The following is a 72059-nucleotide window of genomic DNA, read 5'->3' on the forward strand; positions in this document are numbered from 1 at the left end:
ATTGGGGCGCGCTGCAGCGCGCGGGTATGCTTCTGGGCGCGCGCCTGGGTGTGGGGCACGCGCCTGGATGTGGGGCGTAGGCGCGCAGGGGGCCAGGGCGCGGGCGCGCGCCCCATTCTTACTTGGCTTTCCTTTGCGCGCTGTAGCCCACTTTCTTGCATTCCAAAACCTCCTATTTTGTGCCTTAAAATCCTCTTTCGCCTCCTCTTGCCATTGATTCACAAGTTGGGCAAATATTCTTCTTTTCTTCATGCAAAATCATCCAAGTTCGCATTTATTTCTAATTCCTATAAAAAGCATACAAAAGACATTAAACTAACAATAATGCTTGAAAACTTACAAATATTCAAGCTTAAAAGTACTTGATTTGTCGGTAGAAATACCTGTCATCAGTAACCATTAACCATTAGTCCTACTTTATAAGTCTCTACTTTTCCATCCGTTCATCTTCTTCTCTTGAAGATCCACTTGCATCCAATGGGTTTTACCCCTTCGGGTAGATCTACAAATTGCCAGACTGAGTTGGAGTACATTGACTATATCTCGAGTTTCATAGTTGCTTGCCACTTTTCCTTATCAGAATCATCCATCGTAGCCTTAAAGGTCAACGGATCCTCCTTACTGTCATCCGCAGTGACGACATGTACTTCCTCGATATACCGGTCAGGTAACCTGCTTACCTTCCCACTATGATGAGGTGACACAGGAGTTTGATTAGGAATCGTGGTCTTACTTCTTAGTGTTCCAACAACTCTTGTCAGTAGTGGTCCAATCTCATTGGAAAGTAACTTTTCAGAACTACTTTGCTTCTAGGCTTGAAAACTATCATATAGTCATGCTCCAGAAACGTGGCTTTTGTTGATACAAATACCTTTTGATTCTTGTGACTATATAAAATAATACTTCTCTTGTCCCCATTGCATATCCCACATAATATGCATATTTCTTATATTGGTTCCAACTTCCCAGTCTATTGTTTCATCACATGAGCCAGACACCCCCACATGCGAATATGCTTCAAAACTGGCTTTTGACCATTCCACAACTTTACGGGTGCCTTTGGTATAGACTGAGATGGTACTAGATTCAGAATATACACGGTGATTCTTAGGGCATAAACCCAGAATGAAGTAGGAAGTGAAGAATAACTCAACATTGATCTTATCATGTCGAGCAAAGTCCAATTTCTCCTCTCGGCTACACCATTATGTTGTGGTGTACCGGGTGCAGTCAATTGGGATACCACACATTCTTCAATCAAGAAAACCTAAAACTCTTGGTCCATGTATTCACCCCCTCGATCTAATCGAAGTGTCTTGATTGGTTTACCTAACTATTTTTCAACTTTTGCTCATAATTCTCTAAACTTTCTAACAGTTTCAGATTTTCGTTGCATTAGGTAAACATAGCCATATCTCGAATAATCATCAATAAAAATGATGAAATATTCATAACCTCCTTTATCTTGGACGTTTAACGGTCCACATACATCTGAATGTATTAGCTGAAGAGGTTTTGTGGCTCTTTCTCCTTTCGACATGGAAGGCCCCGTGGTCATTTTGCCTCCCAGACAAGATTCATAGGCTGGAAGCTTACTAACTTTTAGTCCTCGTAAAGGACCATCCTTTACCAGTCTTTAAATCTTGTTTAGGCTAATATGACCAAGTCTAAGATGCCACATATATGTGTTATTTATCGTGAGAGATCCTTTGCTTCTTATTCTTAGGTTCGGCAACTTTTGAACATTTCAACATTATGCAGTGAGCCAAGCATCGGTTTAAACGGTGTAAACCTTTTTCCAAATATCCAAAACAAATATCGGAACCATTCCAAAAGATGTGGACTAGATTATTATTAAAGGCAATTGTTCAAATAATTTGAAATTAGAAATCAAATTTCTTTTTATGCTTGGAGGGAAATAAACATTGTTCACAACAAGGTATTTTCAAAATTGAAGTCTAACTTCTCCCACTGCTTTTGCCAATATCCTCGCGGTATTTCCACTTTCATCGTGTAGTCCCTGACGGCAAGTTCTTTGTAAGAACTAATATTTTGCAAAGAAAATCAAAACATGATTAGTTGCTCCCAAATCAACTATCCATGACAATGAATCACCTTCTACTAAAGATGTTTCTAGAATTAGTAAATCTTATTTACTTTGATTCTTTTTCTTTGTTTAAGTGGAAACAATTTCTATTTAAAGGCTAAAACTTAATAAAGAAAACAAACATGATTAGTTATTCCTGAATCAACTATTCAGGATAAGGAATCACCCTTTACTAAACATATTTTTAGAATTAGCAAATCATATTTCCTTGAGTTCCTTTCTTTATTTCGGGAAACAATTTCCTTGTAAGAACTAAGACTTAATAAAGAAAACAATTATGAGTAGCAACTCCCGAATCTACTATCCAGGAATAAAGAATCACCTTTTTTACTAAACATGTTTTTAGAACTAGCAAATCATATTTGCTTGAGTTCCTTTCTTTATTTCGGGAAACAATTTCCTTGTAAGAACTAAGACTTAATAAAGAAAACAAACATGAGTAGCAACTCCCGAATCTACTATCCAGGAATAAGGAATCACCCTTTTTACTAAACATGTTTTTAGAACTAGCAAATCATATTTGCTTGAGTTCCTTTCTTTATTTCGGGAAATAATTTCCTTGTAAGAACTAAGACTTAATAAAGAAAACAAACATGAGTAGCAACTCCCGAAGGAATAAGGAATCACCATTTTTACTAAACATATTTTTAGAACTAGCAAATCATATTTGCTTGATTCTTTTCCTTTATTTTGGTGGAAACGACTTTCCTTTTGTCTTTTACTGAAGGCTCTTACAATATTTAGCCAACCCTTTTGTTTTATGAATTTCCAGATACGGTATCTGATGACTGCATTATCTCATAAACTGTCTCCATGCCTTCATACTTCTTGTGAATTACCACGCATAACCCTAGCTAACAGTTAGCTATTGTGTTTTCGTTAAGGACATGAGGACAATCCTCCATTTGGAACAAACTTATATTCATCACATGAATGTAAGTTGTTTATGTTACTTTACCACTTCGCATAGTTTATCTCTAGTCAGTGTTTCAGTTTTGTATAGTGAGATTATAGGATTTGACATATTGCTAGAAATAAGTAGAATATTCATCTAATCAATTTATGTGCATGAAAATCAAAATATGTGAATTTAGGCACAATTAAATATGATGCATGATGCACATAAAAAATACACAAATCATGTTTTAATTTTAGGTGCCAATGATAATCCAATTTATCACGAATATAGTGTCACCGTAGGGTAGGTCAAAATATCGCAAATTGAACCGAGACCTTCTCAATTAATAAATATAATCAAAATATCTCATATTTTCATATTTATCAACTACCGTTATATTGGTCAAAAATCTAATCAATAATTTGATTATATTTTCATGAGTGTAACCTATCATTTCAAATTCTACAGACTTAACTCCGGAGTGCTGCTGTAGGGTAGGTCAAACTGGAAATACATCCTCGAATCCTATCGCAAGGAAGTCAACCTTGTTATTGATCCGAAAGAACACTTTCCGTAGGGAGTACGGAATCGGCGCCGCCGCGAAGCCCCTTTCGAATCTCACGGTGTTGAACTAACGATGGAGACCAATGGGTTGTATTGTCATACAACCCTCTCCTACTCATTATTTTACAAATATGTATTTTATTTTGAAAAATCATCTCATGTTTTTCAAAAAAAAAATGATAAATAAACAATTTATTTTTCGGACATGTGAAATTCTAAAATTTAACTCTTAAATTCAATTTCACATATAACATTATTTTGCAAATCAATTTTGCAACTTAAATCAATTTAATCATATTAAATCAATTTTAGCGCATGGTTCTTATTTTATTTTATTTTTCTAAAACTCTTTTATAATAAATAAAATAAATAATAATGCGCGTGTATGCATGGCATGTTATAAAACATATGAGTAGGGACATTATATCTATACGGCATGTTATATGCATGGACATATAATATATAATTATCAATATAAAAAATAAATATATGCAATCGGCTATTGAGATGGATTTGACCGGGTCCCACGGAAAATATAAATTACAACCAAATTGAATAAATAAATAATTACAATAATTATTTTCTTCCGTTACATCAACGGGTCTTCGATTCTTAAATTTGTCATCCTTTGGCTTCGTTCTTCATCTTCGGTTCGAATTTCACCTTCTTCAGGGTCCGAAACTATTCTGGGTCTGTCGGCACGCATTACGAGGGTTTTAGAAACCCTAGGGCCCGTTCAGGGCCCATTGACTGTGTCTGGGGAGCTAGCTGCGTGCCTGGGTACGCGCGCGCGGGATGGTCGCACGCATGCGGTCTGATCGCGCGATGTCTAGACGCACGCGAGGTCTTACCGCGCGCTGCGTGGGTGCGCGCGCGGTCTAACCGCGCACTGCCTAGGCGTGCGCGCACACAGACTGTCCGCACGCTGGTGGTGTGCTAGGCATGCTCTGGGCGCGTTTTGTGCGCACGCTGGGCGCGTTCTGTGGGCACACTTTATGCGCACACTGCTCGCGCGTGCTGTGCGAGCTCTGTGCGTGCACTGGGCGCACGCTGGGTATGCGCTAGTCGCGTGCTGGGCACGCTCTGTGCGCGCGCTGGGTATGCGCTGGGCGCGTGCTGGGCGTGCTCTGGGCTGCTTTCTGGGCACTGGTCTGGGCATATTTGGGGTTGTTTCTGGGCAGCTATAAACTTGATCTTCTGGGCTTCCTTTTGATTCAAAATCAAAACCATAATTCTACCCAAATCCTAGAATTACAATAATTCTAATCCCGAATAAAATTACAAATTATTTATAATGAACGAATACAACCGACCCATGGAACCATATAATTAATGACAAAATCCATCATCCATACATTCATCAACATGAATTAAATATAAACATCCATAAATGCAAGTGTCTACCCATCACATACATACATAATTAAATATCACATATTTATTATATTTATTTTAATTATCAAATAATCATAGCATAAATTAATATCGTTTATAGACCTCTCTGATACCAATTGTTGGTCACCGAATCGAATTCGGATGCGGAAGCGTGGGGGAATGGCGGATCATGTATAATAAAAATTTTTATAAAACCTTTGAGATACTCTATAGATTATATTAATTTACGCACGAATAAATTAATCACATTAATTTATTTATTAAGAACTCAATTAGGAATAATACCTGGCGGCCAATTAGGATGATAACTTGAGTTCTTTGACCTCGAACAATCCTTGCTCTAAAGTTTTGTGTTTAGAAAACCAATGTCGTCCACGTCAATTTGTAGAATCCACAAAGACGTGTGTGTGGGCACACCTTAGACAAAATGAGTTAGAATAAACACTCGAATTTCCAAACACCAACGCATACACGATGTGAAATTTTTTAGAGAAAAAATTTCCTCTCTCACTTTATGAGAATTTCGGCCACCCCCTAAAATTAGGGCAAAAAATTGTTTCAAAAATTGTCTCTCACAATTTTCTATCATTCTCTTATAGAGTATAAGTCAAACTTCTAGAAGGAATCCAATCTCTATCTCCAAGATAAAGCTTGTTAATTATCTCCTATTTGAATTTGGAACAAAATCTCCTCTTCTCTTTTATCCATTATGGCCGGCCATAGATAAGGGATTTTATCCCTGTGTAGGCACCAATATCAGATAGGGAAGGAAGAGAAAATCATCATTTATCCTGCAGTCTAATTTTGACTCAAAATCAAATTCCAATTTAAGTCCAACTTAAATTAATTTGAATTCTAAATTGAATAACTTATCAAATAATTTTAAATGGATAAAACTATATGTGTTCAAATTCAAATTTAAATAATCACATTATTTAAATAATAATTAATTCTCAATTAATTATTTTTGAGTGTTTAATTTTAGAATTCCGTAATTATAAAATTCTCATTTTGCCCTTTGTGTCTTGTAGAATTACTAGGACGACGCGAGGACTAATGGACCTATAATTCTCAGCTCCAATAAAATTAGTAATTAATTAAACACTTTAATTAATTAATTAATTCTATTAATTCCAATAGTTACTCCACTATAAACTTAGAATTGCACTCTCGAAATTATAGATATAAATTACTTCTAAACTGTGAAGTGTCCATTTGATATAGTCACTGCATATAGATTGATCCTTCATAAATAATTCATAATTAGAGCTAGGTAAAATCCATTAACCTCTCTAATTATATCTTTATCCTTGAGTACCATTGATTCTCTAATGGACAGTGATTCATAAAACACATTCATGAATCGGAGCTCCTACTAGTCCAAGTACCGAATCAACCCTCAAGAGAATTATTTATCTACTTCTTTCTCAAGAAGGAAAGGATTTCATCGCGTATAATAACATTCCCGGCTACCTACTTCATCATGTGTCCAAAATACAAGGAATGGAATTCAGAATCTCAAAATTCGTACCGAGTAAATCAAAAGACACAAATCCATAAATAGGAGTCTGTTAAGAACTCAGGATTAAGATCATTCTATATATGACCATCGGTAGACTCAATTAGAATTTCTATACTTAACGAAAATTATTAAAAATTCATATTGTGTCTGTGTCCTTGTTCCACATAATCTCATTATGCGAAATACACTCATTCAATATCTCACCATATTAACAGTGCGGATAACACCGTTCCATTCTAAATGGGAATGACATGCATTAATAATGTTTTAACTAAAGATTCTGATCTTTAATTAAATTCATTATGATCAACATTTTTTATTATTACCCTTAAACATTATCCTCTCGTATATAACACTTATATACAATGTTTAAGGTCACATAAATAATCATGGAATTTTCATTGATATTCATAAAATATTCACAAATGTATACACAAAAAATTATGAATAAACTCTTTTATAAAAGAAATAATAAATATCCTATTACATCTTATGCTTCTAGGACACCATTCCCAACATCATGATCATAACCGGGAAAACTTGACCCTAGAGCTAAAAAATGTGTCTTTGTACGATATGCACCTACTCAAAAAAGGTTATAAATGCTTTGATCCAATTTTTAAAAAAATGGTTGTTACCATGGATGTAACCTTTTTTTGAATTTAAACATTTTTTTGCTACTTATCTTCAGGGGGAGAGTACAAGTAAAGATGTAACCAAATTTTGAATTAATGATGTTTTTGATGTTTTTGAAATCGATTCAACACATACTCCTATTATTGAGACTGAAAATTCAGATTCACGTGTTAAAAAACCAGAAAATATGGATGGAACAAATGATGTTTTACATATTGAAAATTCAAGCAGCCTACTGCCATGTCAAAAATAGAATCTCAGCAGCTCAGAAAATGGGAACAGGGTTGGTACTAAGAATACAGATCTCTTGGTCTACTCAAGGAGGAAACTGAATTCAAAGAAACAAGGTCCCGATCCTCTACAAGGCCATGAGTCTGAACTTAGGGAAGAACCAAAACACTTCCCCAAGTGCCCAGGTAACAATCAATCCGATTCTTGTTTAAATTCCAATCTCCAGCCCCTTGATGATTCCATACAGTCTATCCCTAGTGCTAGTACTGAGTTATTTGATGATCTCAATATTCCTATTGCCACCTGCAAAGGTGTCCGTTCATGCACTAAACACCCCATGTCTAATTATGTGTCCTATAAGAATCTCTCTCCTTCATTCTTTTCATTTACCTCACATCTCACTTTTGTGGAAATTTCAAAGAGTGTACAAGAAGCTCTATAGGTTCTTGAGTGGAGGAAAGCTATTTCTGAATAGATGAGAGCACTTGAGAAGAATCACACATGGGAAGAAATGGATCTGCCGAGAGGAAAGAAAACAGTTGGATGCAAATGGGTGTTCACCATCAAGTATAATTCGGATGGATCTCTCAAGAGGTATAAAGCATGGTTGGTGGCTAAAGGGTTTACTCAAACCTATGGCGTTGATTATCTCGAGACCTTTGCAACAGTGGCAAAGCTGAATACCGTAAGAGTACTTCTTTCAATTGCAGCAACTCTTAACTGGCCGCTTAAACAGTTAGATGTGAAGAATGCATTTCTAAACGAAGAATTGGAAGAGGAAGTTTATATGGATCCACCGCCTAGATTTGATAAGCACTTTGGATCTAAGGTGTGTAAGCTAAGAAAATCACTTTATAGGCTCAAACAATCCCCAAAAGTCTGGTTTGAACGATTTACTCAGTCTATTAAAAATCATAGATATGTCCAGGCCTAAAGTGACCACCCTATGTTCATCAAGGACTCCGATGATGGGAAAATTGCAGTTTTGATAGTCTACGTAGATGATATCATCTTTACCGGAGATAATTCTGTTGAAATGAGTCGTTTGAAGAAAAGTCTGGCTTCAGACTTCGAGATCAAAGACTTGGAATCTTTAAAATATTTTCTAGGAATGGAAGTTGCTTATTCAAAAATGGGTATTGTTGTCTCACAAAGGAAATACGTCCTTGACCTCCTTAAAGAAACAGGAATGAGTGGGTGTAGGCGTGTTGATTCACCAATGGACCCTAACCAGAAGTTGGGAGATGTCAAAGATGGAGATCCGGTAAATACAATATGGTATGCCACGATATCAGAAGTTGGTAGGAAAACTAATTTACTTATCTCATACTAGACCAGACATTGCGTTCGCAGTTAGTATGGTAAGTCAATTCATGCACTCACCACGTGAAGAACACCTTGAGGCAGTATATCAAATCCTGAGGTATTTGAAAAGCACTCCAGGGAAAGGACTCCTCTTCAAGAAACACAAGCAGAAAACTATTGAAGCATACATAGATGCAAATTGGGCAGGTTCCATCACAGACAGAAGATCTACATCTAGATATTGCACTTATGTTTGGGGAAACTTAGTCACTTAGAGGAGCAAGAAACAAAGTGCAGTAGCTCGAAGTAGTGCAGAAACTGAGTACCGGGCAATGGCTCATGGAATATGTGAAATGTTGTGGTTAAAAATGATCCTTAAGGAATTGAAGAAACCAATAGAGATGCCTATGAAACTCTACTGTGACAACAAGGCTGCGATCAGTATTGCTCACAACCTAGTGTAACATGACAGAACTAAACACGTTGAAATTGACAAACATTTCATAAAGGAGAAGCCAGAAGAAGGCGTTATTTGTATGTCGTTTGTTCCAACAACACAACAAATAGTTGATATTCTCACGAAGGGATTATTCAAACCAAGCTTTGAGTTTCTTATCAGCAAGTTGGGCATGATAGATATCTATGAACCAACTTGAGGGGGAGTGTCGAAGACCTAGGGTTATTGACAGTTAGAAAATTATCTCTTAAGGAAATTATCATTCTAAAAGTTAGGAGTTATCCATTCCTAGATTATGTTTTTAAATTTAGAAATCCGGATAGAATGTTTGATTAGGTCCGGATAAGGATGACTTGGAATCCAATTAGAATTTCATGATTAGGTTAGATTTTCTAAATTAGTTTTATGCCTATAAATAGTTTGTAAATTTCACATATTAATAATAAAAAAATAAGTTCTTTTTCTTCTAAAAAACTATAAATTTAAAGTAAATATATATATATATATATTTTGAAATTTTAAAGTAACTCTTGACTTTAAGAGATTAGCTTTGTGCATGCATGGAGCCGAGGCATGCTCAGTGGGGTCTTAAGTCCCCACTCACTTATTTTAGTTTTAAAAATTTTGTACATATAATTATGTATCATATTAGATTGATACAAATTAACTCCCACTAAAATAAATTATATAGTCCATATTTTTAAAAGTACAATATACATATAAACTATACAATCAATCTTATTTTTTATTAAATTTTTTACTTAACTATGAACCCTAACTCACAAAAATTTCTCACTCTGCCACTAGCTTTGTGTAACTTACTTGATTCAGTATTTGTAATATTTTTTTATATGCAGTCTACTGATAGCATTTCTTGGTAGAAAATATCCTCTCTTCTCATTCTTAGATGTAGATAACTTGACAACCCACACTTTAAATCTTGGTGTTCTATTATTCTTATTATTTTTTTAGTTTTTTTATTATGAGTATCACCACGACATCCAATATTTCCTTCATCACTTTAAAAATTTTGGGACCCACAAATGAACAGAAAAGGACTTGACTCAATTCTACTCAAAAAATGGGCTTAGCTTTCACTCATGACACCACACATCAAATGTCGTACAACATATTGATTTGATGGGGTTCTAAAATAGAGGCTATGAAGTATCAAATCCCAAACACATCTAGAAAGGAGAAAAAAGAAAGACATTCTTATCTTTACGCCAATCATATTGATGGTTCTAAATATTTATTGATAAAATATTTTTTATATAAAAAGTTAATAAAAGCAATTTTTTTTAAAATGACAAATACTTTTTTTTTTTTTGCATCAAGCTACGAAATATACACTTCTTCTGACTTTATGCTTATAGAGATTTTTTTTATTCCCTGATACTATATGCAAACAGAGATTATTAATGTCATTCATTAATTGTCATACTCTTAGATCACACCGGCAATGTAGTTGATATTTAATGGCTGAAAATCTCTGATCTTGACATGTTCTTATCAACAACTGTTCATTTGTTTGACAAAAATTCATTATTTTCAAGGAAAAGTCGAGAGAGAATTTATCACGAAAGAACAGTTTTTTTTCCTTGTGCTTTAAAGAAAGTGATTAGAAATTTTAAATTGTTTGGCTGTTACAAGTAGTGGTATACCATTTCAGCAAATAATAAAGTGAATTGTATAGTTATTGGAATATACTAGTCATAATTAAAATAATAGTTCTAATATTTGGCCAGTAAAATAATGCATATAAGATATGTAATTATTTTTTAAATTAAAATAAGGTGTGAAAATGTGAAGAAAATTAAATAGAAAACTAAAAATAAAAATAAAAAATTGAAATACATTATTTAGTTCAATGAAAATGTATGCACGAATTTAATAATATTTAGGAAAATTGTTGTAATATTAAGTAAATAAAATAATAAATAAAGATGATCATCTCTCTTATTGTTCTAACATTTTGCAAGTAAATTAGGTAAAATAATAATTTACTTATTTAATATTACTGTTGGGATTTGGATTCTCAATCAGGAGGGGCACCAATCCTAACTCTCTTCAATACTTTGATAATTCACGTAAGGGAAAAATAGAAAGGTAAGTAGAGACATTAGAGTGCCACCGGGAAAGAAGTAGATATTCTTTGCAAGATTTCAGAAGAAAGAATGTACCATGTACATTTACATTTATTTTTCGGGAGGAAATTCGAATATACACATGCAAGTCGGACGGGAAGTGGTGTTTCCAGTGGCGGACGGGGTGAGTAATGCGTAAGAACCTGCCCTTGGGAGGGGAACAACAGCTGGAAACGGCTCGCGTCTGATTAGCTAGTTGGTGAGGCAATAGCTTACCAAGGCGATGATCAGTAGCTGGTCTGAGAGGATGATCAGCCACACTGGGACTGAGACACAGCCCAGACTCCTACGCATGCTTAATTATTTCTGATCCTATAACTAGTCATACTTCCCCCTCCATTTTCTAATTTTTTTGATTAATAATTCACCAACTCCTCTTTTATGTGTACTAAGGCTCCATTCACTTCGTTGATTCGAGTTTAGAATTCAAGTTTTTCTACAGTAAAAAGCTCTCACAAACAATCACATCTAACTTTTTTACTACAGTAAAAAACTCTCACATAAAGTCACATCTCAACTCGAATTCTAAACTCGAATCAGCGAAGTGAACGGGCCTTAAAGAATCACCAACTCAAGATCTCAATCTATTTTCTCCTTATCTCTGAATATATTTCTTTTCACACACATATATATTCTGATCAAAACGCTTTTAAAATCATGATTATACAAATTGTTGAAAAAAAAAAGAAAAAAAGAAACAAAGATAAAAATAAAAAAAAGGCAAAAGATGTAGAAAAAAAACTCGGGAAAAAAACTTTTGCAAAACATTTCCCGCATTTTAACTATTGTGCAAAACATTTTTTTTGAAAAAAAAATTGTGTGAAACGAAAAAAATTGTGTGAAACGGTTTGCCAAAAAAAAGTGCAAAACGTTTAAGACATTTGACTCACGTGCGAAATGTTTTGCATGGCCTAAAAGGGAGAAATCATTTTTTCCTTTTAGGTCGTGCACATCTTAAAAGGAAAAAAAAAAAAAAAAAACAGATTCACCCAACTCCTAAGCTGGAACTGAGATGCCCACCTGTCTTCGATACTGTGTGTACGTACTATATCGGCTCTAAGCTCTGCTGCTAGTTGTTCAAGACCCTGGAATTATCATTCAAGTGTTAAAAGTGAACATTTATAGGCCATAAAGAAAAAACATAAGCAGTTTGAATTTTTGAATTTGTGCATGGTATACCTGTGTGCATAGATTCGTCATGTGAACGGCGTAGTTGACAGAATCAAGCAATGGCATCGCCGGTTTTTCCCCGGAATAATCGATCTTCCATCCATCCTTTTCTTTTCTGATCAACTTCTTTTCCACACCACCATCTGATGATAAGCTACCATGGGAAGCTCTCAAATAAAACTGTAAAACAATCACCAACACCACCATTGCACCGTCAAGAATAAATGGTTGTCATAAAAGTGCACTAAAAAATGGAATATAAATTAATAAAATGAAGGTAACGAACCTGTTATTCGATATTATGACAGCATAAAGAAATAGAGCTTTATAGAAAAGAAACAGCCAAAAGAAAGGTGGAAATGGACATATAATGATCTATACTTACAAGTTTTCTTGTACTATAACTTGGTCCTGGATATTTAATCTTTGGACAGAAAGATGTTTTGGTACAATGAAAGACCCAGGAACCGCCATAGCGAATCGAAGACTTGTGTGAAGCCTTTGAGGAGTTTCAAGAGACGAAGACAAGAACCAAATTATATAGCAGACCAGGCACTGAAAAAGAAGCCTATATATCGGTGGCATAGAATTTAATATCAATATTATAAGAATAATAACAATATACTTTGTATTTATTTGTCTTTAAAAGAAAAATTGGACTTTCGTTTTGAATAGAAACTCATTGAATTATGAGATGTTCATTTGAACTGGTCAGCTTGGAATCGTGACTTGGTTAAGAAAGGTAAACGCTCATAGAGTATTGTTGAAAAATAGAGATCTTAATTATGTGAAATATACAGAAAATCTTCTGTTTTTTCAAAAAAGAAAATCTTTTATGACATCACATCTTCCAAATCATACAGTGGAAAGGGTAAGTGTCTCCACTCTAAAAACTATGCAATTAGGAAAATTATTTTTTCCAAAGATAAACAAAATTAATTAAAAATGGTGTGTATAAATTTTAATAGTAGTAATGATGACAATAGTACTAATCGTTCTTACAAAAGTTAATAATGTTACGGAATTATACTAAAAAGATTTTCCTCTGCGTTTTATTCTTAGGAAAGAAATAAGCAAAGATATTTATTAATCTGGTAAAATGTTACCAAAATAGTAGCAAATTTGTAATGGTCAAACTTCATAAGTTCATACAGAATTGTTGTCAGAAAACATAGCTTATCCCTCTCATGTCCTGAAATCAAAGCATTTACCTTTTTGTGTAGTTTTTTTAGGACTTGGACATTATGTGTACTTTTGGGCAAATTAAGCAAGCATTTCTCAACTAATTTACCTCTGCCCAATAACTTAAAAGTACTTTATAATTTAGCTAGCCATCAGTTATCGACCAAAAAACACCAACAGTACAGGTATTTAATAAAGTAAGAAAAAACATACCTAACTTTGTTGTCCAGCGTATTTGAATCATACATGCCACTCCATCTCCCCTCATTCAAAGAAAAAGATTTCAACATTAACAATAATATTATATTAGTAGAAGTAAATAACAAATTACTACAATATTGATAATAAAAGAAATGATGAAACAATAATCATTTTTTCCTGTGGAAAATTACAATAATCATTGTTAACATTACAATTACAATTAATGATAATATGATGTTATACAGTATATGCGTTACAAATTTCTTTAGAAAAAAAAAACACTATAATAAATTAACAAGTGATATAAAAACTTCAACAATGAATCGTCATAAAAGTAAATATAAGAATCACCAAGATTATTCCACAAGTTTTGTCCACTATTGAATGATTTCACATCTTCCTAATCATATAGTGAAAAGGGCAAGTGTCACCACTCAAAAAACCATACAATTAGGAAAATGTAATTTCATTCAATAAGCAACACTTATATATAAAATCAGTCACTGCATAATTGTTTCAAACTAAGAACAAAATTAATAGTAGATATGTGAATAGCATTAAGAAAATAACTAAAGAAGCTGTTTTTAATCTAATCTAATCTAATAAAAGTGAATATATATACACACAAACACAAAAATAAGAATCACCAAGATTATTTGACAAGTTTTGTTTATCACATGATATCACATTCTTCCAAATCATATAGTCAAAAGGGCAAGTGTTTCCACTGAAAATACTATACAATTAGGAAAACTGCCATTTCATCTAATAAACAACGCTTGTAAATAAAATCAATCTTGTACAATTTGTTCAGCAGAACGTATATAATTGTATATACATATACAAACTGGCGTAAGTCAAGATTCAAGAAATGACGAGAAAAATGAAAGTCGTTTAATTCAATATTCAAGAACCACAATAAAACTTCAAATGGCATAAACGCACGCAACAACACACCTTTCAGACATTTCCGCAAATAGTTTACATGCATTCCTCAGATTTCCAAATTCTCTAAGAATACCGCTCTTGAAAGCCTGGCCGTGGAAGATCACACCATCTGTCTAGAGGCCAACCAAGTACGAGCCACCGTCCCAAAACCCTAACGACAAGAAAGTGGATGATCACACCGTCCGTCTCGAGGCCGGCCAAGTACGAGCGACCGTCCCGAAACCCTAACGACAAGAAAGTGGAAGAACACACCGTCCATCTCGCCGCCGACAGACCAATTAAACCAAATCAATTCAAGATTCAAAAACCACAATAAAACTGCAAATGGCATAAAATTTCAAGAAAAGACAGATTGGTTATAGAATTTAAATAAATTCCCAAACTAAAGTAAGGTGTGAAAATCGCTCTAAGGACACACAATCAGACAATAATTCAAGAATGACAAGAATGTGGAAGACGTTAAATTACATACCGTCCGTGAAAAAGCCACCGCTAAGCCGTCGCACCCAATCGTTTAAATCGCCGACGGCACCTCCGACGATCATGTCAGCCTCAGAGAGGCCGATCAACGTCGGCCAAAAACGCCCGCAACAACACACCTTTCAGATATTACCTCAAATAGCTTACACACATTCCTCAGATTTCCAAATTCTCTAAGAATACCGCGCTTGAAAGCCTGGCCATGGAAGATCACACCGTCCGTCTCAAGGCCGACCAAGTACGAGCCACCGTCCCAAAGCCCTAACGACAAGAAAGTGGAAGATCACACCGTCCGTCTTGAGGCCGACCAAGTACCCTAACGATCAGAAAGTGGAAGATCACACCGTCCGTCTCGCCGCCGACCAACCAAGTAAACCCAACAGCCGCCTCCGCCGTCGCCGGAACGACATACCCCGATCCGCCACAGCCACCACCAAGGATCCAGCAACACACCGGCGAGCCTCTCCCTCCCCCCCATCCCCCCACCCTTCCTTCTCTCTCTATCTCTCTCTCTCCATCGAAACCCACTGCGACCCTCCCCGGAAGCACGCCGCCCTCGTCACAAAACCCAAGGCTGCCGTTGGTGAGGTGGGGTTGGATTGTGATGGGCTTTTTTTGGGATTTTTTTTAACAGAAAGCTTTTTTTGGGGATTTTGAATAGATGTTGAAAGGGGTTTTTCGAATATGTCCGTTGCTTTCTTCAATCAGTTAAATGAAATGCTCTTTCTAATTAATACACTCAAAAAGACATAAATAGCCTTCAATCACCTTATTCTGATTACCATACAAATGCTATCAAAGTAATCGAACAATCTATGCGAAATTTGGTTCGTGAGTTCAGTGATTAATTATTTTAATTTTTGAAAGTTAAATTTTTTATAAGAAAGAAATACAATAATAAATTATGAATTATGAATTATGAATTAGAATTAGGCAAGAATTCTCGAAATAAACAGAGCACTAATCTAATCAAATCTACGGTAGTGGGGTCACTTAATTTATAATTTACTATATAGTGAGAAATTTATTTATACAACCATTTAAATTTTGTTAAGTTTATTTTAACTGAAGTAACTAAGGTTATCTTTGCACTTTTCATAAATAAGACATTTTGAACAAATCAAATAAAAACAATAATAAGGTGTAGATATGATAGAAAAACTTAGGTTTTGTTTGGGATTGATCCCGTTTTTATTTTTCACGTTTTTCAAGAAAGAAAAAATGAAAACGTTTTTAAAATGGCGTTTTGTGTAATAAAGACAAAAAAGGAAATGAAAATGATTTTTTAGTTTAGTGTAAAATGAGAGAGAAATGAAAAATGACTTTTACTCGTTTTTCATTTTTTGTTTTCGTTTTCTCCTCTCTTGAGCAGAGAGAGAGAAAGAGAAACATTAATGGGTTTTTTTTACACTGAAAATAATCTCTTGATAAAATTACCAAACACATTTTCAAAAATGATTATATCTGAGATTGAAAACATTTTCATTTTCATTTTCACAGAAAAAACAAAATCATTTTTGAACGAGTTCCAAACACGCCCCAAGTGTTTTAACTTTTTATCACGCTTCACCCACATTATATAAAGCGAATCGTGCCTAATTATTGAGATTCTCACATACGAAGGGGTGCGCAAAATATTAGAGTATAGATAAATAAGTGAAAGCTTATCTAGAGCTTAAATAATAACCGAAGCCAAAGATGGAGAAACCGTGTGTTTTAGCTTATTATCTCAACTCGCCCATATTAAAGCGAATCGTGCCAAATTAGTGAGATTCTCACATACGTAGGCTGAGGGCGCGCAAATTATGGAGTACAAATAAATGAGTCTAGGCATAACACGAGCTAAAATAATAATCATAGCCAAAGATAGAGAAACAATATGATCCTAATATGCAATTTAAAAAAAATAGATAAAATAGTTATTATAATTGAAGGAGTTATTATTGAAGATATTTTTAGATTGCTTTCTTCTGTACCTGATTAGAAATGTGATTATGTTTGTCGAGAGGCGAATGTCGTAGCATACATTCTTCCTTTTTCTGTTTATCGTTCAGTTAATTGGGGTGGTGATTGTGTTCTAAGCTTTTGTAGCTCCGTTTGTTTCGGCTGATTTGGCTTAGTTTAATGAAATCCTTTTATTAAAAAAAAGTTTTATGTTTCATTTTTATACCATATATTAATTAATATGTAATTTGCTAAAAGAAATTATATAATTGACTATTGATTGGAAAAAAGTATGAATTGAAAATAAATTCTAAATTTGCACATAAATTTGAAGGGTAAATTTCAATAATAGCACTCTTGAATAAATTATTATTAATTTTAGCACCACTTTTGTATACTTACACAGTTAGTATCGTCATGTCAGCAGTGTGAGGATAAAATGACTTTTATGCCACTTATGTCAAAATTATCATTTAAAAGCACATCAAAGAGACTTCCAACTCTCTTCCGCCCATTCTCTCTCTTTACACCCCATTTTTAGCTCTATCTCCCTCTCTCAAGTTTGGTCTCTCTCTCTACTCGGTCTCTTTCTTCCCTACGCCATCATTCCCTCATCGCCAATACTCTAGTTGTGCACCAAATCGAGGTTGGTACACAATTTTTTTTTTGTTTTTCTTTTGTTTTTATCTTTTTAAATTTATTTTTCGAGAGACTTAGTATATAGAACTCGAAAAAATGACTGGGTTGAACTTAATGTGATAGAAATTAAAAATATCCTTTGTCAATTTGAGATTTTGGATGGTTTATAACTAATATGTAAACTAATTGTATCGACCAACGCGTTAAAGACATAGTTGACCTTGGAAGTCATAGTATTATGACTCATAGTGTTATATGTCTAGTCATAATACTATGACCGGCTTCATAACAGTATAAGTCATTGTCTATGAGTCAAATTATAACAGTATGAGTCAAAATGACCGGTCATAGTATTATGACTGGCTATAAGGCAGTCATAGTGATATGACCGTCCAATCATAATATTATGACTCAAATGACCCATAATGTTATGACTAGCACACTATGATGAAGTACGCACTTGCTCTATTGAAATTGTTCAAAGACACCATCGCCAAGCCAATAGTAACTTCCTCCTCTTCCCCCTGTGTACTAATCAACAACATATCTTCCTCCAAAGCCTTTTTTTTCTTCTAAGATGACAAAAAATGGTTAAAAAAAACAATGAATACAAAAAAAAAATCAAGAAAAGCAAACAAAGTTGTTAACCAAAGTACTGTGACTGGCACACTAAGGTCACATTCATTTGATCGATTCGAGTTTAGAATTTGAGTTTTACTACAGTAAAAAGCTTTCAGAAACAATCACATTCAACTTTTTTACTACAGTGAAAAGCTCTCACATAAAGTCACATCTAAACTCGAATTAGCGAACTAAACAGGCCATAAGAGTCTGACCATTGGGCAGTTATAGTACTATAATCGATGGTCATAATTTTATGACCGGCCATCAAGCAGGCAGGCTCATAGTGTGACTGCCTGACTGATGAGCCTGCGGTCATAGCATTAGGCTCATCAGTCAAACAATCACACTATGAGCATGCCTGCCTAATGGCCGGTCATAGAATTATAAGCATCGGTCATAGTACTATGACCGCACGCTGTGCCTGTCTTATGATCGGTCATAATTATATGATCGGCCATCATCACAGACCAAATAAGAAGCGCAATGACAATAAAAAATTTCAAATAATTGACCTTATCTGCTTTTTTCTCCTCCTCCAAAGCCTTTCTTTTCTTCTAAGATGACAAAACATGGTAAAAGAAAAAAAAAACAATAAATACCTAACAAAAACAAATAAACAAGAAAAGCCAACAAAGTTTTCACCTTTGTCTCGGAATCCGCCATTGACCTCATCTGTTTCATGTTGATTTCTGCAACGAAGAATGTTAGGAGGGTGAGGTTTCCTCTGTTAATCCTTGTCACGCCCTGGGGCAGGGGTCGGTGACGTGGAGGCTTGATTAGGGGTTAAACGCGATTGAGAAGAAAATATTAAGGAAATTCCCAAACGAGCCCTACTATTCTGCCGAAAATAAATTACAAGAACATCTCAAGAGGCTAAAACTCCCGCCTCTAATACTGTTCAGGGTTACACCCACAGGATCTATCCACAGGATCTTCAGTATCATACATACATGACACGTAAATAAAACATTACAAACATCATCCACAGTCTAGAAATCCAAATGTCAGAGTTTACAGAATTTACAAATTCTTACATTCGTACACAGGGAGGATGAACACAATCCTCACCAACTCCGGTGGTAGCAACTCAGCTATTCCGCACTGCTTCTAGAATCTCCTGGGAGGGGTTTAACATTTATAAAATAATAAAACGTGAGTGAAAGGCCCAGTATGATATATTTTAAAATAACTTTATAAACAAATAAATAAATAAATAAGTAAAAAAATAAATATAGACATTCAGTTCCAACACAACAGCCGGAACCTCACATCCTTTTTCTCAAAGGAAATATAACTGAAAATCTCCGTATTACAGGCATCATAAAGTATTGTTTGTCATTCTACTTGTTTGTCAAATTTCTTTTCTCTCAGCTTTCTCGCCAAAGTTACAAGGATTGAAAAGTTATGGGCTACATAAATTTACATCTTTCTTCTTTCCCATTCCTCTTTACTAAATACCCAAGGTTCGTTTTTCTTCCCCACAACCCTTCCTCTGAATTCTTTTTTCTCCCTTTTCTTTTTTTTAAGGAAAAATTTTCCTTTCAAATTTAACAAATTACAAACTTGAAAATAGTTGCAAATGACCATCAACTACAAGAGGATTCGACCCAGGCATTAACTTGATCTACCGATGAAAACGGATAAAGCACAAGGGCAAACATAAGTGTTAAGATGCTCGGTATACAAAATCGAGTGCGATCAAAGCTCATAAGAAAGAACCATTACAGTTGAGAGATAAATCTAATCCACTGAGACCAAACCCCAAATACTAGAGATAAGAGCGACACCGTCTGAAAACAAATCTAGTCGTACACCAATACACTCTTTAAAAACCAACTCAAACAAGTGGGATACATAAACAAAATTGAAAGGTGGGAAAACCATCTCCGTTATTAGAACACACAACCATGACAAAAATAACATTGCTTTTAATAAAAAAACATAAAAGAGCGGAGATAAAAGGGATGACACCTACTGTCACCATCATCAAACCATCCATCGGTGATCAACATCGCACCCATTTGTCGGCCACTACGCCCCCATACACAAGCAACTAACATCCAACTTCCTATTCAGTATACCTCCACGAGCATCAAAGTCCCATGCATTGTACTCCTTTCTTGGTTGGGACATGGCAACCAATTCTAATGTGGTGTTGGACTCCGATCTCGATGGGAGAGGGAGGTGGTGTTGCATACAAAACAACAGAAACTCGTGTGAAAGAGAGAAAAAGATGTGTGACGTACAAAATAAAAGAAACCCTAATGATTCTTTTTTTTAGAATAAGAAACCCTAATAATTGGATGAGAAACGAGCCAGAGACCTTTTGAAATTTTAATTTTCCTCTCATTTTCCACGATCCCAAACATTGGAGAAATGAAATGAAAGCTTAACAAATAAGAAATTTAAAAAAAAAAAAAACAAAGAGAGAGAGAGAGAGAGAGAGAGAGGGGGAAGGAGGGAATTTACAAAGAAACTCTGAATTCACAAACCGGAAACTTCCAAATAATTAATTACGAAGTAATTACAAACTTGCGCGTTACATATTAACAATTAAAATAATAATAATAATAATAATGGATTTTCTCGGGTACGCTTCTTCATTAGGCAATACTGGTAAGCCACGTAAAAATTAAGTTTGACTCTACCATAATTGGCTCTAACGGTGGAGTTTATTTTATTATCGTGGACATGCGCACACTGAAAAATTGGAAAAGTTCAAGCGTCAGACTTTTCTCTGGGACCACCACCTAATTTTTTTCTCTCTTTCTTCCTTCCCCTCCCTTGGTCTTCTTTACTTATCTGAAACCAAAAAAAAAAAAGGAGTACGTGTACACGTATAGCAGCCAATCTGGTACGTGAAAGAACATAATACTTATTGTGCACCGAATAATGTTCGTCTGTAAAATTATTGTGACACGGTTGTCATGTTAAGAAGTACCAATAGTTCCACAAAGTATTGTAATTCCCTAATAATAATAATCACCATTTTCGATTCTCGACTGTACAAAAACCACAACTCCCCTGTGCTGTGATCCTTCAAATTCAATAATAATTCCAAACATCCATTTCGTCACCATTCCATTCCAATTCCAAAATCACCAAAACCAAAAATTTAGCTCCACTTTTCATCCTCAAAATTCAAATTTACAAACAAACAAGCAATAAACATACCTTCCCCCTCCAACGAGTCCAAACTTTCTCTCTAAGAAAACGAGCCCCAATTTTCGGCTGTTTTTCAAATCACTTCCTATAAAACAAAACCCTAACTCAATTTCATTTTTCAATTCATGAAAAGCTTTCATCGTTCCTGAATCTCCTCTCTCTCTACTCTTTCTTTCTCGTCATGGACGAATCGCCACTGCTCGGAAACTCGATGGCAGATCATTTAATCCGGAGCCGGCGGCTGGTGCGGCGCACGACGCCGCCGCTGCGGAGGGCGGCGCGGATGCTTCGGCGGGCGAGCGGGCGGCGGATGATGCTTCGCGAGTCGTCGGTGCAGGTGCGGGAGAGCGCGGCGGAGGAGCTGGAGGAGAGGCAGAGCGGGTGGGCGTACTCGAAGCCGGTGATAGTGCTCGACGTTCTCTGGAACTTGGCGTTCGTCGGGACCGGAGTAGTGGTTCTGGCGCTGAGCTTGGACGAGAAGCCTTCGGTGCCGTTGAGGCTCTGGGTGGTGGGATATGCCTTGCAGTGTTTGGTTCATGTCGGGTGCGTGGTGGCGGAGTACGTACGGCGGCGAGAGGAGGTCGGCGGCGGCGACTCGGCGGAGAGCGATCGAGGGTGGGAGAGTGGTGGAGAGTGCAGTTCAACTTCCGGGAGTGATGCCCAGGATTATGGGAATGAGCAGAGTGAGGTTGATGATGATTCCAGGTAGTGCTTTTGTACAGATTTTTCTACACGTTCTTATCTTATTAGATTAACCGAACTATGATTTTTCTACCGTCAACATGATTCTCTTTTGTTTTGCCTCTTGTTTGAAATATTTGGCTTTGTTACGAGGTTTTGAGTTTGTTGATAGTCGTTAGCATGTTTATTCAAGTGGTTTAACTTATGCGTGTATGTGTATGAAAATGGGAAAGTCTTAAAGCTCGTGGGTAATGTTGAAGTAACACGGAGGAACATCAGATTAAGGAATTGTGTTTTTACATAGGTTGTTATGCTGTTCAAATTGTTTTGGGTAAGTTTTTAGCCAATCAGTTGGTTTTGTTACGGGGGAAAGTTAGTTTTGTCCTTTTCCTGAAACTTAAATTTTCTTTTGGTTGTTTTACATATAAAATTGGTATCGAATTTTGTGTAGCTGGGGAAGTTATTCCGAAAGATGATTCCAGGTAAGGTTGCTTCTTGATTATTGTTCTTTTTTTCCCGAGGAGAAAAAGAGTTTTTGTTTATATTACGTTCCTGTTCAAGTTTTTGAGTTTGTTACCAGCATATATGTTGAAATATCCATGCATGTACAACTGTACATGCATGGCAAAAGGGAATCTTTTAATTGGTGGGTTATGTTGAAGTAACAAGGGAAATGTGGGCTCTAAATCTTTAGATGAAGGAATGGGTTTTAGGTTCAACATATGCAGAAGTCCATTATGTCCTTCTCTGGAATTCAAAAGCCTTTTGATTGTTTTAATTGGTTAATCTAAAAACCTTTTGGTTGGTTTTGTTTTACTCGAGGTTGTTGTTTAGTATTCATCCACTTGATTGATGTTAACTGTGGAACTATCCTCATTTTGCTTGACAGTGTTGCAAAACATTTGGAGTCTGCAAATACCATGTTTTCCTTTATATGGTGGGTCGTTGGATTCTACTGGGTGACTGCCGGTGGTGAAACTTTGACCCATGATTCACCTCTGATATATTGGTTTGTTCTTACAACTTTTCCTTTTAAAATAGTCTCCTCTATTTACGTGTCTGTTCATGTTTTTTTATTACTTACACATGCATGTCTGTCTTGCAGGCTTTGCATTACATTTTTAGCGTTCGATGTGGTATTCGTCCTTATATGTGTTGCCGTTGCTTGTATAGTGGGTATTGCTGTTTGCTGCTGCCTGCCATGCATAATTGCAATCTTATGTGCTGTGACAGATCAGGTAGAGACGTTAGTAATTTTAATCCCTTTTATATTCACTGGAAAAATTGATGTATTTTTCTCTCAAGCCGGTTATCTATCTACTGTTGAAGTTGAATTTTAATTTCATCAATATAATACAGGTGTAGCTAGGCTTTGGTCGATAGACAACTTAATTAGCAATATGGTGTTTGAAGAGAAAGTTAAAAATAAACTGCGTATAAAAATGCTTTACGAATCTTGTATTGTGTATCTATCACATGCTAACTTTTTAGTTAGGTAAATTTGTATGACTAGTTTTACTTATTGTTCTTTCATGTAACTTGTTTGGAGTTAGGACTTGTGACAATTCATAAGATTCTCGGCTATATTTGTAATGACTAGAGTATATGTGAAACTTTTGTTGACCTGTTTTTTAGCCCGCAGCTGTCCCCCTTTTTTTCCCGTGCAGCATCTTAACTCTTAAATCTTGATTTTTATTTTATTTTTATTATTATTGTTATTATTATTATTGTTGTAAATAGTTTTTTTAAAGGTATGTAACCAAATGTGGACTAGTTTAGAACTGTTTTACTATGCAAATTCTGTGCCGCATCCTGCATTGTAATTCTTAACAGATGATTTCCCTAGTGAAAGTACTATTTAGGATTAAGGTTAGGCCCATCTGTGGAAAAACTTGTGGTGGATGTCCCTATTGTCTTGGAGGTGTTGGGTATTGTTTCTCTTATTTTATCTTGAAGTTGGAGTGTTCTCTGTTGAGAAAAAATTAAATTTTCTGTATGAAACAATTGTTCTATAGCATTTTGTGGTTCTCTAAGAGAGAAGAAATATCCATCTCTTGAAATATATTTGGTTTATAAAAGGAAAAAGATCCAGAGTAACAGATTTCTAGAAAATACGTTTATGTTTTACATGACATGGCTTATCACTTCTCTCAAACAGGAGGGAGCAACAAAGGAAGAAATTGATAATTTGCCAATGTTCAAATTCTGTGCGGTAAGTAATTCTGAGAAAGTTAGTGGTGAGATCCAAGAATCTTTCCGAGGAATAATGGTCGAATGCAACATTGATTCACGGCATTCAAGCACTAAGCGCCCACTTTTTGAGGAGGACGCAGTAAGTTTTCCCTCTATTTAGTTATACAATAAATGTTGATACGGTAACGTTTTGTAGCACTGACCAAATCTACGAGAGCAGTCATGTTAATATGAAATTGCTTGTGACGGTTTTCATTTCTCTTCTCTGTTCATGGAAAAAATAATCTGGATATGATATTTTGAAATCAAAATTGGTTAGCATCTAAATATTTCGAGGAGCTTATTTTGAGCCTTGATAATTGACAAATTTACAAATTTAAGTTTGAGGTTATATTAGTAAGATAAGATTTCCATTGTGATGGAAAATAATACATCAAAGTTGAAACTTCTTATCTGAACATGTCGTAATTAAATTACAGGAATGCTGTATCTGCCTCTCTGCGTACGACGATGGAACGGAATTGAGAGAACTTCCTTGCGGTCACCATTTCCATTGCACATGCATAGACAAATGGTTGCACATCAACGCTACTTGCCCTTTATGCAAGTTCAACATTTTGAAGGCGAGCAATCAAAGTAGTAGTGAAGTATAGGAAATCTTTATTTTGGCATGCTTAATGAGGGCGTATTCCCATAAAATAATAAAAAGAAAACGAGGGCATATTTTCCTCATTCCTCTGTATCATAAGTTCGTACTTTTCTTGTAGTTCACGATCTCTAGAGTGTATTACTAATTTTGTTTGCATTTCCTCCCCTCATTTCTACGTCGCTAGTAGTGTACGTGGCTTAAGTAAGTTAAGAAACACTTTCGTTTCCAAAATTGATTACATTGTACACCTTCCTTTTTCCTTTTGCAGTTTCATCAGTGTTCACTATGTGTAGATGAAAGGTAAATGCTCTCACTAAAATTTGTGGCAAAAGTAAAGATAGAAGTAAAATTTCAAAGATTATATATTATGCATGATAAATAAAAACAAAGTATATCAAAATGAAAATTTCCATTTTGATAAGCTTTGAGTGTTTATTTATTTATTTATATATTCTTTTTCACTTAGTTCTTTAGAAAATTATAAGAATTTTCTCAACTACATTTTAATTTAATAATTTTACCTTTTACTCATATAGAGGTTCCAATCCTTGTTCTTAAAAAAAGTTCTCATTCTTTAACTATCCAAATAGAATTAAATTTATGTTTTTTTTTCTCTTTTATTGTTATTACTATAGTTTATTGTCATGTCAGTTTTTCCATTCAGTTTCTTGGCAAAATTTGATGGAAGGGAAATTTTCACTAACTTCCCATTCTTTGGGAGATAAGTGACACATTTTAAAATTTGACGTCCAAAGTTAAAAAAAAATAATAATTAAGATTTTGGGAAAATGTTTACCATTTATTCTTTATTCATTTTAACCGGTTTCTCAACTCATTTTATTAATATGTTGTTTTTTATGGAAATTTTATTAAGGGAAATTGTACGAAATACAATTACATTTGAAATTTATAGAAGTAAATGACCAATTTATTAATGCATTGAAATTAATAGGCCATTTCAAGTTTTTAATTTTTATTTTTCAATTTTTCATTTTTTTTCTTGTCTCGATCTTTCATTCTTTGTTCTCTATGTCTACTCTCTCGTGTATATTTAGGATTTACCATTAGAATTTATACGGTTCTTAAAAAATTGATGCTAACTTGATAAATTTTGAATTTACTAAGTATATTTAGGATTTACTATTAAAGTTTGTACATGCTAACTTGGTAAATTCTAAATATACTTGGATTTACCATTAGAATTTGCACGGCTCTTAAAAAAGTGATGGTAATTTGGTAAATCATAGATTTACCGTGTATATCAATGATTTACCATTAGAGTTTGTAAATGCTATTTTTTACCATTAGAATTTGTACATGCGAACTTGGTAAATCATGTATATATTTGGATTTATCCAGTATATTTAGGATTTACATTAGAATTTAAACAGTTCTTTTCAAGTGATTTTAATTTGATAAATCCTAAATATACATGAATTTACCATTATAATTTGTACGGTTCTTGAAAAAATGATACTAACTTAGTAAATTCTAAATATATTTAGATTTACTGTGTATTTCTAAGGTCGCCTTTACTTTGTCTCTTGAACTTTTTCATAGTTCTCTCTAATTACTTCAAACTTTGATTTTTTTTTTCATTTTGAAAAGTGTAGTATTAAATGATAAGTATATTACGAATTTTTTTTTTTACAGATTTCAACAAAAAAGTGACAAAGTGTTTTAGGATGAAAAGTGTCCTCAAACCGTGTTTAGAAAATCAAGAAAAAGAAGAAAAAAGATATTGTTTGTTCCTCGTTTGTGTTTTTGTTGTCTTAAGAGTTTGTCGCCTTCGCGTTGTAGGATGTCTTTCTCTTCTTAGTCCAGTGATAGACTTTTGTTGTTTCTTGGTCTTTGTTTGCCCCCTTAATGATATTCACTCTTTTAGGAGAAAAAAATTAATTAGTGGAAGATTACAAGAAAGAGACTACTAAGATGAAGGAGTTGTTTAGTTAGGGGATTCATACCCCGATTCGAATCATGGTTTATGGTTCGCTATAGTGTTTTCTCTTACAAAAAATACATGTAAATCAAAAATAATTCTAATTTCATTATTCTAATTCATGAACTAAACGTCTCCAAAGAGTCTCAAATAAAATAAAAAAATAAAAAAACCTCATTGATATATATATATATATATATATTAGGAAAACCTTGATAGGTTGTCCATCCGGCAGCAACTGTTTACCAGATTAATCCGTCCGTGTAACTGCAGCCGTTGGATTAAAAATGAAGGGTTGGAATGAATTGAAGGGCACGCTATGAGATTCCAAAGTAGCATAGACATTATCAGTAATAAATGTAGGTAGGTCAATAGGTTTCAGACGGTTTAAAGATGACTCGTCCGCTATGTCCTAGTCAAGTAACGTCTGATTATGCAATGCAATATGTAGCTTTTTGAGTAACTTGAGTTTCAATTTTATTCGAGTTCACGTTTTTTTTTAAATTTTAATTTTATTTAACTTTACTCAATTTTATTTAAATTATAACTTCAACTCAAATTATAACTTAAATTTAACTCAAAAATTACGCTCAAGTTACACTCTAAAAAAACAACCCGTTAACTTGTCTATATTGGTTATGTGCATATGTAACTGATTAAACATCAATTAATACACGTTCAAGTAAAAGTGACTTCCAAACCAAGTTTAATAATATGAACTACCACAACTCAATCAATATATATATTATTATGTTATATGTTCACTTAATTTAAATAAGAAATACATGTTTTAAGACATAGTATACATTGTCGTTTCCTACATTAGAACATTAAAAAAAAAACTTCCAAACGACGTTCAATAAGATGAAATACAACAAATCAGTCAATATACATATTAATAGGTTATGTGTTCACTTAATTACTATAAAAAATACATGTTTTGAGAATTAATATACATTATCGTTTCTTACAATTTAATATATACATCTTCATATATAAATATACAAGACATATAATGAATTATATAACTGCCGTTTCAATCCGGCAAATAGTAGTTGCCGGTTCAAAAACTTTGCCATTTTAGTTATAGGAAGAGTCTCAATTTAAAAATTAAAAAAAACCTCATTGATAAATATATATAGGTAAAATCTCCAATCCGACAGTGATACTTGTTTATTTCTTTATAAATACATGTATATTTATTTTTTAAAATGTGTATATTTATTTTTTAAATATATACATTTTCTTTTATGATAAAATATACAATATACATATTTTAAGAAAAAAGATGCAAGTTTTAAAAAAATATATACATTTTTTTATAAAAAAATGAATAAATACGAGGTACGGAGACAATTCTAATATATATATTTTATTTTAGCGTACGAGTAATAACACTAACAAGAAGGCGGTGCTATCAAGTAAGAACAGTCTCCCTTCTCCAACGTCTACAATTTCCCTTCTCTTGTCACTCCTTTTGTCTTTTCAATCTCTTTCTCCTCCTCTCCCTCTCCTCCATTTCTTCTCTCTTTCTCTCTCTAGATTTCACAGCCATGAAGCACTTCATGCAGCCAAGAAACGCAATCTTGAGGGAGACGACGATAGAGTCTCGGGCCTCGCCCAACCCTAGCGCAGTCAAGCCCCAGCCGTCGCGGAAGCAGAGGGGCTCCAAGGAGAATGCGCCAAGCCCCGGCCGTCGACGGAAGCAGAAGGGCTCCAAGGAGAATGCGCCAAGCCCCGGCCGCCCCCGATTCTGGAGCACTCGCCGGCGATTTCCACCCTCTCGACCTCTACTTTCTCCCAATCTCTTGTCGGACATTAATGTCGCTGGATAATGACCGGAGTTTTCACCAGCAATCGTCGGATTCTGCTCTCTCACGTTCTCGTCGGACCAGATTGAGTCATTATTGAAGGAATGATAGAAGTTTTCCCAAACAATCGCCGACATTTCTCTCTTTCTTCCTCGTTAGATCAGATCCACCATTGAAGGTTTGCTAGGGTTTTTCCAAAGAAATCGCTGCTAAATTTTCTCTCTTCCTCATCTGACTAGAGAGTTGCAACTTACTTCTGGATTTTTGGTAATTTTTCCCTCTCTGTGTTGTGGATTTTTACTCAGTTATCGTCTTCTTTTGGTTATTTTCTGTATTCTGAGAGACATGAAGGTTAACGGTGGTGCTAATCATTGATTGGTTATTGTTCTTTAGAATTATGATTCGAACTTTTAGGGTTCATAAATATGAGGCTTCATTTCAAATTGTAAAGTATATTTGGTAAATCTTGATATAAACTATAAACACTTGATTCAGTTTCTCCTAAGTTCTCTTATTACTTGGTTATCGATACTTAATTTTGGTGTTTTTTCGATGCTTGTGGCAGATGTTTAAAAATCAGTAGTGGTTTTTAGTGTTGAACAATTAGATTTTGGCATATAGAAACTTTTCATTGCCAACAAAGTTTAGAGATATGATCGAGACTATTGGAAGGAATAAAGTAGAAGTGACTATATTTAAATCTCTTTTCTGCTCAAAACCGAAGGAGAATTACTTTAGATTCCTCATTCAAACTAGTTATGTCACTGCTCCTAATCTAAACGTTTCAGTCTGTTAATTGTTGTATAAGATACTATCTGTAACAAAGGTAAGTTTCTATACTACTTTTAAGTGCCTTTTTTATGTAAATGCAGAAATCAAGGGGGCTGGTCGAATTCTTCTTTTGGTTTCTTAGTTTTTGTGGCTTCTTTCAATTGTGAATTGGTTTTTTTCCTAGGTTGTTTGGGCTTCCTTTCTATGAATCAATTATTGGTACCGGATGAATGACTTTTAGCTTTTTGTGTTGGGACTTATTGACTTTTTTAGTGCTAACTACTCATTTTCCATTTTTTTTTCTCTCATCTTCAGAGAAGATGGCACATGGCACAAGTGATGAATAAGTTGAGGCTCTCATTGTCAAAAGCTTGATGAAAGCTTTATATTAGCTCTCGGGTAATTTTAGAGATACAGAGATAAACTTGGGTGCTAATGGTTGTTGTTCTGTTATTTGTGTTTTGCATAGAGCAATGTTAGAAAACACATTTGTGCATGTGTGTGTCTAGTACAATGGATAGTGGTCTGAAACAGTGTAACTTGCTGCATGGTCTCTGTCAACATCTGGTTTATTCTCTCCTCTCTCTCCTTGGATATATAGTTGATCTTCTTCATCTTCTATTTTTTGCCCCTTTTCTCTGGAAGATCTTAATATATATATATATATATATATAGTTTACCTTTTTTGTATTACTAGGGAGAGGAAAAAGTTAATTGTTTTCTAGAATAGCTAATTAATTGTTTTCTCCAGGATAACATAAGGGCATTATTTAGTGCGTAGATTTGATTGTAGAGGGGACCAATTTCTTTCATCGTCACTGACCTAGGTTGAGATCAGGACCACATAAGATTGACCACTGTTTTTGCATCTTGATTCCCCTGAGTTGTCACTGTCAACATCTGGTTTATTCTCTCCTCTCTCTCCTTAGATATATAGTTGATCTTCTTCATCTTCTATTTTTTGCCCCTTTTCTCTGGAAGATCTTAATATATATATATATATTTTAATGTTAAACAAGACTATACGCATGGTTGCTTGTAGAGCCCTGCAAGGACTTTAAACGAATCAATCTCCCTTAGAAACAGATTCCTTGGCTATCTTAAACGGAGAGGTAGGACAAGTTACAAGCCAATAAAAGAGATCACAGATAGGGGATTGGCCCCCATTTCATGATAAGGAAGCTACTAGTCCTTTTCCAGGTGATTTGGTATGTGTTTGTCATCTTGTTTATTTTCATTTGCAATATTCTGTGTATAAGGTTAACTTTGAACTTAGTTTTTCTATTCTTGTTATTGAACTTTGAACTTAGTTTTTCTCTTCTTGTCATTGAATTGATAGATTACAAACTGAATAGCTAAAGGAAATCTCAAGGAAACACGTACAATGTAAGTCCTCTGTACTATTAGATTTACGCATACAAAAATATTGACTTCTCTATTGTAGTTATAACATGCTTGATAGAAAGAGATTAAATGTATCAAACTGATTTTCTTTCTCTGTTCTCTTTTTGGTGTTTCCTAGCATGTGTGAAAAGTCCAAAGTTTGTTTCTAATCTTTGTTTCTCTATATTTTCCTGACTTCTCTTGTCATGGGTTTGTAGAAATTCGGATTAAGTATTTAAAATAGTATCTGGATATTTAGGGATTTGAAATACATGTAGATCCAAAAATCGTAATTGATGATGTGGAGCTAACAGCCGTGGCTGATTACAACGATGGTGATCCCATGTTCAAATATCTAAATTGATTTTTAGGTAAATTGATGTTCGAATCTCTCTCCTTCTCTGAGTGAAATTGTTTGATTTCATGATAGTTTAATAAGAATTTTCTTTTCTCATCAACTTCACTTTTCTTATCAGTAATGGTGACAAAACAACCAGGAATCTAGAGTTTTTGCTTCCTATAGCAGTCGTGGCATTTGAGTGAGTAAAGGAAAGGAAGAGCAAGCGGGGTTTTGGGGGTGTACTTTTTTCACTGAAAACAAGGGAACAATCCCTTTTAATTTTTTTATTTAATTGTTATATGTGAAAACTCCCATATTGACATATATAGACTTATAGACTCCAACAGTACTTTTTTGCAGTCGGGTCTTGCTAACCTAATGCCTTAGGAAGTAGGATCTCCTAAGAGAAGTTGCTTCTTAAGATATAATTATGTACTATATATCAGATTTTATTACTTAAATTGAACTATTATTCAAATATAGGTGTACGAAGATTTTAGCCTGGTTAATATCTGCTTTTAAGTTCTTCATTTTCTATGTATTTCAAATAAGGAGTTATGGAGGTTTGTAGGGAAGGTCTAAACAACCTTCCTTTACTTCCTCCCTCAAACAAGCCGCATTCACCTTATTGGATTATACATTTCCAAAATCTCTGTTATGCAACAATCTTTTCATACAACCGCGTGGAATTTTTTACTTAATATTGATTTTTGATTTTTGCTTCAATTCCCTTTTTTATAATTTTTAATTTTTTCCGGGTCCAATTTGACGTCTTCAATAATTTTTGATCCTTGAACTTCATCATGTCTTATTTCTTCTTCCAGGCAGTTTGATAAATCTATGTGTTGTTTTTTAATATCACATGATTTATTCTTGCTTGTTCCTTGGATAGAAAAAGGCATTAATGGTTGGATCTCTATCCACCAGGGATTGTATCTATTTTAGATGCTTTCCGATTGCTCAAAAGTAATCTATGTTTCAGAAGTTATTTTATTAAGTTTTTTTTTTAGTCTCTCTTTATGAGAGTTTAAAAGTAATCTATTATTATGTCTCTCTTTATGAGAGTTTCATAATTAAAGATGCATTTTGTTATTATTGTGCTATACATATGTTTCTTGGTAAACTATATCTCTTGTTATTCGTTCTCCTTTGTTTTCATTATCTCGGCGACATACACTAAGTACGGATAAAAAAATAATGGAAGGGTTTTCACTCTTCTATTTACATGTTGTTCGTCTTTTCTGAGTTGAAATTCACTACTTTACATGATCTTCTCAACCATGTTATCCTTCTTTTAAGATAAGTCCCATTTTATTTTCTCTATATTTTTCTATTTTTTTTATTTGTATTATTATTTACTATATATATTTTTTTCTATACTTATTATGCTATTGGTGATCCTAGGTATTTGTTGATGTGTATTTCTTCTCCACGGTTGTTGCTATCTTATGTCTTTTTCTTGTTCCGGATGGTTTGGTTAATCATAATTTTGCTTTGTTAAAGGCCAATCGTGGTTTACCTTTCATGTTTCTTGGATAAGAAAAGGACATTAATGGTTGGATCTTTGTCTGCCACAGATTGTATCTGTATTTACAGATACTTCTACATATCTTAAAAAGAAAAAGATAATTTTTTTTTCTTCATTTGAATAATTTAGTTCTTTTATACCATCTCTTATATTTTTATATTTTGCAGGTCCAAAATGATGTCTCCAGCAACCTCATGATCTTAGGATCTTTATGTCCTTTTCTTCTTCCGGGCAGTTAAATAAATCTTATGTGTTGTTTTCTCATATCACGTGATTTATTCTTACTTGCTCTTTAGATAGAAAACGGTTGTCGTGTTTGGAATTGTTCTTGTTTTTGTTTTTCACGTTTTTCGATAAAGAAAAAATGAGAACGATTTCAAAACGGCGTTTGGCACAATTAAAGACAAAAAATGGAAATGAAAACGATTTTTTAGTTTAGTGTAAAATAGGAGAGAAATGAAAAACGACTTTTGAGTCGTTTTTCATTTTTTGTTTTCTTTTTCTCATCTCTCGAGAAGAGAGAGAGAGACATTAATGGGTTTTTTTAAAACAATCTCTTGATAAAACTACCAAATGCATTTTCAAAAATGATTTCTGTCTGAGATTGAAAACGTTTTCATTTCCATTTTCATACGAAAAACAAAATCATTTTGGAACGAGTTCCAAAGACACCCGACATTATTTGTTCGGATTTCTAGCCACCATGGATTGTATGTCTTTATACTCTCTCTACTAAAAATCAAATTATTTGTAAAATTTGAGGTTTCAAATTGCTTGTTATTGATGAAGACAAGTTTTCTTTATGAACTCAAAAAGTTTGTAGTTATGATTTACCTCATTTGACATTTCTTTCTGTATAAATTCTTTAGAATCCAAAGAGGATTTTAGCTTCAACTTTAAAAAAATGAGTTGAATTTCTTGATTATAAGGAAATTGAGTTCTATTATGGAGAGTTCTCATATTTTCAAATAAATAGCTGTTTGGTCAGCTGCTTTATTTGTTTTCTAAATTGTAAACTGATGTGATGTCTCACATTCTAAAATTTGTGGCTTTTCTTTTCCTTGCATGTTCAGTCTCAGAATTTTCGTTATTATTATTCCTACTATGGATTTATAGGTATTAGTGCGAATGAGGCCACCACGCAAAGACAAGGATGAAGAAGAAATGATAGTTCTGAAAATTTCTAATGATTGTTTGACAATCAATGAGAAAACTTTAAAGTCGACTCAGTTGCAGATAGAGGCAACGCACGTAAGGTCTTTACGGAGATGTGAGTTACTCCAGATACTTAAGTATCAATGTCTACGGGAGCAAATCAAGAATGCTGATAGACAACTCAAATATCAATGTCTATGCCACTATTCCTTTTTTAGGTAGATTTTTGGTATAATTGGCCTATTTTAACTTTATAATTTCTTCCATTAACTCATTAACTGATTTTTATAGATTTACAATGAACAGATTACAGATTTATTGGATGCTAATCAAAGAGTTATTTAGGTGAGGAGGACTCTTTTGCTTTCCCTTTTTAGAAGTTCTTCTTATAGTACTACTAATTAGGGCTTTTATCAACTTTTTTCTCCAGATAAGAGAAAGATGCTAAATCAGGGATATATATTGAAAATCTCAAAGCGGAGTGTTTATGTACAGTGTCAAATGTAAAGCAGCTTTTAATGAAGGTTTGCTCTATAATGCCACATAGTTAAAATGCATTTTATTATTATTATTAGTTTTATTAAGCTTTGAAACTTTTGAAGGTAAGAACCCTTAAAAAAAGTATGTCTTGCGTTACCTCTAGAAGTTTGCACTAGGGGTGTAAGAATTGAGGCCGAACCCGAAAAACCCGTCCGACCCGAATACATAGGTTTTTTTTATTTTATTTTATTTTTATTAAAAATTTCGGATTCAAATAGTCCCAACCCGCACTGTGTGGGTTAGGGGCGGGTCGGGCATTCTTGAACCCACAATGCCCCGACCCGGCTGTTTTCCACCTACCCCAGGCCAAGCGTGCTGTAGCCTGTAACCCTAAATCCCTCCTCAGTCTCTCGCATCCCTCCTCTCCTCTCGCCTCACTTCACTCACGCACGCCTCGCCTCCTGAGGTAAAGATTCATCAGTTTTTATCAACTCTCTCTGTCATCCTCTTGAAGAGAGACTAATGAAGAAGCACGTATAAAGGATCTTTTTTCCATTTTTCTTTTGAAATTCCAAATTCGAAACCCAAAAAAGGAAAAAACTTTCGAAATCCTAAGATGGGTTTTCGGATTTCGATCACTCCGATAATGGGTTTCTTGATCCGTAGCTCCTCATCTTAATTGGGTTATTTTTATTTTTCTCGGAATACTCGAATTTTTTTCTTCTCCTGTTTGAAGGCATGAATTTGGGAGACCTTAATAAAGTATGGGAGATCAAGGCCTTGAAGAAGCCGGGAGAAGAAGAAGCCGAGAAGATTCTAGAAAGAATCGCCAAACATGTCCAACCCATTATGCGTAACCACAAATGGCGTGTTAAGCTTCTCTCCGAATTCTGGTACTTTTTTGTTTCAGTTTTGTAACTCCAAAAGGTTCAAATTCTCTTTTGTTTTATGGGTTTTGTTCTTATTGAGAATTGATTCTACCAATGGCGTGTTAAGACTTTTTTTTTTCCCATTTCCTTTTCTATTGTTTAATGGTTTTTTTTTTTCTTTTTATTTCGCAATAAGAATTGGAATTTTGTTTATGAAGAAAGAGTAAGTTTGGCTAATTTATAAAGTATATATTTTTCCCTTTAAATGATAGTGGGTTTTCATATCTTTTTAATGGTTAGATTTCTCATATTCTCATATTGTCACGTGTTTTGTGTTTATGTTTTTATTGATAATTAATTCAACTAAACCCAATTCGTTTACTTTTGACTGTTTTTTCACCTCTAAATAGAATTGTTAACTTGTTTCACTTGTAAAGCACAATTTTTAAGTAGCATTTTTGTTTTTTTGTTTTGTTTCTAAATACGTGAATGGCAGCCCAAACAATCCGTCTCTTCTCGGACTGAATGTAGGAGGAGGAGTTCAGGTGAAGCTCAGGCTTTGGAGGCCGAATCGGGATTGGGATTTCTTCCCTTTCGATCAAATTCTCGATACAATGCTACACGAGCTTTGTCACAATGTTCATGCCCCTCATAATGCTAGCTTCTACAACCTTTGGGATGAACTTAGAAAGGTATACTTTTTTCCTTTATTGTTCTTATTGTTTATGCTGCGGTTTTGTATTTGAATGTTGAATTTGTTTTTGTCTTATTGTTGGGATTTTTGTTCTGTTTGGCGTGAAATGTATTACATCAGAAAAGGATACTATTTGTCTTGTGGTGATCATTTTTGTCTTTTTGATTCCGTTATACTTAATTTAAGCTGACTCTCAATCTGGAATATCAGGATGTTTGTCATGGGCATAGTTGCTTTATTTTAGCCAATTACAACCTATCAAGCAAGCATGGGCCTGAAATAATGTATGTGAAATTTGGCTTCGTTAGTATTTCATGAAACTTTTTTTTTTTTTTTCTTTTGGGATATACTATGAGCTATCTGCATTTTGATTTTGTGGCTTTATTTTTGTAAATGATGCATATTCTTTTAGGATTAAAGGCACAACAGGAGTTGAACTGGCATCTGGCCTCCATTGGTATTTGAAGTATTGGTGTGGTGCTCATATTTCTTGGGACAAGACTGCTGGTGCCCAGATAGCTTCGATTCCCAATCCAGGCTCCCTCCCACTTGTAAAAGATGAGGGAGTTATGATTCAACGACCGGTTCTGTGGAACTATTACCAAAATGTTGTTACATCCAGATGTAAGTGTAGACTTTTTCTGCCAGTTTTCACTTATACCAAACTCTATCACCATATATTGTTTTAATACATCTCTAGATCATTCAGAGTTTGTTTTTCAACCCGAGCCTACCCGAGGTCACCCGAAAGGTTACGGGTCTGTAGACTTAAGAGAGTGTTGCAGCCCAAAGTTTTTTCAACCCGCATTAATTGGGTTGGCTCAATTTTTCGGCTCAACCCGACCCTACCTGGCCGATTTACACCCCTAGTTTGCACTCGACTTTTGAAGATTTTGAGGATGAATATCTGTTTTATTCATTCTACTTCTGAATAGAAAAACGTACATATAAGTAGTACAGAGAGAAGAAAAAATCACTCCCTTTAATCAAGGGAGTTAATGTATGCTGACGTACTAAAAAACTAAACGGGAAACACCTAATTAGGAAACTAGGTAAAATAATACCCATATCCCCCTATTTGGAAACAAATCACACTAATTACAGCAATAAATTCCTAGAAACTAGGACAAGAATCTGGGTTTTCTACAAACTTTTTCGAACACCTTGTTTGGCTCTCTCAAGCACCCACTTAGTTGATAATTGCTTCCCCCTATTTCGGATTTCATTGATATATATTTGGTTATTGATGATTAGAATCTTTTCATTCAGCAGCAGCTGAAATAAAACCTTACATTCAATTAGTTGCGATTTATGTTTCTTCTGTTACATTGAGAATATCTCCTAGGGCTAATTACATTTAGTTAAGGTAATATATGAGTGCATTTTACAACAACAAACTTGATTTTTTTTTTCTGCTTCTTTTTCTTCTTCTTCTTTGGTTACAATAGCAATAACAAAAGAGAACGTAAGTTGTTTATGCTATAAATATATGTCTTCAATTTCCATCTTTAAGTATGTAAAATTTGAAAAAAAGATGAAAATAAAGTTAGTCAAAAGTGGATTAGCAACGTGAAGACTATATTAGCTCTTACAAAAAGGAAAATAAGTCATTATTAAGTCCTGAATATCTAACATATTTAAGAAACCATCAAGACTAACACATTAAAGAAAACACGAAGACTATGTTAAACTAAAAGATATGAAGAGGAAATGGTATATTGTCCATCTAGCTTGCAATATATCTCGCTGATGGAGTTATTCCTTATTTATTGGGTGTACTCTATTAGCATGTTGTTATTTGCATCAAAGAAGTTAGTTTTTCTGATGCTCTCAAATTTCTCTCATTCTTCAAATTTTATTTGAAATATTTATTTTACCTGTTTTTTTTTAATTGAAATTTCCTTCTACACCAAATGAGAGAAGGGATGACCAGCCATATTTCATAATTAACTTGTTTACGTCCATCTAAGTATATCTACTAATTACACTTTGTCGGGACTGTCAAATTGGAGAACAAGTGCAAAGCAAGCACTTCTTGGGAGGCAACCCAAGTTTCTTAGCATTTTTCTTGTTCTGTTTGAGTTTTTAGGCTTTAGGAACTTTTTATTTATTTATTTATTTTTCTTTGTTTTGTAGGTACAAGCGGTGGAGCCAACGAGAGGCGGTGAAAATTCAAGGAAGCTATCATGCACCAAGCCTAAGCACAAAAAAAGGGAGTTTCTTAAACTTTTCCTTATTGTGTTGACTGCTTACACTTTTGAGGATGATGTGCATATAGAGCTTAGAGGGTGAAACGTTTCTTTGTTTAAAAAAAGACAAAAATTAAAAAAAAAAGTGTTTCTTTATTTTGAATAAATTGAGATGATTTGTGCTTTCTTTGGTGATTTCCCTCGTTCCGATGATGAGACTATGGTTGATACTTTTTATAGCTTTTGGAAGAGTGAATTCTGTCTAGGTGTGTGTTTAATTTTTGGAGTGAGTTTTATTTTGATTGTGATTGTTCCATATTTGAGCACTATGCCTTGATCTTTGAATTGCATGTTGATTTAGAGAATGTTTATGTGAATATGTGATTTTTCTTAATCTCAAAAGTCCTAGAATTTGTTTGATTTTCTCTTGAGGCGAAATCCTAGACTTCATATTACCAAGGAAATGATTTAGGCCATCTTTGGATTGTTTGAGCCTTCCGAGCCTTCCGAGCCTACCATGATATGTTTTTATCCCTAGTATACCCCGTTGAGCCTAATGTCACATTTTCTTTGTTACCCACATCTTTAGCCTAGCCTTTCGAGTAACTGTCAATTTTTTGTTCATCACCCCCATAAGCATGTTGGTCACTCTAAAGAAAAGATTTTGAGCTATGCAAAACAAGGGAGGAAGGGTGGAGTTTTGAAGTTTCAGTGTGCTCGAAGTGCAAAAAAAGATTTTGAGCTATGCAAAACAAGGGAGGAAGGGTGGAGTTTTGAAGTTTCAGTGTGCTCGAAGTGCAAAAAAAGATTTTGAGCTATGCAAAACAAGGGAGGAAGGGTGGAGTTTTGAAGAGCACTGCAGCGCCCACATAGAGAGCTGCTGCGCCCATTACTTCCCAGCCAAAAACTAGGGAGCACAGAGCTGCGGCGCCAGAATAACAGAGCCGCGGCGCCCATTACTTCATTAAAAAAAAAAAAAAAAACTCAACGCTTCGGAGCACTTTTGTTGGTTGGGGATGTTGTTTTCTTACCCTCTGTGTTCTTTCTTTTCACAACATTGAGCACAATGTTGATTTTAAGTTTGGGGGTAGGAGGTGATTGGGAAAAAAAAAAAAAAATTGGGTTGACAAAAAGAAAGTTGAAAATAAATTTGGGAATATTACTTGAAAGGGAGAATTGAGCTCTATAAAAGTCCTAGAGTGATTAATGTGCTTTGAAGGGTGATTTGAGCCAATTTTTTTTTTTTTTTTTTTTTTCATATCCTACCTTTACCCAAACCGCACATTACAAGCTTAATGAAGTCCTAATGATGTTTGGTGATATGCTGGTCTACATTAGTGGAGAGAGACATGAAGACTTGTTCATTTTTTGAGATCCTATGTTTAATTGATATTTGCATAAACTAATCCGAATTGCATGTGATGAAAAAGAGAAAGTGCAAATCACACACAAGAATGAGACAAACTCTAGGACTACTAACATTGCTTGGACATTATTTGTGTTTTTCCTTAAGCTATACATTTAGGCAATATTTGAGGAAATTTTTCAAGAATCAACATAATAACACAATATTTCTCTTGTTTTGTTTTTAGTTTCTTTTCTTGTTTTTGCTTGAGGACAAGAAAAAAGTAAGTTTGGGGGTGTGATAACTCTATAAAATAGAGTTATTTTCCTTCTTATTTGCATTTAAATTTGCTTTGTTCTTAAGGAATTTATTTGTTTTATTTATTTTTAGTTTAGTTTTTTGTTGTGTTATTTTATTTTACTTTAGTTGATTTTTCTTATTTTTCCCTCTAATAATTTAAGTAATCCTGATTTGTGTAAATTTTATATTAGGTGAAGTCAATTATGATAAATTTGGAGCATAATCGGCATTTAGAAAGGAGAGAAACAGTAAAAATAACTTTAGTTCCATTCCAAGAGAAGAGCTCTTCCACGTGCACGAGCCATCCACGTCAGCCAAGCACTTCCTTAGTAGCCAACCAAACGCTGCCACCTGTCCTAGCTTGCGTCAGACTCTAATGGACTTGATTCTCCTTTGCTGGTGACGCCGACTACAAGGCTTTATAAAGCTTTTCAGCCGCAAATCAAATAGGAGAGGATCCCTGCGATTACTTCACAGAGCAAAGCACCCAAAAACAAGAAACCGTGGGAAGAGCTGAGAGAAAATATTATGGGAAATTTATTTTGAGGAATTTGGGGTCACTCTTTTAGGATTTTTATTTTTAATTTTAGGTTTTACAAAGGAAAAAATATTTTGAAGATCAAGAATTGAAGATTAAGGATTGAAAAGTCAAGCTTAGAGTCTGATATTTGCATGAGTTTTTCCTTTTAATTTCTCTATCCCTCTATTTTTGTGAATTGAGATGTTAAAATCCTTAATTTATTTTAAATTAATTATGTTTTAGTTTTATTTTGTTAGAGCTTTGATTTAGCCACACTATGATATTTTAATTTTTTTTATTCGAATTATTTATTTTTATTTTTTAAGATTGAGTGTTCATCACCGTTCTTAATGCTTCTAATTAATTGGTAACTAATTAGATAATTGGTTAATTATAATAGAACTGGAAGGGCAATTATGTGTTGAGTTCATTGTGTTGAATGCCATAAATTGCATGTGAGATAGGAACATACTTGCATAATTTGTGTGGTCTATACATGAAAATTCATGAACTGTTCATGATACTTTGATTGTTGTAATTCACGTAGGATTATAGTGGGTTAGCAATTGGAGGGACTTTTGGGGTAACTTGGAAGAGAGCATTGAATAAATTGGGGATTTTCTATTGTTAACTTGGATAATAAATATAAATAATGAGAATTGAGGAATTGAAATGGACTAGTTGTGGTGAAATCAGTCGCTCTAGTGTTTTAGTTATTTGTTTTGTTTTATTTTTATTTCTTTGAGTATTATTTTCGTTTAATCCGTCGTTCAAATAGTTTTAGAATTAATCAATTTCAGTACTTAATTAAAATTAATACAATTCTTGTGAAAATGATACTCTATTCACTACTTTATTATTTATATGCGATATTGTGCACTTATAATTTTCACATAAGGACTGTCAAATTGGAGAACAAGTGCAACTAACATCAATGCTGAGAGTTCCGGCTCGAACACTGTTTTCACTTGTGTTCTGGAATCGTGCAAGGTGCAGCCAACCATCCTCTGTTGGACTTTTCTGCTGCTATATATATATATATATATATATATATATTAGATTATTGTTCTTTATTTAGTAATGTTTATCATATTATCGATATATTATAACTGATTCTTCTCATAGTAATGTTGGGGCCCATTAATTAATATTAGACTTTACTCCCAGTTCTAGGCTTTGTCTAAACTTACTCTATTCTCTTCCATGATTCCTTCAATTTAATTATTCATTGCTTGATTTCTTTAGTGTATTTCATTAACCCTTACTGAATACAGATTTTAAATTTGATAGTGATTAATTTTAAAGTCTTAACTTTCTTTGCGTTAATTTTCATCTCTAATAACATTTCCTTATAGTACCCTTTGTTCTTTAAACAATGTCTAGATTTCAGGATATCTGTTTCTTTTTAATCTCATTCTCAATGTTCTGTAATTGTGAAAATTCTTATATCATCTTATTTATTTTTATTTTGTATTAAATTTCGTTTATGCTACCATTATCATAGTCTATTTTTATAAGAGTCTAAAAAGTTCCTATTATTTAGTCTTCTCTTGTAGAAGTTAAACACTTATTGTTGTAGTCATAATTTTTCTTTTCTTATTTGTAATATCCAATTTAATCTTCAGCCATTTTATTTGTTCTTTCCATTTTGTAATCTTTTTCCTCTTCACGTTAAAAAAAGACACTTTTAATCTAAACTTTTAAACTCTGCTGATATTTGATCATTGTCTTCTTCAAACTTGTAAAAGTATAATTTGATAAGTTACGGGTGGACTCATCAACGGACTTGACTTCCTCGTCAACCTCCCCAACAGGTCGTTCCTTCTTCCACCGATCCATTGACGGTCGCCTCACCATCGACTTTCTCAATTGAGGAGACTTGTTCGGAGGACTATTGTTGTGACAGAGGGTTGCGCTGCGAGACTTGCACTGCTTATGACAATAGCCTGACCCGGATGGACGTGAATTCAATTGTTCATCCCAACTTCTAAGGTACGCAATCCAAATTACACTGCACTCTCTTGATTCTATTGGATATTCATGACTTTTTACAACGAAGAAAGCCTTATGTATATCTTTCCCCTGGTTGATGTGCCCACTGTAAAAGTCATGGTAAGACTCTAGACTACCTTTTCCTCCGCTGGCCTTTTTCCTTGGATATTTGGGATCGGATTTTGAGAGTTTGGTTTTCCTGGGTGATTCCTAGTGGGACAGTTGGCCTTTTCAGTGGTGATCTTGTGTTTGGTTGATGCAATAGTGCCAAGAGAATATGAACCGTGGCTGTTCTTTCTACTACTTGGTCGTTTTGGCTAGATAGGAATGACGAGTTTTTAATGATTTAGAGGGTAATGTGACTGAGGTTTGGGATATAATTAAGTATTGGGTTGTTCTTTGGCTTTTTCGAGCCTTTTTTTTTCCTGATGTGTTAAGCATTGGGTTTTCCGTTATAATTTTTTACTCGATTTTCTTTGCTGTGAATATTTGGGCAATGCTGAATTTATATAGCCCAGGTTCTCATTTCTTGCGGTGATTCAGGGAAAAAAGAAAAAGAAGGGTTCGTTTTTGGTGGGGTTGTGGAGTGCGGGGTTTCTTTAATTTTATGGACGTTTCTAAATGGGCTGGTTGTTAATTTCTAATTGAAGATTACCATGCCTCCTACTAATTTATAGATTGTTGTAGAATGCTAAAGTTTGAGGTTTTCTCTGTTCACATTTAGAAGGTATGTGCCTTCATATGTCCTTTCTTTTTTTCGTTTCCTTTTTTTTTCCTCTTACTGAAACTTCATCATCTCACTGAAGTATGTCCAGAGTCCTAATGGCAGAATCTTATTTCCGTTGTTTGTTGTTTGGTTTGAATACTTCTTGGTGGTAATGATAAATGCTTCCTCAACATGGTTGAATTTTGTGTTGTATTTATGTGCATACCCTACTTAGTTTTCTATTTTATAAGAAAGGAAAATGAGTTGAATTTTGTGTTGCCCTTGGTTGTATTTTCTTGTCTGCTTGGTGTTTTTACTTTCTTTCGTTTCTTTTGCCATTTTGTGGAAACCTCTTCCTCTTTGTAGTTCTTTTTAGTTGTCTCTAATAAAGGTTTCCTTGTTTATTTTTTTTAAAAATTATGGTATTAATTGTTCATACTATATTATGTGAACTATTCTTTCCTTTTAAGGGTTATGAGGTTTTTTTTTTTTTTTTTTTTTTTTTTTTTTTTTTTTTTTTTTTATATATTAGGATTAATTTCAAAAATTCTCCTTCAACTATGATCCTTATAAAACTTTACCCCCCAAATTTTAAAACGTAACATCCGCTGCTCCCGAACTTTGTTCCGTTAACAAGTTTTCCCCTTCTGTTACAAAGAGTGACAGAAATGCTACATGTCACTTATTTAGTGAGATTTGAAAGTACAATTACACTTATATCCTCTTAATCAGATTAGATCCCATGGATTAATCGACATAATTCACCATCTTCAAATTTTTTGAGGACAAAAAGAAAAAAAAAAGCCAGAAGAAGACCACAAATCTCCCAAAGACCCAAATCCTAATTCCACAAAAGATGAGAGAAAGTACACTGAAAGTCACGAAAACTCGAGGAACCCACAAACAAAAATAAAAGAACAAAGCACGAGGAAGAAGAAGAGGAAGATAGGGAAAAAAAAGAAAAAAAAAAGTACCCATTAACAAGTGCTGTGAAGATTCACAAAAATCTGGTGTGCCCAAAAGTTTTCTTGGTTCTCTCAAACAAATCAAAGTGGATGCTCAAGCTTAAACTTGGTTATATTTACATACGCAGGCATATGTATACACATAGACACAGGCATATACACATACGTGCATGTATATATTAATACTTGAGATTTACAATGAAGATTGATTTTGTTACTCCGATTTTTCTTTTTTGGGAAAAATTTTTAATCCTAACTTCACCAACATAATCGACAGAATGGATTAATCCTTTTTTTATTTACGCATTTGAGTTTTTTAATAACCTGGGGTTTTTGCAGGATATTTTACGATAATACCCTCCTTAGATGGGCTAAATAATTGTCACGTGGTGAATTCCGTTACTCAATGTAACGGAATGGGTAAAATTATTAACGGAACAAAGTTCGGGGGGAGCGGATGTTACGGTTTGAAATTCAGAGGACAAAGTGTTACAAGGGTCATAGATGGATTTTTCTAGGTAATTTATCAAAAGTCTCTTTTCTAAAGTTAAAAGTTATCTATGTTTTCGAAGTTATTTTATTAAGCGTTTTATTTTTTTAGTCTCTCTTTACGAGAGTTTAAAAGTAATCTATTATTATGTCTCTCTTTATGAAACTATTATGGATTTTTCTAGGTAATTTATCGAAAGTCTCTTTTCTGAAAGTTAAAAGTTATCTATGTTTTCGAAGTTATTATATTAAGTTTTTTATTTTTTTAGTCTCTCTTTATGAGAGTTTAAAAGTAATCTATTATTATGTCTCTCTTTATGAGAGTTTCATAATTAAAGATGAATTTTGTTATTATTGTGCTATACATATGTTTCTTGGTAAGCTACATCTCTTGTTATTCGTTTTCCTTTATTTTCATTATCTCGGCAACCCACGCTAAGTACGGATAAAAAAAGAATAGAATGGTTTTCACTCTTTTATTGACATGTTGTTCATCTTTTCTGAGTTGAAATTCACCACTTTACACGATCTTCTCAACCATGTTATCCTTCTTTTAAGATAAGTCCCATTTTATTTTCTCTATATTTTTCTATTTTTTTGTTTGTATTATTATATATCTTTATGAGAGTTTCATAAGTAAAGATGAATTTTTTTTTTTTTTTATTATTGTTCTATACATGTGGCTCTTGGTAAATTATATCTCCTGTTATTCGTTTTCTTTTGTTTTATTATCTCGCGGACCTACACTAAGTATGGATGTAAAAAGAATGGAAGGGTTTTTACACTTCCTCTTATAAGTCTCAACGTTTTTACACTGAAAATTTCTAATGATTCTTAGGCAATTAACGGGAAAACTGTTACATTCGACTCGGTTGCAGATAGAGGCAACGCATGTAAGGTCTTCATGGAGATGTGAGTTTCTCGATATACTTAAATGAATAGTTTGCTTTAAATGATTGAGTTTGATCACTACTTTCTGTTGCTGCTAGATATTTTCCAGCTTATGGGAGCACCACTTGTTGAAAATTTTATGACAGGTTTCAACATTTCCATTTTTGCCTATGAACAGGTATGTTGAATTTGCCTTTGTTTTACTATGTGTTGTGATATAGAATATGCGTAACATATATGAAAAGTGATTGTTGTTAGACGGGATGTGGGAAAGAGTTGTACGATGCGGGGTCCAGCCAAAGCATTATTAGATTGAAAGCATTTCTATCAATTAACAAGGTCCTTTTTTTTTTTTTTTTTTTTTTCTTTTTCATTTGAATAATTTAGTTCTATATAGCTAATTTTATATTTTGCAGGTCTAAGATGATGTCTTCAACAACCTTATGATATTATTTTCTTAAAATAGGAAAAGTTTTATTAAATTAAGTATAAAGTTTTTTTTAGGTTATTTAAATGCTTATTTTCTTTATTACAACTTAATTTTAATTATTAGGAGTTTGTTTTGTGATCAGGGGATCAATTTTTTAAGTTTAAATGTTGAAAAACAATTAGAACCATATTTAGGAAAAATAATACTTGAAGAGGATTGTGCATGAAAAATTAATGAGAAATATTTAAAAATACCAAAATAAATTAAAAAAAAATTAGCCAAAAAAGGGACCTAGCAAGCAAGCATTTGGTAAATGCCGATTCATAACAAGAGGCAAAAGTCATATATGCCCTTGGTTGAAGTACAAAAACCATAATAAAAGGCATCCCCTCTTCTATAATACTTATGGATTGCTTCTCCCTGTGATGTGTTGATGAGTTTATATGGATACTGAACATTGATAAATGATTAAGATGAGGAGGATTGATCAAACTCGTTATCGAATAACCACTAGTGGTGGTTGGTTAATGGCAAAGGATGACTTATTCGAGCGTCCTCACTTAGGCCCCGTTCATTTCGCTGATTCGAGTTTAGAATTCGAGTTTTTTTACAGCAAAAAGCTCTCACAAATAATCACATCTAACTTTTTTGCTACAGTAAAAAACTCTCACATAAAGTCACATCTAAACTCGAATTCTAAACTCGAATTAGCGAAGTAAACGGGACCTTAGTATCTAGGAATTGATTCTCATTATCCACAGTAAAATGAAAAATGTTGCCTCTCATTGGCCAGTTAGAGTATGGCTTGCACTAAGGTGATAATATTATGGACTCCTTAAATACTAGTTATATGTACAAGCTCTGATTCCTATAACTATTTTGTCAAATGATGGCTAAGCTGGTGGTGTCTTCACACCACCGATCCGTTTTCTTAAATTCAACGAAAAATAATCATCAGATATCAAGAGTTTCCTAGCTATTTTATGTACGTAACTTTATAAGTACTTCCCATAACAAAAAAAAAAGAAAAAAAAGAAAAAGAAAATCAAAATCTAACGATGTAGAGAATTATTCATAGCTAGGACCATATTAATTTGGTCGGAGCATATATATGATTGTCAACCATCATGGTAATAGAATGCGGAAAGTAGAAATCATAAGAAAAAGATTGACAAATTATTTAATGGACCGAATATACTATGTCATTTTGTTTATTAGTTCTTCCGTTCAATGAAAATATAACATTTGAGCACTTTTTTCATTTCACCTCTTTTTATTTATGTTTCTCTTTTTTCATTAATTATTAAGTCAAAATCTCTTTTATTCTACTAAATTCTATTATACTGTAATGATTATTTTTTATTTTTAAAATATTATTATATAATATGCTTTTTTAAAAACAAAGCTAAGTACGTTGCTATTTATTTTTATTATGAACTCAAATGTTGAACGATCTTGTCTATTTTATTTTTCCAAAACTATATCACGGGGCACGTAAAGAAAAAAATGTAATATAAACGAGAAGGAAACATGAAACTAAAACTAACTCAAATTGAGTTTGACAAAAAGAAAAAAGAGAAAAGAAAGCAATATGCTATTTGAAACACAAAAATCTTCTACTTTCCATGAATTCAGTATTATCTAATTAAAATAACCATTTATTCTAATGTAACTAATTAAAATAACCATTCTATATTCATTCTAATGTATTATGATTAAATAAATTACACCAACGATAAACCGAATGACCACATATATACGCACACAGTGGACGCGGGAATCATAACTTCCTCAACAAATTTGTAAAAGAAATATCATTAAAAAAATTAAACCCTCCCTTATAATTAAAAACGTTAAATAGATATTACAAATAAAAAAAAAACCTTCTTCAGTTTCGATGTTCTAGGTGTTGAATAATAATTTCTTTGTTAATTATCAAATAAATAAATAAAAATCCTTTGTTGTCTCCTCTTCAACTTATTAGAGGTAAAATTTTCTCAAAATCTAAGGATATAAGCCCTTGAAGTGCAGACACATAGAAGGCATTTTATTTCCTTTGCCTGATGGAATAGTAAGCGTCGTAAAAGCAAATTAGATAATAATACTTTAGAAATAAAAATAAATAATTGATTGATTAAAATAAGAGAATTATGATAGTTTTGACTTAACAATTAATACATAACATATTAAAAAAGAGAAACATAAGTGAAGAAGGTGACATAAAAAATGTATCTAAATATTATATTTTCATTAAATGGGTGTACCACATAATAAAATAACACGGTACACTTAATTATTCGCGAGATAATTTCTCAAAGAAATGAGTCGTGCCAAATAATAATTATTTATTTATTATTGTTGAGTTGGTGTACGTGTTTTAGTATGATGATGGAGTCTATGAGAACTAACACAACTTCTACGTGTGATCCAAGCATCTTTTTCCTACGATTTTCTCGATGAATACTTTTCCACGCAAGTAGAATTCTAACTAATGAAATTTCCTCACACTTCAGTTCCAGTTTAATTTCCAGGTGTAAGGGCAAGATCACGAAATGATATTCACACCACTTATATAATATTATTAGAAACTAGATTTATTAGATCAGGAAATGCTTTTAAAAAATGCTAAAAACTTATAGGTACAGGGATCATCATGTATAATTACTCGTTACTCTGGGTTGTTCATTTTTCTCCATATTCTAAATATTCCTTCAGAATATTTGTTTACACACCTTTCAATTGGATTTCGCGATTCTTTAAATTTTAGTTAAAATAGGTAGAAATTTATTTTTAAGTATCACTCTAATCATACTCCTTATTTTAATTAAATATATATTACTTTTATATTTTCTAAATTTAAAATATAAATAATTCTTTAACTTTACTTTGGGTGTGTTCATTTCACAACTCAAGTCATAACTTGAGTTATGATTTGATTTGTATATCTGGGAGAAAAACACTCTAGTAAAAAAGTTAAATTTGAATTTTTGTGAGAAAAAACACTGTAGCAATAAAACTTGAATTATGAATTGAGTTGTGAAATGAACAAAGCTTTTATGTCAAATCAAAGAATAAAATACTAAATAAACTAAATAACTAGCCAATTATTGCTAGCTACATTACTTTACTTTATTTTAGTCTAAAATGCACTCTCTAACATAGCCAAACATTTAACTAAAGGTTGGAGTGTAGAAAAAAAAAAGTCACATCATTAGCCATTATGACTAAAGACATCAAATGGTTAGCCCTTTTAGAGCGCCTCTAAGGGAACTCCTTAAATTTTAGTTAACAACTTTTAAGTAAGTTATTCTAACCATATTCTCTATTTTAACTAAACATAGAATATTTTAATATTAATTGAACTTAAAATATAAATTAATTTCATCGAATTAAAAACGAACCTTTGCGTTTATTACTCTTTGAAAGAATAAAATTATAGAAAAATAAAATACGTAGCTTGTTCTTATAAGCTATATTTAGCTAGTACGAAATGAATTCTTCAAAATAGCTAACCATTTGGCTAATGATTGGAGTGAAGAACAACAGGAAAAAAAGGCTAAATCATTAGTCAAAATGGCTAAAAACATGAAATGGCTAGCATGGTTGGAGTTGCTTAGAGTTAAATTCATGAATAGTTCCTGAACTTTTCTCTCTCTAGATTTAGTCATTGTAGTCAATTTTGTCTTATAAATAGTCTTGAACTCAAAAAAGAGTCTCATAAATGTTCCCTTTATTAAAGTTTGGATGGAACCGTTAACTTTGTCTCATAAAAGGTCTCTAAACTATTTTCTCTCTTTAAAAATAGTCTCCATCATGTTAAAAGTTGTAGAAAATTTAATCTCTAAACTTTAAAAAAAAAAAAAGATATGCTAAAATATGATCTTAAAATAAAACATACCAAAATTAGTTTTTTTAATACACATATTTGAATTTTTTTATCAATTTATTCACATGTGTAATTTTGATATTTTTTTGAGTGATTATATTTACCCTAACGTATTAATAAATGTTCCAAAATTATTATTATCTTATAATAATAACATTAAAGACATATTTTCAATAATATCTTTTGTATTATACCCATTTTAACCGTCTTATCACCCAATCTATGACTTTAGTTTTTTATTTTCTTAATAAAAAATAAATTTTCATAAAAATATAATTAAAAACTAATTTAATTCAAAACAAAGCAAAAAGATGGAACCCAACACATTCAAAATTTAACCAAGAATACAATACTCATATATATCTTAACCATTGATTAATTAGAATCTTTTCCACCAAACTAAGGGAAAAAGGTTCCCTAAAAAAGAGTAAAAGTAATTGATCGCAAACAACAATCCACAATACAACAAAGTGTATTACACAATTATTTCATAACATTGTTTTATCTACTATAATAAAAAATAAAAATATTATTGTTTTTATTGGGTTATTTAGAAATTTAATACGTGTCAATAGAATCACTTTTTTTGTTTTAGTTTAGGGACTAAGTTTGGTACAATTTTCATATTTAATTTTTTTTACATCCATTTATTTAAAAATGAAGCAATTTTGGCATATTCTTTTTCTTTTAAGTTTAGGGATTAAATTTAATAGAGAGAAAATAGTTTAGGGACCTCTTATAAAATAAAGTTAATAGTTTCTATCTAAAATTTAATGGAGAGACCATTTACGAGAAACTTTTTGAGTTCAAAGACTATTTATGAGATTAATTGACTACAAGACTAATTGTAGAAAGAAAAAAAAATTCAGGGGCTATTTATGAATTTAACTCTTTTAATTAAAATAGCTATAAAGTTATATTAGCTAGCAGCTTTTGGGTGGGACACTCCAATCAGACTATCTATTTTAACTAAACATAGATTATTTAAATATTTATTAAATTTAAAATATAAATAATTTTATTGAAATTAGAAAGGAACCCTTGTATTTATTATTGTTTGAAAGAATAAAATAATAGAAAAAAATGAAATGGCTAGCCTCTTCTTACTGACTATATTTGGTTAGTGAGATGCACTCTTCAAAATAGCTAATCATTTGACTAGTGGTTAGAGCGGAGAAAAGTTAAAAAAAAAGTTAAATCATTAGCCATTTTGGTTAAAAAATGAATTGACTAAACATTCTCAAATGCATTTTCTTAAACATTTAGGGGATGTTTGGTTCATAGATTCAGGACCATGATTCAGAATCATTCTCGTTTTACGTGTATTTTTTGTGAGAGAAAATACTGTAGCGAGCCATGAACCATGATTCGAATCATGATACAAATCTCCATTCCAAACGTCCCCTTAGCCAATGGTTGGAGCGGATAAAAGTAAAAAAAGTCATATTTTTGACTAAAAACATGAAATGGTTAGTCCCTACACTCTGTTTGGTAGGAGGGATGAGGAAGATGAAGGATGAAGAGAGTTAGATGGTTGATGAACACGAGAGATGGAGATGATTATGCTAATCTTTTATGCTGTTTGAGAGGAGAGAGAAAAGACTTAAAAAGATAAATGATAGTTATTTGTTTAATTACTATATTGCTCTTTTTCCTATTTGTTTATAATTTCTTTTCAAGAATAAAAATTTCTTTTGAGTTAAATTTAAGTGGATTAGTTAGATTCTCACGTCCAAATTAATGGGTCTGAAAGGATCTCCCTCCATGTCTTTGTTCCCTTCTCTCCTCCTTCCGACCAAGCAAAGAATTCACTTTCTCGCCTCCATCCCCCTCCCCTCTCTCCATCTCTCCTCTTACCAAACATAGTGTTAGAGAGGTTAAGATGTTATGTGATATTTCATGTGAAAGTTATGTTTTTGGGTTATTATACATGACGTGATACATACCAATACACGTGGAGTTTACTGTTCATGATACAACAATCTCGATTAAATTCATAACGAAGGTCCTATTTTACCAAGTCAAAAGATAACGGCGGCGCTCGTGGATTCTAAGGTCAAACTTGAAGAAACTTAAAAAAAAAAAAAAGTAGATGACTTGTCGACTTTTATATTGTAATAATTAATAATGCTGTCAATGCTCATTCGTATCATCGCATCATATACGTACGCGTTTTCTTGAGGGGTGAGGATATAGTATAATCAACTCATATTGGGAAATATATATATATATATATATATAGATAAAATTTGAGAGCCTAATTAGATCAATAACCACAAGCAACGTATGGTATTGGATTACGTCTCTCGCTTACACATTAATTTGAACTACATGACCAAAGTTCCTTAATTTTACTTCAGCAAAAATTTGGTATATTAATTTGACTTTTGAAACAAAATTAGTTAATTTTTTTTGCCTAGAGATATTTCATTTGATACGTACTGAAGGTGAACAATTTTCGATAAGCTGATTTTATCAATTGCCTATTTTTTTTGGTTGGAAATAGACCAAAGAAACTTGTTAGTACTATATGCGACGGCCACTTGAAAAATACGTTGTCTAATATTCCATAGGAATCCCATATGAGAGACGGTTTTAGAGACAATTTATGCCGTTACTAAAGAGTTAAAATATTTACACATTCTCAATGATGTCATTTGTCTTTGCTAAAAGGTTAAAACAATACTTGATACTGTAAAGATCTCGCCAATTTTGGTTGTCATAATGATTTAGCAGCAACATAAATCATTGCTAAGTGTTTAGAACTACATTTAGGATGCAAAGTTCCTAAGGGAAAATAAACCGAATTACGAAGAGATGGAGAAGATTATGCTAATCTTTTAATTTGATTAGTTGATATTTGAATGAGAATTTCCTGTCAAAAAAGGAAAAAAAAAAAAAAAATTCCTTTCGGCGTGAAAAATTGAGCTTGAAGACAAAGAGATGAACCCCTTGAGTAGCCTATAAATTACAAAATTAACGTCCTCCCTTAAACCGTACATGGTCATCGCATGTTTAGTGTCCCCTATTTTCTAAGAAACGATGTGACTATTTTGAACAGCTTAAATAGAATGTCACTAACTAAATAGGAATTGGCCTATAGTTCATGAACTAAAATCACTATAAGAAAAAGGGGTTTTTGCGACGACAAAAAGTAGTCGCAAAAACCCGAATGTCGTCGCAAATAAAGTTTTTTGCGACGACAAGTCGTCGCAAATATTTCGTCGCAAAAACTTTTTTTGCGACGATGTAGTGTCGTCGCAAATGTATTTGTGACGACACTCTGTATTTGCGACGATAGGCGTCGCTAATACGTCGTTGTAAAATTCTCGTCTATGATCATGTTTTGCGACGACATTTCAAATTGTCGTCGCAAATAATCTTATTTTTTAGCGACGACAAGTCTAAAAAAGTCGTCGCAAAAAACCAAAATTAATTTTTTTTTTATAATTTTTAAAAAATGCCCTGCCGCGCGCGCCAGGGCCCCCCCCCCCTGCGCACCAGTGCCTCCCTGCGCACCCTGTGGGCACTTCCATGCCCCCGCCCCCCCTTAATTTACTACATTCAGAGAAAGTCACAACTCAATTTCAGTGCATTTCAATTTGCTGCATCAGAAATGTGAAACGTAAGCATAAAATCACAAGAACAAAGCTTAGCTTAAAACAAAAAGACAGAATTAAAATGGGGTATACCGCTAGTCGGCCGACTCTTCTTCGATGCCCCAGCTCCGGAGAGATACCTCGCTAAGGGAAGAGAGAGAGAGAGATAGAAGAGGAGAGAGGAGTGGCAGGGGCGGGGCAGCGGGAGCGGCGGCGGCGGCCGGAGAGGGGAAGAAGAGAGAGAGAGAAGGGAAGAGAGAGAGAGAGAGAAGGGAAGAGAGAAGGGATGAGAGAGAGAAGAGGGCCGGTGGCAATGGGCAGCGGCGGCGGCGAGGTGAAGAAGAGGCAGAGAGAGAGAGACTTAGCAGGAGAGAGATAGAAAGCGTCGGGAGAAAATGAAGAGGAAGAAGATATGGTATATTATATCAGACTTATTTATCGTCGCAAATAATCATTATTCCCGCGTTTAGTTTTTTGGTGAAATCTTGAAAAGATTATTTGCGACGACAAAGAGAAAAAGTCGTTGCAAATAACATGAACTTATTTGCGACGACATAGTCGTCGCAAATAAATGGAAAATGTCGTCGCAAATAATCATTTTTCCCGCGTTTAGTTTTTTGATGAAATCTTGAAAAGATTATTTGCGACGACAAAGAGAAAAAGTCATCGCAAATAACATTAAATTATTTAGTCGTCGCAAATAAATGGAAAATGTCGCAAATAATCATTTTTCCTGCGCTTGGTTTTTGGTGAAATCTTGAAAAGATTATTTGCAACGACAAAGAGAAAAAGTCATCGCAAATAACATGAAATTATTTGTTGTCGTCGCAAATAATATTTGCGATGTCGTCGCAAAAAATGGATTACCTTGGCGGCAAAAATCCGCGCCATTAAAATTTGTGCTCCAAAATTATTTACGACGACATTTAAGTTATTAGCGACGACGTGGTTATTTTTTTAAACGGGGAGTAAGTACGACGACATGTCGTCGCAAATATTGTATTATTTGCGACGACAAATGTCATCGCAAATGGGCTTTTTTGTTGTAGTGAATTGGGATTAAATCTTTATTTTATATAAAAAAAAATAACTTTAAAAGAGTATAATATCAAAGAATTATTTATCATAGATCGACTAGGTATTTATTACACCTTATAAAAATTGTTCTTACATAAAATAAATGGTCTGTGTCCTTATTTATTCTAAAATTACGATACAAAAGCCATAATACTTTGCTCTTTTTTTTTATTAGAATATAATACTTATTCTTAAATTGTTGCAAATGTTTCCATATTATTTGCAGATTAAAACGTCAATGGTTCACCAAATCTGAATCCTGCATTTTTTCTCTTTTTCCCATTTACTACATACTGGATGAAAGTAACGTTATAAACGAGGACATCTAAATCAATTATTGTATGTAAATATACCCAATTAATAACGCGCAAACAATGATATCTTTCCTAGAAACAGAAATTAAATAGTAACATGTATACAACAAATCTAGGAACTCCACTTTTTAAGTCTCAAGTACAAATTAACGAAGCTTCTTTTATATTGTATATTAATATATATTTACATGATATCCTTCCATAACCAAAATCCATCACTCAAGTGTAAATACCTCTAATGCAAATACTGGTTTATGTCGTAAACTTTCTAGTACTTCTCTTATTAAAAAAAAAAAAAAAAACGACTCTCTACTTTCCAGTTTTGGAGACTTCTTCAAAACCAAACGTGACGAAACTTCCTAATTAGCTTGTTCAAAAGTTTCTACTATTATACGCACACCAAACAGGAACCCCAGTCACAACGCCAACCCCATTGTCACTCCTCCCCACCGGCACGCCCACCGTCGTCTGCTCCGCCGCAGACGCCGATGCCGAAAACGAATACTGTGGCGCTGCCGGGTCCTTCATCTTCACGGAAATGTTGATAATTCCATTCCTCACGCCTCTAGAATCCCTCAATCTGTAGCTCAAGAAATGCAAGTAACTCTCTGGCACGTAACCGCCCACAAAATCGGACACCGGAACCGACGCCGTCCCGACAACTTTGTTGCCAAACGCGGTCTTGCAGTGCACCTCGAGTGTCACGGCCTGCGCATGGGCCGGCAGGTCGAGGATGAGCCTCTCGTTCCACTTAGGGTAGCTTCCGCCTTCGCCGTCCATCTCCGTCGTTCGGAAGTTGTTCGCGTCGCATCGTACGACGACGAAGGCATTCTTCTGTATGGATCTCCGGTCGATCCGGAGATCTTCGCCGGATAAAATAGTTATCTCTACCGTTCGTGATGGGGGATGGCAGTATTTTTCCATAGGTTTGTTTATCTGCGTGTAGATTGTGCAGAATGTGTTAGATTTTGTGTCAGGGAAAATGGGGGAGGATAGATGGATATTGTGTTTTTTGTTCTCGGGTAGATATGTGTGCGTATATATACACACGTAGAGTTCGGTTGGTTTGAGGAAGTTTGATAGAAAGAAGAAAGGAGGAGCCGTGTTGTTTCTGTTGGTTGATTTCAAAATTGACCAAACACGCCCCCTTCGAAAAAAAAAAAAAAAAAAAGAAAAAAGGCAGCTATTGTGGAAAGTAGCTGTTGTCATGTTTTTTGTTGTCGTCACTCATATAAATGTTATTTTGAGGATTAAGTGCTATTCTGCTCTATTAATAACAGATAACACCACAACAAATAACGGTAAGTTTCATTATAGGTTTTTATTTTATTTTTTATTTTTGTTAATATAGATGCCAATTCTATAATTATCAGAATGTGATATGGCACTAAGATAAGAACAAAATAATCAGAATCGATATTACTGTATAATAAGTTTTTATTGATACTTTAAAAAACACCTAATAGACAATCAATAACTAATACCGCACATTTTTATTCAATCATAAATTTACATGTCAACATACTGACTCATCGATAATGATACAAAATCCCACAATATCTGTTGTCAAAAAAGTCTCACACTCTCTTTCATATGTCAAATTTTTTACTAATTTAAAATTCAATATTAACAATCACTCAAGGCGATAATTCTAGCATTCCGTAATAGAACTAACTAATTAGTAATTTTCTACCAAATCACATATACATCCCCTTTTTTTGTCCGATGAATCACATATATATATATATATATACACACACACATCCCAAGATCAAGTTTAGAGCCTAGATATTATTACGTACATAAGATCCTTGAAGTTATAACTGTATCATTTTATGTGCTAAATTGTAAAAGAAGTAAAAACAAGAAAAAAAAAGAATTTCTATGATAGGAGTTATCATATATAGAAATTTCAAAAAAAAAAAAGAAGAAAAGTTGCATAACCTACAAAATGTTGTATTTCAACAAAGTTGTTATTATTACAACCTACAAAATTTTGGTCTTGTGTTGACCTTGGATTAAATGTTGTTGGATCCTTTACGGATTTGAATATGTTGGTCTTCAGTATATTTACATGGAAATTCAATTCTATCGTGTCCGGGACTAGGGCAAGAAAATTTCCCGTTATTCTCCTGAGTTGAGTGTAAAATATTCATTAATTGCTATATTTATCGGAATTCCTGTTCCCAGAAAAATAATAAAAAAAATGGTTGTGTTTTAAAATTCATGGGCAATTCTTCAACAAGAGAAAAGAGGAATGTCATTGGCAATTTCGCAAGATCTCACTGTCTGAGTTGGTTATGAAAATTCCAATAATGTCTGTCGGCGGGGCAGCTGGGACTAAACCTTATATGTCCTTTTTTTTTGGGGCCAATAATCTTGTATTACTTACACGTATGAGAAGAAAACTCTTATCCAAAACATGATAAAGAATTTACAACATAGATGCATGAAAGTTTCAGTAATTAGCTACTAAATGCTTATTTTTCTTTTAAAGTAAACAATTAAATGCGCTGGCTTACGAGGTTTTTTTTTTTTTTTTTTTTTTTTTTTTTTTTTTTTTTTTTTTATTGACTAACGATAATTGAATTGATATTATAAGTGGTTCAAATTTTTTTCCCCTTAATTCTCGATCTCTCTAGGGTTTTTTCCTCTCTAGGGTTTTTTTGGCGTCTCTCAATTAGGGATGTAGTCTCGCGGCGGCATTTTGGCTGCCCTTTGGACTCCTCGCCCAGGGATGGAAGTCTCGGCAGTGTAGTAAGGAGCCTAGTGAAGGGCTTGTCTATTTGGTTGGAAGGAGTTAGTTTTTGGTGATGTATTGGGTGGAGAACGGCATACTTCGTCTGTCTCCTCCGTCGGGAGCATCAGATGTCTAACGCGCTGCAGCCTTTGGACTTTGTCCCTCTCACTACAAGAAAGTGGTTTTTTAGCGATGACAACTATCATCGCTAAAAGCGCCATTGTCGTCACCAAATAGTTGTCGCTAAAAACATATTTAACGACGACAAGCGTGTTGTCGCTAAAAAATACTATATAGTGACGAAAATGTCGTCATTATAAAAGGCCACTTTAGTTGTTGAAAACATGTCAGGTTTTCATTCCCAGGTTTGTGTTTGAACATTTAGCGATGATTTTTTTAAATTGTTGTCGCTCATAGTGTATTAATAGCGACGACTTTTTTAAAATTGCGGTCACTAAATGTATTTAATTTTTAAAAATATCGTAATTTTTTATTTATAGCAATGATATTAGGCGTCGTTAAAAGTTTACGTAATTAATTTTTTTAAAATTAATTTTTTATTTTTGAATAAACTTTTGTGTTTCTTTGTTTATTTTAATAATTAGAATTGAAGATTTGATATGAATTGATTAATAAAATATGTTTTGTAATAATAAAATTTAATATAATAAATAAAAATAACAAATAATCATATACCACATGAATTAATAAAATCGAATACCAACCATAAGTCATACGTAATAAATTTACAAGTTTAGATAACATACTAAACATAAAAGGGATAATATTATATCTAATACACTAAAATAAAATAAGTAGTCTCATGTCTCCTCGACCTAATTAATGTGGCATCTCATTTCCCTATAAAAAAAAGCATAATTATAATCTTGTTGTCAACGTTATTTATCTTTATTTTAAGATTAGAATTGGTTATTTGGTTATTTCTCAGGGTAGATTAATCTTTTATTATTATGCTTGTAGGGCTATATAAATCATTCTTTATTAGTTTATTCAATGAATTAAGTTTTCTCTGCAATTTCACTAGAACTTTTCTTTTTCTATTTTGTATTAGGTAATTCTCACATGATACCAGAGCAGTGATTTTTATGGGATTGGGATTGATTACCGTTAATTTACAATGTCTTTTGCAATTGGAATCGGAAGTAGCATTGACATCGTAGCTTGCAATTGAAATCGGAGGTCAACCACACATATTGCTATTGATTTGGAGAAGAAGTACGGCAGAATTGCAGTCTGTCTGATTTTGAATACGTGTTGCAGTTGGATTTGTTATTGAAGTGGGTCAGTAAATATATGGCATTGGTTGAAAATTTTTGCACTGTTTGAGTTTTGGGTTTGATGAATTCATTAAAAAAATTGGATTGAGTGTTGCATACAAAATCGTGAAGAAAACTCCGATTGATTGAAAATTTTGCAACGATTTTTTTTATTTTTTATTTTTTTTGTGTGGCATTGATCAGATTTTGGTGAAGTGGCCTGGGAATTCGTGCAACCTCTTGGTGTCTTTTGTTTTTGTTTGGATTTGTTGGCTTGAGTTCTTTGTGAGTACGAATTCGGCAATTATTTTGCTTCCGCTTGCATTCGGTGATTATACAATCAGTTTTTTCCATTCCCCTCGCTACCGTTTCCGCTCTATGTTTATGTGAATTCGGATAGAATTTTCGAGAGTTGGATTTTGAAAAATTATGTTTTCACACTGTAAGAAGAAGAAGAAACAAATTTGAATAGAGAATGGGGTCTTAGAGATCATATAATTTGATTGAGTCTAATTATTAGTTTTCAATCAATGGTCATACAGTCGGTTTTTTGCTTCTACTTGCTTCCGTTTGGACTCTGACACTATCGTATTGGGTAGTGATATTTGCATTCTTTCTCCTCTTTTTATGATTGACCCAAATTGGGTATTGGCATTGCACTCTCCCCTCATCTTTGATTGGTTGCATTCTCCACCTTTTTTGTATTCTCTCTCTTTTTTGATTGGCTCATGTAGGGCTTTGGTATTGGCATTAGCATGGGCATCGGTATTGACATTAGCATTGGCATTGACATCGGCTCCGGCATTAACATTGGTATTGGCATTGACATACGTATAAAATTACAGAATTATTTGTGAAGTCGTGTTTCAGTTTTTAGTTTTATTTTTGTTTTTTAGTTGGTAAATAACCAAATAACTAATCCTAACCCTAAATATGTTAACATATTTATCTCTATTTTAGAGTTAGGATTGGTTATTTGGTTATTTGGTTATTCCTTTTTATTACTAAGGGTATATGAGTCTTTATTATTATGCTTGTGGGGCTATATAAACTCTCTTTATTAGTTTTATATAAACCCTCTTTATTAATTTATTCAATGAATTCGGTTTTCTTTGCAATTGCAATAGAATTTTGGCATTACGCCTCTCTCTTCTTCTTCTTCTTCTTTTTTTTTTTTTTTTTTTTTTTTTTTTTTTTTTTTTTTTTTTCTATTTTGCATTGGGTAATTCTCATACTTGCCACTCCTTCCACAAATAAAAGATAAAAAAAATCTAGAGTTTATTATCACTTAACTGATGAAAAAGGTTTTAAATGTGATAGGATTTAAACACGATAAGATTTTTAATTAACTAAGGATAAATTCGAAATCTTTGCTATATGCATACGGGTAACGATGATGTGCAAGTACATCTATTTTTTTTTTTTTTAAAAAGAGTGATATCAGATCTTGTGCAATTTTCTCTATGCAATAATGTCGTTTCCTTTTCAAAACAAATAACTTTTTTTTCCTAACATTGGTTTTGATCGCTAGAAAATACAAGCAACAACCAGCAATGTTTTTCTTTCTGAAAGGAAAAACAAAGAAGACGACGCTTGCTCCATTCTCCTTTAGCGTGCTCTGAAGAAGATAAAAAGGCTCTATGGCATTTTTTTATTATTATTTTTTTTTATTTTTTATGGACCCTGCCAATGTTGTAATAAGTGATAAAAAACTCTCCATATTTTTATCTTTTATTCGTGAAAAAAAAAAGAGTGGCATGATTGTAATTAAAAATTAAAAAGGTCTAAAATTATGTTATTTATTTATTATTATTATAAGGAAATGAGATACCGCATTAGTAAAAAGTAAAAAGTGATGAAGAAAGTGACAAAGTGATTAACCTAACATTTCTCCTAAAATATATGTCAAATGATACTTTTCCTCTTATAAGTCCTAAGGGCCTAAACATAGTGGTAGAAGTTGGATTTAACAATAGTATCCTTTTGGTTTGATTATGGTGCCTCTAAAAGAACTTTTTAGCATTTTTCTGTGATATGTTTGATATGTTTCCTCAACTGTACTTAATCGTATGCAACATGTTTCAACTGTTCTAATGCGATGGTAGCTAGTCACATTAATCTTATACCATGAAATCCAGACTTCAAATCTATTACTCCTCACACAAATAAAGGAAAAATATATCTTAATTAGATTCCTGAGCTTGCAACATGGTGGTTTAAAAGTTTCTTTGTTATACTGAGAAGTTTCGATGTGTTGGAATTCCCAATAAAAGAAGGAAAAAAAGAATCAGGAACTCTCGCGGGAATGCCTCCTATATATATATATATATATATATATATTTATTTATATATTTGCTGGCTTTTCTAATTTAATTTTGTGACTTAGAAAACGTTGACTACCTTCCTCTTGTCTGGTCAATCGTCTCAGTTATTGATCTCACTTCTGCAGGCGCATGCCATACGTCCTTATTTATTATGCTAATAAACACTACAATGTTTTTTTTTTTTTTTTTCTTTTAATATAATTGGCTAAAGTTGTAAAACCAGTAATATGTGAGCATATAGTATGTGAGCGCGCGGAATACTGAGATTTCTTAAACAATACCGTCATATTTTCTGCCAAAGTACCTCTATGTTTTCTTATTTAAATTGTACGGTTGTGGTCCGCACAATAAATAGTTTGTAAGAAAAAAGCTAAACAAATTAAAATTAAAACTATTATATGTAATTAGCATATAAATTTGAACAGTAGTCTTATGTTGTTATTAGTGCATATTAATACTTTTATATATACTTTCTATTTCATACTCTTGCGATCAGATTAGAAACTCATCAAGGTGGCAATTTGAAATTGATCAAATACAACTTGCACAAGTCAACTCCAACAATATATTGACATATATATTATAGCTAATTGGCTCGTCGGCAAGCCCCGAATATCAACACATATATTACATTTATGTGTAAATCTAAAAAGGCTCAGATAAGCTCACCAGACATGCGTGACATTAGTCAAGTCTACTAAAATGTTGGAATGCAAATCGCCAATTCAATTTCGACAAAAAAAATATATATGCAATTTTAATATTATCTAAATTTATATCTAACCAACTAAATTATGTCACACCATTTAATAAAATTTAAAATGTTTTTTGATCTATTTTTTTCATATTTCAATGTTTGATTTCATTAATTAACATGTTAAAATGTGATTGGTTAGATACTATTTAAGATATTTAAAATTGAACAGGTATTTGAATCTGAATTTTGTATTAATTTGGTTACTAAAGGATTATTATTATTATTTTTTTTTGGGTACGAAGCAAGCTGATGATGGGGAAAAATATATGGAAACTTTGGTATTGACTTTGAAGCCAGTGGTGTGGCATTAGAACGTTGGTAAATTAAGGTGCATGAAATACGTTGGTTGACTAACCCAAAGGAGGCGGGCACGCGTTGGACGTTGTTTGGACTTTGGCTGATATTCGTGTTCTTACTTTTCTTTTCTGATTATTAAATTTGCTGCTGTTTACGTGGCTTGTAATTCTTTGCGCTGCTCAATATGTTTCTTTCGGTAAAACAATTGGCAAATATCCGCGGACTTGGTTTGGACCACGTCAACCTTGGATATTTCCAGGATAGATAGTATAAGAAATAATTACAGAAATTGTATGTTTTAAAAATTGTCTAAAAACATCTACTTTTACATAATTCTATGATTGTGTGTTCATCAATATTCAAATTTTGATGATTTTATTTCTTGTTAGTAAAGTGAGTATCATATGCTTCACATCATATAAAAAAAGGGTGCATATTCTAATTTTATTTTTATTTTCAATTTCTTTTCTAGTTGACTTTTTGCCCTTAATGAATAGGGTCAGTTACTGGCAGAACAACTGTAAGGTGCAAGGCTATATATGCCTGATGTTTATTTATCCATTATTTTTGCTAAAGAAATATGCTTTGTAACTTATACCATCCCATAACCATTTAATATTTACCACGTGTTTTTTCTTTGAGTTAATTAGCATATCATATATTCACACATAACACCAATTAGGTGATATAATTAAAGAAAATGTTTATAGTCTCCTTATCCATTTCTTAGCAAACTCGTAGCTACTTCCAAAAAGTACTTTTTTTCTTATGGACCGCGTTTGGTCAACTTTAATACCAAACCGCACAATTTGTCAGAAACCACATATCTACTTCTTCCTTCTTTCCATCACACTTCTTTTAAAATTCTAAACCAACCTATATATATATTTCCACACACAAGCCTTAACTTCACAATTCACTCACACAAATCTGTCATAGTATATTCTTCAAAAAAAAAAAAAAAAAAAAAAAAAAGGAAAGAAAAGAAAAGAAGAACACCGAATTTCAGCAAATTAAGTTCTCTCACAACTGGTTCATATATTTCTTGCTAGCTAGGTACAATAATGGCGAAGTACTATGATAATTACTACTCATCGCGGACAGTAGAAATGACTGTGTTATCCGGCGAAGATCTCCGATTGGCCAGAAAATCCGTCAAGAAGAACACGTTCGTGGTTGTCCGATCCGACGGAAGCAACTTTCGGACGACGGAGATGGACGGCGGCGAAAGCGGAAGCCGTCCCAACTGGAACGAGAAGCTTGTCCTCGACTTGCCGGCGCACGCGCAGGCCGTGACTCTGGAAGTACACTGCAAGACTGCGTTTGGCGACAAAATTGTCGGAACGGTGTCGGTTCCGGTGGCGGACTTTTCAGGTGGATACTTGTCGGAGAGTGGTTACTTGCACTTCTTGAGCTACAGATTGAGAGATTCTAGGGGCGAGAAGAATGGAATTATTAATGTCTCTGTGAGGATGGAAGTGCCGATACCGGAGTACACGTGTTCGGCATCGGTGTTGGCGCCGGAGCAGATGACAGTGGGAGTGCCGGTTGGAAAGAGTAACTTTGGGGGCGTTGTGACTGGGGTTCCTGTTTTGTGTGCCTATAATAACAGAAACTTTTGATGGAATTTCGTCCCCGTTCGATTTGAGGCCTTTTTTTCATTGATATTTATTCATTTATTGCGAAAAAGATACGTAAAATAGAACATTGACCCTGTAAAGCAAATTGCATAGAATGGATTCTTGATTTATTGATGATGAAATAAGGCGTGCATGTGAATATTCACTTCATGATAGATTCCCGGTAGCTTTTTATGAAAAGTTTTCTTCATTATAGTTTGTTCCTACTTGCGCAGTTCAATTTTTTTTGTGTCATGTGAAAATTTTCGACCTGTAGGAAGCGAGCTTAAATATTTAATTATATTTTTTACAATTATATAGTAAATATATATATTTAATAAATATGAGAAGGAGCAAACTAGCATCAACAGGGTTGAGGACATTCTAACTAGCTTAGTACCCCTTTAACCACACCATCTCACACCAAGCTCCTCACTCTAATTTATATAATTAAATTAAAAGAAAGAAAAGGAAAACGTTGTTATAAATAGAAGTAAATCAAAAGAGTGAGGCACTGCAAAAACAGAGAGAGGATGTATTTTGGGGTCGGTGCTCCGGCTTTTTAGGTGGGCTGCGAGCTTCCAATTTTATTTTATTTTTACTTTTTTTTTTTTGAGGAGCGAAAAGGTTATTAGCGTTGAGTTCGTGCCAATAGAATTTTAAGTAGACATCAGACTGGAGCTGTTCAAGGGTAAGAAGTCGTCGTTCTTCTACTGTAGATTTAGGACGTATTCACCATGGGATTCTGTTAAAACTCCGAGAACTAGGTCATGGAAGGGAGGCGAGAAAGATGGACCGGCGTATGTAGCAGTCACCGCTCGTCGGCAATGACGCATGAGATTCATGTGCCACCGTATTTCTGACCCTCTCGTCGCCGTTCTCAGGTGCTTTTTTCTAGCGCTGCTCCTATTATGCCTTATAAATTTCCGGCGTTGAGGAGCTTTTGATCCTGGCTGGTTGGTCTTTTGGGATTTTTGTAAAGTTTTTACAGTTTTTATTTTGCAAAAAGCGACACAATGTTTTGATGAATATTCTATTTTTTATGATTTTCTTTATTTTTCACATTTGAAAAATAAAATCAAATAAAAATAACGTCAAAAAATTATGAAAGTTTGCAGACACGATACTTATATTTTTCTAAGCATGCCTGCATAAAATGGCCTCAAAAAATGAAAAAAAAAAAAACGCTATCAAAAAGTCCCAAGCCAGCGCAGTGGGGCGCCCAGGGGCCAGGATGGGTCAAAAATTCTCATTTTCATTTATGTTTAGAATTCTAAAATTAATACATGATTTTTAGGAATTAATGCAAAAAGTGGCACCATTTTTTGATGTATATTCTATATTTTTTTTTTATGATTTTCTCTATTTTTCGCATTTGAAAAATAAAATAAAATAAAAATGATGTCAAAAAATTCTGAAATTTTACAAACACGATCCTAACACCTTTCTGAGCATGTCAAAAGAAAATGGCCTCAAAAAATGAAAAAAAACTCTGTCAAAAGCCTCCGGCTAGTGTAGAGGGGCGCCCAGGGTCGGGATGGGTCAAAAGTTCACATTTTTGTTTATGTTTTGTATTCTAAAATTAATACATGATTTTTAAGAATTAATGCAAAAAGTGACACCATTTTTTGATGTACATTCTATTTTTTTTATCTTTTCTTTATTTTTCGGCTTGGAAAAATAAAATAAATTAAAAATGATGTTAAAAAATTATAAAATTTTGCATACACGATCTTTACATTTTTCTGAGCACGCTTGTAAAAAATCGCTTAAAAAAACGATGTCAAAAAGTCTCCGGCCTGAGCAGTGGGGCGCTTAGGGGCCGAGATGGGTAAAAAATTTATATTTTTATTTATATTTTACATTTTAAATTAAAACATGATTTTTAAGAATTAATGCAACAAGCAACACCATTTTTTGATGTATATTCTATTTTTTTTTTTATGTTTTTCTCTATTTTTTGCCTTTGAAAAATAAAATAAAGTAAAAATGACGTCAAAAAATTCTGAAATTTTGCGAACATGATCGTTGCATTTTTCTGAGCATGCCTGCAAAAAATGATCTCAAAAAATAGAAAAATAAAAACGCAGTCAAAAAGCCTCCAGCCCGCACGACATCAGCAAAGTCTCGAGCTCTATATAATTTTGAAGTGTAACCTCAAGAGCTTGGACAACACATCAAAAGGTATAAGACAAGATGAGCAAGAGGCATGAAATTCATATATGGGTCGAGGGGTGAGCAGACGAAACATACCCAGACTTGTCACATAACAACTATGCGTTAGTGCTCCATGAGGCCCATCCCTGCAAATTTGTGCTAGGAATCTTCAAAGAAGTACGTGTAGATGGCTCGGATGGGAACGCTGAAGCGGGGAGGAAGGCGAAGAGCTTTGTTGAGATGGTGGTCGACCACATCAGGCACCTGGAATTGGGGGTCGTTAATCTTCGACCCCGATATCACGAGGGGTTCCTCGGGTGCTGAGGGAATAGCCAGGTTGGCAGCCACCTCAGCACCTTTCCCCTTCTCAAGGCGTCGAGAGCTTCGTGATGACCCTTCAACCGCAAGAGGGTCTTGGCACTCATCCACCCTTTACCGCTTGGGTGGTGGAGATATCACAATCCTCGACCGGTCGAGGATCTCGGGGGCCTCACGAGCAGGGACATCATGGGTCGCCGGCTTCCCCGACGACCTGTAAGAGGCATCCCCTTGTTTTTCCTCGACTTGCCTAGGAGAACGTACCTCATGGTGTATGACACAACTACAAAAAAAAGTGAATGTAGGAACATCCTAAACATCTCGATTGCAACCAATCAAGATGCATTTCTGAATCACCTTGGAGAAGATTCGCGGGTGGAGTGACTGGTTGGCTAGGTGGGTTGAGAGCGACGAGAGGCCTGTACAATCTGTGGTTCTTAGGTCTGCTGAGAACAGTAGAACTACGACTGGAGTCAGGAAGTGATAAAATTTGCTCAACCCTTTCCAAAGCAGTCCCAGAAAGCTTTGGCCGTGAAGGAACTTAACCTGCACCTAAAAACCACATTTTCAAACAGCTCGTCTTAAAATCACAATTATATTAGAAGTTTAGCAAAGCAATAACATAAAGTATTTACTAAATACTATGTAAGTCCCGAGAGGGCACTCGTTGTCGAATGGATGAGAATTAAAGTTGCCACCGAGAAAGAAGAATTGGGGCTTTCACCCATGCGAGCTGGAAGTCTTTTCGATGATAGTGGGAGGAACTGAAGGTTTGGACTTGGAGTGGGAGGATAAATAAAAGAATCCCCTCTGACCTGGGGAATCTCTAAGGACATTGCAATACAAAAATTCCTCTACGGTGATGTCAAGATTCAAAAATTTCCTCCATAAAATGATCATGGAGTTAATTGTCACCCATCAATTGGGTGACAACTGTGTAGGAGAAATCCTATGGAGGCCACAGAGAGCCTTCACAAAGGGGTGAAATGTGATGACTCGTGCCCTTACGGCGCGGTCGCGAACCTTATACTACTACTGTTAGGCTGTGTTATAGTCTAATCCATTATTCATTTCTAGACTATCGTCTCTTTAAATTACGTTCATACACGGGTAATTTTTTTTCTTTACTTTAACCCTCAGGTTCTTAACATGTTATGTTGTTATACTAATAACACATCTTGCTATTACTTTAAGGATTCGGATATAGAACTAGTCCCTGAAAACTTGTCTTAACTTATTACAGTCCGTTGTTCTTTACTAAGACAATGGTTGTAATATCTTTTTCTTAAAACTGAATATACATACTAATGTTCTATGTTACATTAATTTGCAGCGGAATTTTTTTTCTAAGTGAGCGTAGTAGAGACCCCTCCCGTGTACCCATGACATTTCCGCCACCTTGTCTCCGCCGGTTCATCAAGCAAAACCACTATATGGCTAGTTGCTTACCTTTGTTACCTGCACACGAGTAAACTGATGAGCTAACGCTTAGCAAGTATAAACATGCATACATCATAAACTAGTAAAAATTACATTAAGAGTTATGATACAAATATGCCCGTGTGAAACATGCGTTAAACTGCTTTCTGTCTTTCTGTTCTTACTTCTGTAGGCCTGGGCCCCTGCTTACTTTTCTTGTTACTGTGGGCCTGGGCCCCTGTTTACTGTCTGGTCTAGTCGGAATCTCTTCTCTTTGAGATTTCCTCCCTTGGGAGGCCGGCGACTACATTTATGAACTTTGGGTTTTTCATTTCAAAGTGTCAAAAACTTTTCTGAATGATATGTAACGTTTCTCTACGTGCACATGCTAACATAAAATGAATAATACTTCTTGCATACTTTAACTGTGCATAAGGGTAACCATATGTCGCTCTTCTGCAATCTAGAGCACTAAGCCCTCTAAACACGTATAATCACATAGACTTTGGAACATAAGTAAATTCATAGTTCTAAGTCTAACTATAGCTTACTCGAGTCCAAACAAACATATATGTCTATACTTACAAATAATTTGTTAATATCCCTGCTTGCTGGAAGTTCTTTCTTATTGCTTCGGCTCTCGTGCCAAAACCTGTTTCATGGAAATACGTATCAATTAACTATTCCAAATCATTATTCGTCATACTTAGATTCTTAAATCTAATTTCAAACTCGTTTATGAACTTTTCCCCCTTAAGGCCGAATTCTAGCTCAAGAGGCAATTTACACATATTTGTGTATCTCAGTTTCTGAATCGTAATCTATTCATTTCCGAGCTTTAAAACTGTTATTCATTCTCTAAAATCATATTACTAACTCATTGCTTACTAACTAGATTTTAGGAAATTTCAGCAGAGTTTTGCCTTATTTTTCTCGTTTATCGAGTTTTCAATAACTCGTTCTATTTCCGATTTCGGTACCTGGAGTCAAGATTCACATTCCTGAACACAGATTCCAACAAAAATTGAACAAAATACATTTCCTCCATTTCTAGGGTTTTTCGGATTTTTAGTGCAAATCTACAAAATTTTGTTCAATCATTTCAATACTTACACGTTAGACTCTTATCATAGTCCCCGACAAAACCTCGATTTCATTTTTCAGTTTTATGAATTTGTTTTCGAGATGAGTTACTATTTATCAAAATGAAAAAGCATGCAGTTTCTCATGAAAAATCTAAAATCTTACATCTAAAAGTTGAGATTTTTCGCTAGAATGCCTCGGGTTACGTTTCTACCAGACTGAATGAAAGGAATTCCGGTGAAAACGGGTGATTCCTTGGATTTCATTTGGTTTTCCCTCTTTTTCTTCTTGGTCGGCCACACTTAGGAAAACAAAACACCTTTTGTTTCTAATGTCTTCCACGGGCCTCTTTTAAAACAATAATGAATATTATATTAACATTTTTTATAATATCTTCATATTAATTACTTTGTAATTAAAAGTAATTATTTTAATTCCATAATTTAATTTTACTAATTGTACTTAGGTTTAACACTTGATTTGAGTGGTTCTATGTTCCCCACATGTTTCTTGTCGAGACCTTACTTTCTATTTTTCAAAATGAGTCTCTTTCCGGTACCGATAATCTCACACCCGGTATAGGTTCTGTACTGCTTTTCTGGACTGTCGAGTACCCTGGGTCAAACTTCTCATGTTCAACCCAATTCTCTTGGGTATCTCCTTAGTCAATTTCTTTTTCTGAAATTCTCATTTTAATTGACTTAGAATTGCCCAAAACGCTTACCCTTGCGAAACTGATTTTTGAGCAGTTTCCCGCTTTAGCTGACTCAGGAAAGTCCTGTTTCAGGAACTTTTACTATTTTCCTTACTTCTAATATTTCTATTTTTGACTTTTAACTGATATTTCACTATTCATGAATGATATTTACAAATTTTCTTTGTAAAAATATTCGTATTATAACTTTACACTTTTCGAGAAATTTTACCCCGTACATAAAGTTTCTACATAACATTTCCTTGATCAAGCTGAGAATTCTACTACTTTCTGTTCCGGAGAGAATTTCGGTCAAATACCAGATTGTTCGGATTAGACCTAAAATTTTTCCGATCGTTACATGAAAGGGGACAGTTTGTCCAAAAGAAAGGAATCTAGTATATACAGTCATATGGTTGGCTGGTGGGTTATGAGCTATATCATTGGGAGTAGGTATTACCAAATAAAAATTGTTAGCATCGATATGTGCGGCACATAATGCTTTCATGGAAACTTTAGGCTTAATTTTTGACAGCTTAACATCAGTCACCATGCAAGAAACACCACTAGTCGACGCAACCCCATAGCTACGATCTGTCGGGGTGTCAGCCTTCAAACTATCATCCTCATCGTCGATCAATATGAGCTCCTCTAAATGAAAAGGCGAGGAAGACCCCTTAGCGTAATCTTCTATTTGGCGGAGCAGTGAATCCCCACTATCGATGGAAGCCGCGCTTGACGTCGCAGCCTCTTCAGGTTCGTCTCTGACCCTAGAGGTGGTGACCTCTCGACCTCTAACTCGTTTGGGCGGCATGTTCAGGAAATGCATAAGAGAGGGCAAGTTAGAGCCTAGTCGTCGAGAGGTCAAAAACAGAGTTTGAGAAGAAGAAAGAAGCAAGTTTGGATCAAAACCACCAAAAAATCTGGTATTGTCAATACCCGATTCACACCTAAAACCCAGAAAAGGACTCAAACTCAGAAATGAGGGAAAATTCATACAAGGGTCTCCAAAATCCAGAAATGGGTTAGAGAACCCTAAAATGAACAACCAAACTCAAGAAAGTGCTATCACAAAGAAATCCAACCCAGATCCATGAGCAACAACATCGTATAAGTAAGTTCGTTTTAAGCTTATATTGTTTTCTTCGAAATGTTGTTTTTGCAGGAACCAAAGTTCGAAATTACTTTACGAAGAGAAAAGGGAAAAGCCAGAGCAACTTACTGATTCTTGGAAGATGGTCTGAAGGCCCGAGGATGGAGAAGAAGAACAACGAATGTCCACAGAGGCCGGAGTCTGAAAAGGAAAGGCTCTGAGAAAAATCTGGCAGAGTAACGACAATTTTTGGTGATTAAGTATCCAAATGTCGTTTAGAAGGGATATATATAACCGAAGGGGAAACCCAGAAGTCTCAGGGAAGTCCAAAGAACTTCAAATCTTGACTGTAGAATTCAAAATGAGTTCATCCAACGGTGAATCCGAAAAGACGCGATCCAACCGTCCAAAAAAGTGCAGGAGAAATAAAATTTGATCCAACGGTTGTTATTTATCCCTCGACTGCCACATGTCATTAGGGGATAGGAGTTGCGACTGTTAACATGATCGACTTAACTGCTCTACTACCCAAGAAACTCGATGTAATGATAGTACTGTACCGACAGGTAGCCGCCAAAACTTGCCCGCGAAGAAATTACCACGTAGGACTCTAGATGCTGTATAGCCTGAAACATCGCAGTGTGATATTACACACTGGGGGCAATTGTTGCACCATAGTCGAGTAATCGACATTGACTGCTGAGCATTGAGATAATCTCAGGCGAGGATTGGTCACTAACGTTGAAGAGTTGGTGAAGTATGAAATGCCTTTAAGCCGAGGAAAGCTCTCGCAGGAGAAAGGTATGGGTCGAGAACTCTGCCTAAGTGTGAATGCCATGACGTCGAGAGACCAGTTTGATCAGATTCAAATTAAATCCCGCCGAATCAAGAAAGGATAAACTGCAACAACTGTCCAGATTCAAATTTGAAAACCAGATAACCGATAAGGATAATTTCCCAGATTTAGCCATTCAAATATGAAAACACAACAGTCAAATCCCGAGAATTAGGGACGAGGGAATTATCCCCACACCATTAGAGATAAGGAGATCCGATTTGGGGAAGGCATATAAATAGAGTCCGAACCCTTCATTCAGGAGGTTACGCACTATTTTACTACTCCAAGAAAGACTGTAATTCAGAGAATACTAGTGCATTCACAAGTGAACGTAAGCAAAGAAGTTTATGTCGAACCACAATAAATTTTTGTGTTCTTTACTTTTTTCACAATTTTCTTGATTTATTCGTGAGTGACGCATGTGAGTGTTCTTAGAGAGGTTTAATTTTGAGTTGACTAATTTTCACTGTCAATAATAACTCGAGTATTGATAAAAAAAAATATTAATTTTTTATATTAAATATAATCAAATGGTGTAAAAATGGAGGATTTAAAATGCACCATCCCATCAAAAAAAAAAAAAAAAAAAAAAAAAAAAAAATAAATACACCCGAATTATTAATCAAAAACGA

The 72059-nt window shown here is 34.0% G+C and overlaps 4 protein-coding genes and 2 long non-coding RNA genes across 8 annotated transcripts; 4 read left to right on the forward strand and 2 right to left on the reverse strand.

Moving 5' to 3' along the window:
* Nucleotides 1–12037: 12037 nt before the first annotated feature.
* On the reverse strand, nucleotides 12038–13939 carry LOC21407364. 3 transcript variants are annotated; one of them, XR_002901880.1, is made up of 4 exons: nucleotides 13828–13939; nucleotides 12818–12931; nucleotides 12442–12612; nucleotides 12038–12347 (listed from the first exon to the last, which is right to left on the reverse strand). It is a non-coding gene; the product is annotated as an uncharacterized LOC21407364 (long non-coding RNA). The 3 variants fall into 3 exon arrangements; XR_002901879.1 differs by having other exon boundaries at nucleotides 12818–12987; XR_002901878.1 differs by having other exon boundaries at nucleotides 12818–13000.
* Nucleotides 13940–21402: 7463 nt separating this feature from the next.
* On the forward strand, nucleotides 21403–25444 carry LOC21407366 (E3 ubiquitin-protein ligase At4g11680). The gene is made up of 5 exons (XM_024163187.1): nucleotides 21403–22320; nucleotides 23186–23305; nucleotides 23402–23534; nucleotides 24455–24628; nucleotides 24969–25444. The coding sequence occupies exons 1-5, from the start codon at nucleotides 21797–21799 to the stop codon at nucleotides 25140–25142; spliced, it is 1125 nt and encodes a 374-aa protein (XP_024018955.1). The 5' UTR covers nucleotides 21403–21796; the 3' UTR covers nucleotides 25143–25444.
* Nucleotides 25445–30281: 4837 nt separating this feature from the next.
* Nucleotides 30282–33248, forward strand: LOC112090891. Its single transcript, XR_002901881.1, has 3 exons — nucleotides 30282–30867; nucleotides 30999–31045; nucleotides 33078–33248. It is a non-coding gene; the product is annotated as an uncharacterized LOC112090891 (long non-coding RNA).
* Nucleotides 33249–33856: 608 nt separating this feature from the next.
* LOC21407367 (alpha-N-acetylglucosaminidase) lies at nucleotides 33857–38419 on the forward strand. The gene is made up of 8 exons (XM_024163210.1): nucleotides 33857–34283; nucleotides 34372–34410; nucleotides 34496–34589; nucleotides 35282–35438; nucleotides 35911–36106; nucleotides 36319–36392; nucleotides 36521–36732; nucleotides 38245–38419. Exons 3-8 carry the CDS (start codon nucleotides 34553–34555, stop codon nucleotides 38274–38276), a joined length of 708 nt encoding a protein of 235 aa, XP_024018978.1. The 5' UTR covers nucleotides 33857–34283; nucleotides 34372–34410; nucleotides 34496–34552; the 3' UTR covers nucleotides 38277–38419.
* A 16415-nt stretch (nucleotides 38420–54834) lies between these two features.
* LOC21407368 (BON1-associated protein 2) lies at nucleotides 54835–55813 on the reverse strand. Its single transcript, XM_010094437.2, has one exon. It carries the CDS (start codon nucleotides 55733–55735, stop codon nucleotides 55184–55186), a length of 552 nt encoding a protein of 183 aa, XP_010092739.1. The 5' UTR covers nucleotides 55736–55813; the 3' UTR covers nucleotides 54835–55183.
* A 7354-nt stretch (nucleotides 55814–63167) lies between these two features.
* LOC21407370 (BON1-associated protein 2) lies at nucleotides 63168–64052 on the forward strand. Its single transcript, XM_010094439.2, has one exon. It carries the CDS (start codon nucleotides 63271–63273, stop codon nucleotides 63826–63828), a length of 558 nt encoding a protein of 185 aa, XP_010092741.1. The 5' UTR covers nucleotides 63168–63270; the 3' UTR covers nucleotides 63829–64052.
* Nucleotides 64053–72059: the final 8007 nt, after the last annotated feature.

Source organism: Morus notabilis, unplaced genomic scaffold (genome assembly GCF_000414095.1).
Source record: "Morus notabilis unplaced genomic scaffold, ASM41409v2 Scaffold98, whole genome shotgun sequence".
Lineage (NCBI taxonomy): Eukaryota > Viridiplantae > Streptophyta > Magnoliopsida > Rosales > Moraceae > Morus > Morus notabilis.

Coding starts and splice junctions, on each gene's coding strand:
- LOC21407367 (XM_024163210.1), top strand. CDS start 34,553: ATGTACAGTGTCAAATGTAAAGCAGCTTTTAATGAAG. Junction 36,107..36,318: donor TTTGGGATGAACTTAGAAAG/GTATACTTTTTT, acceptor CTGGAATATCAG/GATGTTTGTCATGGGCATAG. Junction 36,733..38,244: donor AAATGTTGTTACATCCAGAT/GTAAGTGTAGAC, acceptor TTTGTTTTGTAG/GTACAAGCGGTGGAGCCAAC.
- LOC21407370 (XM_010094439.2), top strand. CDS start 63,271: ATGGCGAAGTACTATGATAATTACTACTCATCGCGGACAGTAGAAATG.
- LOC21407368 (XM_010094437.2), bottom strand. CDS start 55,735: ATGGAAAAATACTGCCATCCCCCATCACGAACGGTAGAGATAACTATT.
- LOC21407366 (XM_024163187.1), top strand. CDS start 21,797: ATGGACGAATCGCCACTGCTCGGAAACTCGATGGCAGATCATTTAATC. Junction 22,321..23,185: donor GAGGTTGATGATGATTCCAG/GTAGTGCTTTTG, acceptor TTTGCTTGACAG/TGTTGCAAAACATTTGGAGT. Junction 23,535..24,454: donor TATGTGCTGTGACAGATCAG/GTAGAGACGTTA, acceptor TCTCTCAAACAG/GAGGGAGCAACAAAGGAAGA.